Source organism: Lolium perenne, chromosome 3 (genome assembly GCF_019359855.2).
Source record: "Lolium perenne isolate Kyuss_39 chromosome 3, Kyuss_2.0, whole genome shotgun sequence".
NCBI classification, from domain to species: domain Eukaryota; kingdom Viridiplantae; phylum Streptophyta; class Magnoliopsida; order Poales; family Poaceae; genus Lolium; species Lolium perenne.
Genome location: NC_067246.2, coordinates 278,610,605 through 278,681,673, shown reverse-complemented (window position 1 = coordinate 278,681,673; position 71,069 = coordinate 278,610,605). Strand labels below are relative to the sequence as shown.

The following is a 71,069-nucleotide window of genomic DNA, read 5'->3' as shown; positions in this document are numbered from 1 at the left end:
TGTGACGGCAGGTTCATTGGCACTCTGAGTGAGTTGTGCCTTGCATAGTGCACAAAGCGACTGTCGGTGAAGTCCATGAAGTTTTGCCCGCACAGACGTGCGAGTCCTTCCTGAAGTCCCCTTGCGAGACCATCCGCCCAGTTGTTCTCCCTGAAGGAGAACTGGATCCTTGCGCTCATTGGGAGCGTGAACCTTCCACGAAGGTCCACCATGATCACCCACTGAAGTTGACCACCGGGTTGGTCATTCAGCATTCCGCCAAAGACTTCCGGTGGTGGGCGCCCGAGGAACTCGGAGAGGGAGAAGAGGTCCCTCTCGAAGATGATCTCTCCACCGTTCCCCAACTGATAGAACTCAGTCTGGAGAAAGGGCTGCGCGTCCACGACGTGATCCATCTGTAGAGAGATGAGATGATTAAGTTAGATAAGTGCAAGTGTTCCAAATTTTAATTCTCTTAGAAGAAGGGCATGAATTTAAAGTTTGTAAGAGACTCTTCAAGGTAAGGAGGGGAATAAGATTTTCATAACTAGTCAACTCATGAAATTTGAAACTAAGTTTTTGAGCGTCCATTCTAACTAGGGTCTCCTAAGGTCAAACAACGGCTCGAATAGGTTTAACACTCTGCAGAGGTTGTACTGTTGTGCCACAACTTTTGATTACATACGTCGAGGATAACCTCGAATCATCGTAACACAGTACGCGGATCATCAATCGAAACCTTTCACTTATATATGCTAGTATGAGCACCTCTCCCCATGAGCTTGGCCTCCCGGTGGAAACCGCAGTTAACCCGGGAACTGCACAGGGCTTGGGCCGTACATTCACCTCATTTCAACATCAATCCACAAGTAACGGAGGCAGCCGCAGCGTAACCCCTATGATGTTTGTTCAGAGGGAACCCATACTAAAATACACAAGCTTCTAGTTAAGCCCTACCCATAATCAGGTATTGTGGGGGTACTTGTATAATTGGAAGGGTATCGCATTCAAACTCAATCATCTATTTTATCAAAAATCACCATCTCCTCAAGGTCATATTCACCTTCAAAAATCTTTCACTTTAGTTCATTTCACAAATGTTCCCATCTAGAGTAGTCAATTTTAGTTCTTTAGCAATAGCAACTAGTCATGAGGGGGTGCTATCTAGCTTTATTTGCTTAGGCTAACTTTGATGCTCTTGTTCTATTCTAGACAAGTGAATCATAAATCAAAAAGTACTTTGAAATAAATAAGCAAAAGCAAATGTAAGTAAAAACATGGGATAGGTAAATATATAGAAGTAAAGGGTAAAGATGCCTTTGCTCTTGTAGAGCTAAGCACTGGTTTTCAGCAAGGGTTAGCTTGCCTTGAGCTGGGTAGTTATCGAAGTTCTCTTCTTCTTCCTGAGAGTAGCCCTCCTCTTCTTGGTATTCCTCGTTACTAGCGTCTATATACGAATACGAGGTATAAATACTAAACCAAGCTCACATACTAAACTAGAAACACTCAAAGAGTTCACACACTAATCCTAGTATCAATCAAACATGGCATGGTGGGTTATTTGATGAATTATTATTTAGGAGAAAAATAATTTCCTCTCATTATTCCTAATTCTTAAATTTGGTATGTAGATCTTTAAAAGAATTCATTCCTTTTCATTACCTCTTATTAAGATTTAATCTCTTCATATAATAATAAGGTATGAAATATAGGTTGACCCAAAGTCAACATTTCATATCTATTATATGTGAGTTCAATTTAATTGAAGTGCTATACTTCACATAGTTTTAAAACTTAACCTTTAAATGAATTAAAATCTCTAAGTAATAATTCTCAAGGGTTCATTAGCCTAAGTCATTCCCCCTGGTTATTAGTACTTAGGATCAAAATTTAAATGAGAGGTAATTCTCATATTGGGGTTGAGTTTGAATTCCACTTTAAAATGCTCTAGAAATGACTACATAGTCATTTTATTTGATCTAGTCCATGATCATACAAACAACAGGGCTATGTTATTGCATAATCAATTAGAGGACATCATTTGTGATTTATTAGAATTGGAATTACTTCAAAAACTATTCTGGTTGAATTTTAAATAAAGTTTGAAAGTGCAAAAGTCCCTGTCTTGTCTTTTTTGTCAAATTAAATCTACAAAGAAAATGGAGATGGGGCCAGTGGTATTATTTAGATAATTTTATGAGCTCTCCAAATATATAAAATTGGGTAAATTTGGTGTAGTAGATCTCAAGATATTTAATTTTGAAGTTAACCTCAGTATTGAATTTGAACTAAATAGTTTAAATCCTATTTGAATTTTTGGGCCACGCGGGAAAATCTAATGGGCCGAAACGGTTAGGAAACCCACTTCGCAGCCCAACACGCGTCTGGCGCGCTCGGGCCGCGCTGACAAGGTGGGGGCCACCTGTCGGCGCCTATTTAAACGGCGAAACGGTATTTTCTATCTCGACCGTAGGATTAGAGGGAGGATCGACGACGGGTGAGCGTCGTCGTCACCGACGGGATTCCGACGAGGTCACGGCGGCAGTAGGGGGTCGGAGAGCCTACCAGGCTGAGGCAGGACTCAGGCAGTATGCGCGGTGAAGGTGTAGTAGATGGGGAAGAGCTTGGGAGCAGCGGCGGGGCTCGGGGTGGCGCCAATCGTCGACGGTGAGCTGCGTCCCCCGGCGGCTCCGATCTTGAAATTGCTTCTTCTCCGGCAGCAATCGAACGAGCTAAGGTGGTGAGGAAGATCAGTGGTGAGAGGGGAGTCGATTGGTGTGAGGAGAGCTTGCTGGGAGGGCCTCTATTTATAGTGGCGAGGGGTGCCGCGGGGGTGCTGCAAGGGCGCGGCCATGGCGTGGCGTTTCCAGTGAGCGAAAGGGCAAGCGAAGGACGGCTACGGCTAGCCGGTGTACTGGAGATGCTCAACCTGTATCGAGACAGAGAAAAGAGTGATGGGAGAGCTCGAGCGCTGGCCATGTCTATCATGGGGCGCGCGGCATCATTTTAGTCTAGGGCGCCGGCGACGGTGCAGGGCAGGCACGGGCGTTCGTCTAGCTTGTAGAGGGTGCAGAGGCGATGCTCGACGCGGTGATAGGGATGCAGGGCGAGGACGGTAGCGGTCGAGTGCGTGGCGTCCTTGCGCGTCCAGGGCGTGATCACCACGCCGGCTGGCACGTCCTGGCACGTTTTGGACGCGGGCGTTCTGGGCAGTGCCGTGCAATGGCGATCGAGTGAGGGGTACAGGCTTGGTCCTTATGCATCAGAGATGCTCGCAGACATGGAGAAACGACGAGGGAGAGGCCAGGGAGAGGAGTGCCAAAGGTGGCCGGCATGGCATTGTTTGGCATGTTTTAGGGTTTCTCCTCCACTTTAATCAGCCATGCAAGTACTGGGCTAGAGGCAGGGGGTGTAGGGGAGGCTGATGATCACAAACCAAAAGTGGTTTAGGTCAAAATCTGGTGGATAATAGCATGTAACAACAATTCTAGAAGCTGCCTGCCACCTGTTCGACAAAATGCCCGCATGAAATTTTATTTTGAAATTTGAAAATCTCTTTGGTGAATCTCATTTATAATATTATTGTGATGTATTGGTGGTGGTGGCACTCAATTTGGAAGTGATTTGCAACTTTTCAAATTTGAGGTGATCTTCTTCTCTCTCTCGGGTTCCCTCTTTGCCCTCTTATTCTGGTCAACCTAGTCATCTTTAGGGTGGGTGGTCAACATCAAAGTTACTCACCTTGACATGGTCTTGGATGACCTGGCTTTAGTTGACCTTGCTTAGTTTAAGATTTGAGAAATACAGAGGGGTAAAGTGGTGAAGAAAATAATTTTGGGCTAAGTGACCATTATCACATGTATGATGAAATCTTGATTTCTTTTGATTTGAATCTTGATCCAAGGATGCAAAAGTGTTAGTTTATCACATTGAAGCATTTTAGAAGCAAAGGGGCAAGCAATCTTGGCCTTGGTTGAGGATTTGCTAAAATGCATATTTTGTATGTGAGTGAGAAATGAGTTTTTCTCATTTTCTCTATTTCCCCTCAAATTAGGGTTTAGTGATCTTGCTTAGGGTTCACATAACCATATTTAATCATACTAACACTCATCATGGCAATTGTACAAAAGAATATCACTCAAATGCATATATCTATAAGTGACACTATATGCATGGAAAAAGTTTTTGTTAATTGCAAATTTTGGGTTTGGGGAATTTCTCTTTCTTGTTTATTGTTGTTGAAACTTGGGATGTTACAAACCCTTCCCCCTTACAAAAGATCTCGTCCCGAGATCTGAGAAAACTAGGTACTAAAGAGATCTGGGTACTCAGTCCTCATAAAGTCTTCTCTCTCCCAGGTGGCTTCTTCTTCGGTGTGGTTACTCCATTGGATCTTCAGAAACTTGATACTTCGAGTACGGGTGGTTCTGAAAGCTTCTTCCAAGATGCGAATAGGTACTTCGCGGTATGTCAGATCTGAGTTGATATCGACAGCTCGATGGTCGATGTTCTTGAAAACTTCGGTCTTCTCAGGTACTTCTAAACACTTCCGGAGTAGCGAGATGTGAAACACATTGTGCACCGCTGACATTTCTTCCGGTAACTCCAGCTGATAGGATACTTCTCCTCGGCGACTCAGGACCTTGAAAGGTCCGACATATCGGGGTGCGAGCTTTCCTCGAAGTTGAAATCTCTGCATTCCCTTAAGAGGGGACACTTTGAGATATACGAAATCTCCGATCTCGAAGGTCATCTCTCGGCGTCTCTTGTCGGCATAGCTCTTCTGTCTTGATTGGGCTGTCTTGAGGTACTCACGAATCTTGTGAACCTTCTCTTCAGCTTCTCGGAGAATATCTGGTCCAAAGATTTGACTCTCTCCTACTTCCGACCAATTCAGAGGGGTACGGCACTTCCTTCCATACAGTGCTTCGAAGGGGGCCATCTGCAAGCTGGCTTGGTAGCTGTTGTTGTACGAGAATTCTGCGTACGGCAAGCAGTCTTCCCACTTAGATCCATACTCTAGCACACATGCTCTTAACATATCTTCTAGTATCTGGTTGACTCTTTCAGTCTGTCCATCTGTCTGCGGGTGATAGGCTGTGCTGAAATTCAGGCGAGTTCCGAGTCCTTCATGTACTTTGCCGCGTAATCGAGAGGTGAATTGGGATCCCCTGTCGGATACTATCGACTTCGGGGTTCCGTGCAGGCTGACTATCCTTGAGATATATAGCTCTGCGAGTCTCGGTCCTTGATAGGTGGTCTTGACGGGGATGAAGTGGGCGACTTTGGTCAGTCTGTCGACCACTACCCAGATGGAATCATTTCCTTTACTAGACTTGGGCAGTCCGGTGATGAAGTCCATTCCTACGGAATCCCACTTCCATTCGGGAATCTGTAGGGGTTGCAACAGTCCTGCGGGGCGTTGATGTTCTGCTTTGACTCTTTGACAGATGTCACACTTGGCGATGTAGCTTCCAATTTCTCTCTTCATTCCATGCCACCAGAATTGCTCCTTCAAATCCTGGTACATCTTGGTTCCTCCGGGGTGAATGGAGTATAGGGTGTCGTGAGCTTCTTTCAGAATAACTTGCTTCAATTCTGAGTCTGACGGCACGCAAAGGCGCTTGTTATACCATAGCACTCCTTCTTCATCTACGGTGAATCCGGGTGCTTTTCCGGCGGCTATTTGGTTCTTGATTCCGTCAATGCTAGCATTTCCTTTCTGAGCTTCCTTGATCTGACTAATCAGGGTGGGTTGGAGTTCAATCTTTGGCGAGGTATCCTTCGCTAACCAGTTCAAGCCTAAACTGTTCAAACTCTTCAAACAGGCTAGGTTGCTCAATTGCTAACATGGAGTTCAACTGACACGGCAGTCTACTCAGAGCATCCGCTACCACGTTGGCCTTGCCGGGGTGATAGTGGATTTCCATGTCGTAATCCTTGATTAACTCTATCCATCTGCGCTGTCTCATATTCAGCTCCTTCTGCGTGAAGATATACTTCAGGCTCTTGTGATCCGAGTAAACCTCGCATCGATTACCCATGAGGTAATGACGCCATACTTTCAGCGCTAACACCACTGCTGCTAGCTCTAAGTCATGGGTTGGGTAGTTCTGTTCATGCGGCTTCAGCTGTCTTGATAGGTAAGATATCACTTTGCCTTCTTGCATCAGCACACATCCAAGACCAATCTTGGAGGCGTCACAGTACACATCGAAGGGCTTGGTAATGTCCGGCATAACCAGTATTGGGGCTGTTGTCAATCTTAACTTGAGCTGTTGAAAGCTCTCTTCACACTTGTAGGTCCATTCGAACCTCCGGTCCTTCTTCAACAATTGGGTCATCGGTCTTGCTATACTCGAGAATCCTTCAACGAATCGGCGGTAATATCCCGCCAATCCGAGAAAAGCACGGACTTCGGTCTGAGTGGTTGGGGCTTTCCATTCTTCAACAGTCTTGATTTTTGCGGGGTCAACGGCAATTCCTCCGGCTGACAAGATATGACCCAAAAATCCTACTTCTTTCAACCAGAATTCACACTTGCTGAACTTGGCATACAACTGATGTTCCCGAAGGGTATCTAGGACCACTTCCAAATGTTGCTCATGTTCTTCCTCGGACTTGGAGTATATGAGGATGTCGTCGATGAAGACAACCACAAACTTGTCCAGGAAGTTCATAAAGATCTTATTCATGAGATTCATGAAGTAAGCGGGGGCATTGGTCAATCCAAATGACATGACATTGTACTCATACAATCCATATCTGGTGGTAAAGGCAGTTTTGGGGATATCGGTGGCACGAATCTTCAACTGATGGTATCCTGTCCGCAGATCAATCTTTGAGAATACTCGGGCTCCGGTCAGCTGGTCAAACAGATCTTCTATCTTGGGCAATGGATACTTGTTCTTGATGGTGACATCGTTAAGCTTACGATAGTCCGTAACCAAACGAGTGGCACCGTCCTTTTTATCCACAAACAAAACTGGTGATCTCCAAGGTGACGCACTTGGTTGAATCAGACCTTTGAATAGCATATCATCCAGTTGCTTCTTCAGTTCCACTAACTCTGCCGGGTTCATGCTGTAGGCTCTCTGGGCTATAGGTCCGGTTCCGGGGATTAACTCGATGATAAACTCGATATCCCGATCTGGGGGCATACCGGGTAGATCATCCGGGAACACATCAGGATATCGACAAACGACCCTGATCTGATCCAAGGTGGGTTTGGCTAGGCTTTGGTTACAGGTGAATTTTCGGGGCATCTTTTCAGATAGGTGCTCGATTACTATTCCGGTGCTACTAGTCATGGTGATGGCCTTCTTGGCACAATCAATCAGTCCATGATGTTTCGCCATCCAGTCCATTCCCAGGACTACTTCCATTCCTTTGGCTCCCAGAACAATCAAATTTGCATAGAAATCTATTTCATGTATTCTGATTGGCACATCTTTGCAAATTTTTCTAGCTTTAGTGGTTGATCCAGGTATTTGAACTATCATGACATGCTTCAAACTGATGGGTTGAATCTTACTAGTGCATGCAAAATCTTCGGTAATGAATGAATGCGATGCTCCAGAATCAAACAGCACTCTTGCGGGTATTGAGTTAACAGAGAACATACCCAGCACAACGTCTGGGGCTTCACGAGCTTCTTACGCATTCATGTGGTAGAGGCGGCCGTTGCGGTTGTTCGGGTTGTTGGGGCGAACTTCTTGTTGGTGGTGACACGACGCTGCTGCGCAGGGCCTGAGGTGTTGGCGGCAGTCTTGGCGAGCTTCTTGGGGCACTCATAGGAGAAGTGCCCAGCTACTCCGCACTCGTAGCAGTTGTAGGTGGACTTGTCCTTGGGGGTGATGGGAACAGCGTTGCTCCCAGTCCTTGGAGCAGTGTTGGAGTTATTGTTGGGGGCGCGAGGTGGGGCGCGGTTGAAGTTGTTGTTGTTGTGGTTGTAGTTGTTGTGTCCTCCTGACCTGGGGTTTCCTCCACTCCGGTTCTGATAACTCGGACGTGGATTCTGCATCGGGGGCTTGTTGTTTCTTGGGGCGAACCCTCCACCTGAGTTGGGGCGATACTTGTGATTATTGCTGGGCCCACTCTGGTTCATCATACGGCGCTTGCGGTTCTCATTGGCTTGGTGTATCTTCCCCTCCATCTGAATGGCGGAGTCAACTAGTGCTTCTAAGTCAGCAAAGGGGATGTTGATCGATGCATACCGCATCTCATCATGCAGTCCATTCAGAAACCTCTCCTTCCTCTTCTCGACGGTGTCCGTCTCATCCGGGGCGTACCTTGACAAAGTGAGGAACTTGTCGCGGTATTCTACCACGGTCATTCTGCCTTGCTTCAGTTCCCTGAACTCATCCCTCATCTTCTTAATCAAACCCGGGGGCACATGATACTTGCTAAACTTGAGTTTGAAGTCTTCCCAAGTCATCAGGTTCCCCGCATGTAAGGCGCGGGTACTTGTCCACCAGGCACGTGCAGGTCCAGCCAGATAGTGGGTGGCGAACAACACCTTCTCGTTGTCCTCCACTCCGGCAACCTCGAGATTGTTCTCCATAGTCTGGAGCCAATCATCAGCATCGAGGGGTTCCTCCGTCTTGTTGAACACAGGTGGGTTAGTGTTCTGGAAGTTTTTCAGCTTTGACCCTGGGTGGTCGTGGTTTCCGTGGCCTTGATTTCCCTGAGCAAGTTGTTGAAGTGCAGCTAGGTTGGCTTGCCGTTCAGCTCTCTCAACTTCTCTATCAGCCAACATCTGTTGCAACATCTGCAGCATTGCCTCCTGAGTCATGTTGCGAGTTGGGGGTGCCATCTGAACAGTGATAGGGATCATGAGATAAGAGGGAAATGTCTATGGCTCATTTTGGGGTAAAATACAACTTAAACTTGATTCATAATAATAATAATATTACACACACACAAACATAGTCATGGAGGTAGCACATATTACAAGCCAAATGTTCAGGAGGGTTTTAAGAACCCTTTCAACAAACTACGATACATGGGGCGGGTACAAAGGACCAATACATAACACGGGCGCAAGTGCTCAGACGGAACTACTCGCCATCGACGTTGATAGGATAGACATTGTCTACCCCGGCATCGAGGTGCTCGTGGCCATCCTCGTAAGGGTGGAACTCCAGGTCGTCGTCTTCCTCCTCCTCGTAGTCGTCGTCGTTGCTGACGTAGGAGTAGCCGTCCCCCTGGATGTTCTCCCCTTCACCTTCGCCTTCCAGCTCCTGGATCTGCTCAGCTTGTGCAGAGATGGTCGCCTTCAGAGTGGCGATCCTGGCCTTCAAGCAGTTGATGGCGTGATCCTTCTTCTGGTTGGCACGGCGGAGTGCCCTGCGTTCTCCGGCGATCACCCTGATGGTGTCCGCCTGCTGCGCCAACTGGATGTGAGTGTGGTTGGCGTATTCGCGGGAGTTGTCGAGGTCGATGCGGGTCTCGCTCAGCATGAAGTCAAGATGATCAACATGGTGGCGAAGCTGCGGGTGTGACGGCAGGTTCATTGGCACTCCGAGTGAGTTGTGCCTTGCATAGTGCACAAAGCGACTGTCGGTGAAGTCCATGAAGTTTCCGCACAGACGTGCGAGTCCTTCCTGAAGTCCCCTTGCGAGACCATCCGCCCAGTTGTTCTCCCTGAAGGAGAACTGGATCCTTGCGCTCATTGGGAGCGTGAACCTTCCACGAAGGTCCACCATGATCACCCACTGAAGTTGACCACCGGGTTGGTCATTCAGCATTCCGCCAAAGACTTCCGGTGGTGGGCGCCCGAGGAACTCGGAGAGGGAGAAGAGGTCCCTCTCGAAGATGATCTCTCCACCGTTCCCCAACTGATAGAACTCGATGCGGAGAAAGGGCTGCGCGTCCACGACGTGATCCATCTGTAGAGAGATGAGATGATTAAGTTAGATAAGTGCAAGTGTTCCAAATTTTAATTCTCTTAGAAGAAGGGCATGAATTTAAAGTTTGTAAGAGACTCTTCAAGGTAAGGAGGGGAATAAGATTTTCATAACTAGTCAACTCATGAAATTTGAAACTAAGTTTTTGAGCGTCCATTCTAACTAGGGTCTCCTAAGGTCAAACAACGGCTCTGATACCAACTGGAGCTGAAGCTAGGTAAATCGTGTCCCCTATGTTTTTTTCTACGCCAACAAAACCGCCAACGCGCTCTCTTACCTAAAACCCAAGTCCATCCTCCATGGGTATTGTCGTGGTACCCCCACGTCAAACGGTGCGGGTGAGGAGAAGAGAATGTGGTTCTCGAGATTAGACACAAGTTTTGTCTCAAAAGCCCCACAGTGGAGCTAAAGGGAGCGTCACATTGAAATATGGATGGAGTTCTTATTATAGGATTAATAGCTATCCCGAGTATGGTTTGATCCCATTATTTCACATGAAGCAACTTAAATTCCTACAAAAAAGGTGGATTTCGGGTTAGTTTTTTCCCCCAAAGGAGTAAGGTAGGGGAATAATAACCCAAATCAGCATCCCTGGGAACTTAAACCTGGGTAACTCGGTTGTACATTAACTTCCCTAACCAAATGAGCTAGGCTCACTTCTTCCCCCTCTGATCCAAAGAGATGTTTTTTTTCCCTGTCAAGTGATCATATCCAAAAAGAATGGCCATGCGACTAGATTTGAGTACTAACTCGGTTTCAAAATTTTGTATCACATGATCGAGAAGAGAGTTCTAGCTACCAACAAGGACAAAAAGTACTCGGTTTGTGATTGGCAAAGTATATCGTGAGGCAAACAAAATGGGGCATATAGCACAATATCAGGGTTCGTCGGGTTGACATTACGTCAGTCGAGAGGTGGCACTTTGGTTAGGAGCCACTACCAATTATTGCCTTAAGTGAGTATTTTACCCACAATTTACACTACAAGAAATGTGCCATAATATGACGTTTTTTTTATGACTGGAAATCAAAATGTCATAGGTTTATGACGTTCCTAGCTTTGACCGTCCTTGGCCACTCCGGGGGGGCAAAACCCTAGAAAATCGTGACGTTATTGGGCAAAAACGTCATTGGCAATTTAGGTCAAAACGTCATTTGCAAAATTAAGTGGCCTACGACGTTTTTCCAATGCCGATTGCGACAAATCAATAGCGTCATTGGCATTTGGCTCAATACAGTGGTATGTGTTTGGCTGCCATGTCATCCATTTTGCCTATGTGTCCCTTTTCGGGTCCCACGCGCCTCACACGTGTCACTGGAAGCAACTGGCTTGAACTAACTGACATGTAGGACCAACTGATACTTGTGGGACAAAGGCGTCTTGTTATTTTTTTTCTCTGTGCCGTCCACCATTTTAATGGGCTGCTGGTGATATCCTCCTCTTTTGGGCTGTCCTCTACTAGGCTGCTGGCTGCTGGCCTACCCCGCGGCGGCCCATCCGGGGGTTGAATTGCTGGCCCGACGGCCCATCCGGGGGTTGAATTGCTGGCCCGACGGCCCATCCGGGGTTGGAGTGGCTCCCGATGGAAATAACTGGCAAAAATTGCGCTTGCGGGGACTCGAACCCTCGACCTGGCGCTGCCGCACTACCACTCCCTACCGCTTTGCTACAATAGTGTTGTTGACACAAGTATGGTTATCCATGTATATAGACATGATAGACTAATCAGTTGTCTTAAAAATCCCTCCACCTCGACCAAAATCCCTCCGACCAGGTGCATCTAGCTAGGGTTCCTCCTCCGACCAAAATCCCTCCGACCAGGTGCATCTGTTGCATGGCGGCGCAGTTCCCAGCCTGCTCGGGCAGTTCTTCTAGGTCAGGAGCGTCGTCGCGTCGCCGCCGGCGGCCGGGCACGCCCATCCCGTATCGGCAGCGGCCATTCGATTATGAGCCCGCCGACGTATGTGACTGTGGCGAGAAGATGCCGCAATGGATTTCTTGGAGTGATCCGAATCTGGGAGAAGATACCGGAACTGCAAAATTCGCTCGGTTAGTCTTCGAGCACGCCCCCCCGCCCCCATTCTGAATTTCGCCCGCCGTCTTCTGAAGTTTCTTTTCTACTATGGCTTACTTATCCTCTTTTGTTCTTCATCTGTCAGATTGCTGGTGGAATAGGGTGTAAAGTGTTTAAGTGGATTGATGATCCGCTGGATGCACGTCACAAAGAGTTAGTTCGTGATCTGCGTGATGCTGTTTGGGATCGAGATGAAGAAATTGAGAGGCTCCAGGTAGAAATTGAGAGGCTCCAGGAAGAAAAGTTTCCGCGGGCTGCCAGGAAACAGAGCAACCCCGAACCAAAGAAAATGGGAGGCTTCATGGTTTGGGTGCTATCTGTAGCTTTTGTCATCTGTTGTACCTGGGTGATGTGTAGGAACTGAAATTAGGGTGAATTCAAAGGTGATCTGTTGGTCGAGGAGAAGAAGCTAGAGTATATGCTAGAGTTATTGTGTTGTAATTCCAACCATTTGTGTTTTCGTGCCACAATGTTTAGTTCCTGAATTTGAACCATGTCTATGTATGTGTGCAATTCTGTTCAGTTGAAAATGTGTTCTGTTGAAAATGAGTTCTGTTGAAAATGTGTAGCAGCTACTTTTGCACGGCGGCGCCGCCCATATATGGTCGCCGGCGTCAGCCATGCACGGCGGCGCCGCCCATATATGGTCGCCGGCGTCAGCCATGTATTGAAAAAATTGGGCATGGATTCCCCTAAAAATTGGGCATGGAGTCCCCAAAAAATTGGGCACAAATTCTGGGAACAAATAGCTGACATATTCAACATAAATTCTGGGAATATTGAACATAAAAATTGGGCACAAATTCTGGGAACAAATAGCTGACATATTCTGTGAACAAATAGCTGACATATTCAACATAAATTCTGGGAACAAATAGCTGACATATTCAACACAAATTCTGGGAACAAATAGCTGACAAATTCTGGGAACAAATAGCTGACATATTCAACACAAACTGCTACTCATCTTCTTCGAAAACTTGACGCTTCCTAGTCCTATTTCCTCCATCATCATCATCATCATCCTCATCGCTGCAATATTGGTACATTGTCCGATCAACCTCCTCGATTTCTTCGGGCACAACCTCTTTGCTATGTTTCTTCAGTTTGTCCAGAATGACTTTTTCAAGTAGCACACGTTCCTGGTCACTTCTCGTCCTACTCCGTGCAGTGCTTTCTTTTTCTTGCACAGAACTTGATCGGAATCTTCATCTTGATATGATAGTACAAAGCAACACCGGGTCCCCTGTTCATTTTCTTTTACACTCCATAGATGTCTATGGTGAAATTTCTGCACAACTTGCCATTTTCCTTTCAACTTGGTGTCTGGCACATAAAAGACCTTGGTTGCTTGTGATGTCAGAAGGAAAGGATCAGTCTTGTACCAAAACTTTTCTGTGTTAACACTCTTGAAGTGTCCATCATCGTCGAGCCCGGGTTTCCTACCACCAAGGTCAAACCAGTCACACCGGAAGAGGACAACTGACCGATGGACGCCACCGCTGGAGTTGTATTGCAATCTGATGATGGATTTGAGCTGACCAAAGAAGTCAATGCTGTTACCATCATGATCTCCCTCAGAAACGATTCCACTATTTTGTGTCTTCCTGTTCTTCTCGCGGTCAACAGTATGGTACCGAACACTGTCAACAACACATGCCGAATATAGTCTCACTCTAAAATCTGGTTTGCACGCCAAAGCATAGAGATCAGGACAGACATCATTTCGCATTTTTCCAATCTGCATAAAATCAACCGGGGGTGAGTAACACACACAGCAAAATTATATCATGAACTTTTCCAATCTTCAGAAATAAACCAGCTAAAGATCTCACATGAGTATGAAACCATCTAGCAAAGTTCTTGGCAAGCCATCTATCAACATTGATCTGACCACCTTGTTGGTTCAACTCTTGTTTGCACAGGCTGGAATGGTAACAGAAAATAGATCCTAATTATTATTTGGAGAGGCTGCAATAACCTATCTATATAAGGGGATGAAGAGAAACGTACTCGATGTATGGATCAACCTCAGGGCAACTTCGGAGCACATACCACACCATGTTGTCATAGTCCTCACCAGCAAACACATATTGAGAGGCTCCAATAAATTTCACACCGTGTTTGAAAACAGACACATCACCAATATGTGAATCATCCCGCTCCGGATTTCTGCTTGGACGGTTGAATCTTGTTTCAACATCGTCGAAGTATCTCGAGCAAAATGTCGTGCACTCATCAACAATATATGCTTCGGCAATCGATCCCTCCGGCCTGGCATTGTTCCGGACATAACGCTTCAATGTTAGCAACCTTCTTTCGACTGGGTACATCCAACCGTAATGCACTGGGCCTCTAAGCCTTGCCTCTTTTGGTAAATGGATGGCCAAATGCACCATCACGTCGAAGAAAGATGGGGGGGAGATCTTCTCAAGTTTGCAAAGAATAACTACGATTTCCTTTTCAAGTCTGTCCAGAACGTCTCTCTTCAGTGTTTTGCAGCACAGTTCTCTGAAGAAATTTCCAAGTTCAGCAACCGCTTCATATATGTCTTCATGGATTGTTCCTCGAAGGCCAGCCGGTAAGATCCTTTGAAGCAATATATGACAGTCATGGGTCTTCAGCCCTTGAAGCTTGCACTTATCAGCAGCAACACACTTGGATATGTTAGACGCGTACCCATCTGGAAACCTCACAGCTTTTATGAATTCACAAAAAGCAATTTTTTCTTGTTTACTCATTGTATACCACGCCTGTGGCATCTCAAAAGAGTCACTGAAACAGTCAGCAAATGCAAGTCACCTCTTATGCCCATGTCTTCCAAATCAAGCCTTGAATTCACAGTGTCTTTGGTCTTGCCTTGTATGTTCATGAAAGTACCAAGCAAATTGTCACAGATGTTTTTCTCGATGTGCATTACATCGAGATTATGCCTCAGCTTTAGATCTTCCCAGTATGGCAAGTCCCACAAACATGATCTACGGCTCCAACACTGACCGTCCTCACGTTTCCTTTTCTTGAAGCTTGCCCAGTATCACATCTCTAACCCTATCAAGCTGTTGCTTCAGCTCTTCTCGAGTGAATTCCACTGGCTTCTCACGGCTTTGAAGCACCATCGAATTCTTTGCTATTTCTCCAAGGATGGTGCCGAGGTAGCCAACGGCGGTGCCCAATAAAGCAGATTTTGTTCCTTAATTTCTTGGAGCAATTCTCTTTGTCACAACGCACACATGCCTGGTAACCAGCTGTGGCCCTCCCTGACAATGTGTGCAGTGCCGGATAATCATGAATACACCATAAGATTGCAGCACGGAGATCAAACTTGTCTGGACTATTGGCATCATACGATTTTACACCTTTCCAGAGCTCCTGCAGCTCTTCCATCAAAGGCTCCATGAAGACATCAAAATCTTTTCCTAGAGAGGATGGACCAGGGATTAGCAATGCAAGCATGAAGTTGGACTGATCCATACATGCCCACGGCGGAAGGTTGTATGGCACCACGAATACGGGCCACATGCTTTGTAGGAGTTGCTCATATTCCCGTAGGGATTAAAACCATCCGTGGCAAGTCCAAGCCTTATGTTCCTGGCATCAGCGGCAAAGTCTTTATGAATATTGTCAAAATCCTTCCATGCATCCCCGTCTGCTGGATGACTGAGATCATTCTCCACGTCTTGCCGCTTCAGTTTGTGCCATTGTACTTCCTTTGATTGCTCCTTTGAAAGAAACATTCTTTGCAGCCTTGGAATCAATGGGAAGTGCCTTAGCACCTTCTCTGGGATCTTTCTCCTACCATCAGCATCTTTCCATCTGGAGGCTTTGCACTTGGGGCAATTATTCTCCTTGGCATAATCCTTCCTGAACAATACACAGTTATTCGGTCACACATGGATACTCTCATAACCAAGTCCCAACCTGCCGACTATGCTAAGTGCCTCCTCGTATGACTTTGGTATTGAGCTATTAGTGTATTGCAAGGCCAAAATCAGGAGTATCGCGTTGAATGCAACGTTGCTAATCCGGTAGTACGACTTGGCCTGAAGTAACTTGACTGTGAGTGAAAACCTTGACATTGTACCCCCATCGCTGGCTGCGCGCTTGGCTTCCTCTATCAACTCAGCAAATATAGTGTCCTTTCCAAGCACCTTGCGGTTCTCGAGTTGTACAAATCAGCAAGCAGATCAGGAATTCTATCATCTTCGTAACCATCTTCCTCTTGCAAACCATAATAGTGTGCCTCTGCATCACCTCCACCAACATGGTGTGCCCCTGCATCACCTCCATGTCCAGCCTCAGGTTCACCTCCATGTCCAGCCTCAGGTTCACCTCCATGTCCATGTCCGGCTTCAGGTGCACCTCCTTGTCCTCCATGTCCAGCTTCAGGTACAGGATGTAATGGTTCTCCATGGAAGACCCATCGGTCATAAGTGCTTGCCATCCCAAAAAGAAGCAAATGAGACTCTACTACATCTAGAGGTTTTGTGCACCGGTTGAGACAGCTACGACATGGGCACAAGACTGATCAACGGTGGCAGCATTCAAGCGAACAAACTGCATAAACTCTGCCACTCCCTTTGTGTGTTCATGAAAGCCTTCTAATTCTTGTTGTAATCCAGCGTCTGTCCATCTCGGAAGAACAAAATGATGCAATTAGCACACACCTAACTGCACAGCAGTTCCAATTTCAAGCAATGCACAGCAGTTCAATTCGATTTTGTGAACTGATGAAGAAGAACAGATCGAGAGGGGAGAGATGAGAGGGGTGCAGACCGGGAGATGCGGAGGGGCTCGTCCTGGAGAGGGCGAGGGGCTCGTCCTGGAGAGGGCGAGGGGCTCGTCGTCGGCGAGGCAGATGGACAGCAGATCCCTTGCTCGGACGCAGCGCCGGCACACCCACCACCGCCGTCACCTCGGACTCGGTACTTTAGTCCTAGTAACAGCACATATTGGATCACAGAGATTCGATATTGTGAACTGACGAAGAAGAACAGATCGAGAGGGGAGAGGTGAGAGGGGTGCAGACCGGGAGATGCGGAGGGGCTCGTCGTCGGAGAGGGCCGGGGCTCGTCGTCGGAGAGGGACGGGGCTCGTCGTCGGAGAGGGACGGGGCCGCCACCGCCGCCACCGCCGCCGCCGCTCGTCGTCGGAGATTCGAATTTCTGCTAGGTTATCGGAGGGAGTTGGATTCGGAAGGGATATTTGGGCTTCTCCTGGGCGCCAAAAAAAAAAACAAAAAGAGTGAGGGCTGGGACTCGAACCCAGCACCTCTAGATGTGTCAACGTGCCAGTTAACCAGTGGAGCTATTGGAGAGATCTTGTCAGCTTACCATCCTTTATCCTTTACATAGTGGAACTAAGGCAACTTTTTTTTTATAGTTATGGATATGATCTTGTTACATAATCTATCAGAGGGGATACTGATTTAGGACAACAGTTAATTTGTACAGGAGCATTAGCTAAGCAACAGGCTAATATATGACTAATAATTAATTACGGCTAGCAAACTATATATATCTATATATACTCCAGCATATATAGACCACCAAAAGCACATTATATTACACATATATAGTGCCAGCCTTGAGCTCAATAACATAGTACCAAAAGGACACGTTAATTATAGATACTACCGAGGAGGTTCAACGCTCATTTACTTGAGCACATTACATAGACCAACAGGCCATTAGATAGTACCAGATCGATCGATAAGAGGTTCAACGCTCATATTAGTTGAGCTCATACACACATATATATAGTACTACTAGCTTAATTAGAGAGGTTCAGCCTGCTAGCTCATTTCTCGAGCTTCCTGACATACAACTTGAGACCGCCCCGGGCGCGAATGCGGAACCAAAACACAAAGATATCATTTGCCTTCATCTTGCTCTTCCGCACCACAGCACTCCAGTTTGTTGTGATCACTGCACCGTCAAACTTCCCTTTGCCCTGGAAAATCCTCACTTTCACACCATGTCTCTCACTGTAAGAGACAAGAAAGTCATTATCCTGAAGCTGCATATTCTTCGAGATGTACTTCTTGGTAAACTTCCGGTTGAAATCTTGCAGATTATAAGATGCAAAACTTCGTTCAGATGAAGTAATTGTCAACATATAAAGATGCAAAAACATCCTTGATCGAGATGGAGTAATTATATTTACCATTCTGGAAAAGCCTTCCACGGTACTTGCACTCTTTATAGTGCACACATAAAAAGGAATTGCGGGGCGCTTTTGGTCAACAAGATATCTCAGGGTATCAACTTGTGTAGGATTCATTTCCACTAGATTGGGATACATGCAAAAGTCATCCCATTCCTCACCTGCCTCTATCCTGGGACCTACATATATAAGGAAACCAGGGAATAAGGCCTAGTTTAAAGTTTTCCTAAAACTGAAGTATATCAAACCAACAGTATTTATAGAAACTGAAGTATTCCTTGAATGCTACAAATTGACTAGCTATTATGCCAAACCGAGACTAATTAAGCATTTGACCTATATCCTGCATCTATAACTACTATATATATATTTTACCTCGACGAGTCAGATGGACATCAGCAGGAGGAGGAGGAGCAACTTCCTCATGCTCAGCTGCACAATCCATTGCTGCAGCATCATCAGCTTTCTCTTGCTTGACGTGAACCCTATCTAGAGCACCATCCTCACCTTCGGAGGATGAGCTGATGTCGATGGTCTCAACGGCCTTCTTGGATGGGACCAAAATGGCAACTTCATAGTCATAGGGGTCCATGGTGTCGACCTAATAACAAGCAGTGAACAATTTGAGAACTATGAAACTATTAATTACACATTAATTAAAACTAAGTTGGGATGTTTAGGTTCAGATTGACATTCGCACTAGCAGCACTAGCACATGTTTTGAATCAATCTAAACCAGGAAAATCTACTCTAGCACTAGAATCTACTTTGAATCGATCAAACCCTAGGAAAATCGCCGCTCGGACAAAAAAACCCCAATTAAAATCCCCCGAGATTAAGTACGGCAAACCCTAGAAAATCCCCCGCTCATCCCCCAAATTAACCTGAGCTTCGGCCGACGGAGGCAGTGGAGCTTCGGCCGACGGAGCTTGACGGAGCTGCTTGACGGAGCTTCGGCCGACGGAGTTGGGAGAGGAAGAGGCGGCAGTGGCGGCTGGGTGAGAGAGAGTGAGACAGGGGAGAAAGTTGCTTTTGGTATAGGACATTTTGGGGTGGGTGGGGCAAAATGGCACCCACTGACGTGTGGGGCCATCTGACGGGTGGGTTGGGCCATTTCCGGTAATTTTATGTGGATTAGGGGCCAGCAGGTAAAATGGACCCCTCATTCTCTGTTTTTACTAATTATAATAAATCAGAAATTCCCTCCTCCGCCTCTCCGCTTGACGGTTCCACTCCGCTTCTTGCCGGTTCCACTCCCACTAGACGGAAAAAACCCTCCTCCGCGCCAAGACGCTTCTGCCTCGCCGCTTCTGCCTCCTCCGCCGCTTCCTCCTCCGCCGCTTCTGCCTCCTCCGCGCCATGGACGCTGCTTCTTCTTCCTCTTCCTCTGTTCCGCAACCGCTTCTGCCTCCTCCGCCGTCAGCAATGCAGGCCATTACTCAGATCAGGACCTTCACTGTCCATGGCGGCAAGGAGATCGAAGTTGTCTACACAAACGAGGAGGAGACGATGAGCAAGTACCTGAAGATGTACGCGCAGTGGTATGCGGAAGAAGAAGAGAACAAGTTTGTAGGATTGGATCTCGAGTACACTCCGGAGGACCCCAACCACGAAGAAGACAACTACCTCGCCGTCGCTCAACTGTGCATGAGGAACCACGTCCTCGTCTGCCACTTTTCCTGGTTTGTAGACCTTAATCTTGCTCTGATTTACTTACTCTTGCTCTGATTTTGTTAATCTTGCTCAGATTTTAGTTAATCGCTAGTGCATGATGAACCAAGTCACCCTCGAGTGCTCTGTTTTAGTTAATCTTGATCTGTTTTAGTTAATCTCGAGTGCAACAAATTAAACTACAAACCGTGCTAGCTGCAAAACTAGTTTTGTTTCTGTGTTTTGTGTAACAAAAGCCACAAAGCATGGTGTGCTGATCTTGCAGATTGATATTTCAAAATGATATTTCAATGACTAAAAAATTTGCACTTGCACATTTCATAAAAGTGTTGGTCATGCATTCTTTTAGTACCAAATGGATTATGACTAGATAATTTTCAGACTCTTGATCATGCACTTACTAAACTTATGTCAATTTTATTCAAGTTATGAGATTGCATAGACTAAACATTCGTATTCCCAAATTTTATTCAAGTGTTGATCTCGCAAGTACTAAATTTTTGCATCAAATTGAATCTATCCATATGCTCATCTAGCATGTACTGGATTTCATTATACCAAATTAATTATGACAAGCAAATTTCCGGAGTCTTGATCTTGCATTTAATAGAATTTTATTAGTTTCAAAATTATATGATGCAAAATGAAATTTCAATGACTAAACAATTGCACTTACACATTTCATAAAAGTGTTGTTCATGCATTCTATTAGTACCAAATGAATTATGACTAGATAATTTTCAGACTGTTGATCATGAACTTACTAAACTTATGTAGTTTCAAATTTTATATTCAAGCTATGAGATTGCATATAGACTAGCTTCGTAGTCCCAAATTTTATTCAAGTGTTGATCTCGCAAGTACTAAATTTTTGCTTTCAGGACCAACGGGGAATGTCCGGCGCTGCGCTCATTCCTTCAAGATCAAGGAATTGTGTTCTGCAGCGTTGACAAGAGAGCAGATTTTATAAAGTTATATTACGAGAAGATTATAATTCCAAGGGAGAATTGGATCGATATCCAGGAAATTGTCATCGTCAAAGGTCTCAACGAGAGAGGAAACTTAATGAGGGATGGAATGGCTAGTCTTGCAACTAGCATCATCGACGAGTCGTACAGCCAGATGAAGAGCAAATTCCCTCGAGAGAGGCACAATTACTGGGAAGAGCAGCCGTTGTCTGATTTAAACCTGGAGTATGCAGCTAAAGATGCTTACGTGAGCTACCAGCTCTACGTTAAGATATGGTTCTTCCTGCGTTACCTTGTGTTTTGCCCCGGTTGCAAGAAGGAAGACGAGCGAGGGACGTACGTGTTGCAAATGCAGGGTAGCGAGAGATCGAAGCTGAACAGGCACAGAGAAATGCTGCACTGAAATAGCAAGGTTAAATGCTGAACTTGCAAGCGCGCTGGCTGAACTAGCAATCTTGAAGGCACCAGCTTCTGCAGCGACAACACCCGGCAGACAAGTCCCCCTCATGGCAAACGGACCAAGATGAATGATGAGCGATGGGCTGGAGCGTAGTGATGCGCCGAAGAGTAGTGATTATTGGCGAGAACCCGAGGAAGGAGTCGTGGGCAGTGCTGATCAGAAGAGTGATGATCCGTGGACGACGGAGATGAGTGATCAGCAGAGCCCGAAGAGTGATAATCCGTGGCGGACGAAGCCAGGCAATTACTGACGACTTCTCCAAGATCCATGCCTAGTTAATTATTTGTATTTGCTTGTCAAGAAACTTTGCTTCTATCGTCTCAGATTATCAGAGAAATCATACTTTTCCTGATGTGAATAGTACTGTCAGATCTGGTTGAATATTCACACCCAGATTTATCTTTTTTGTTTCTCTAAGTGTACAAAGTGTGTTTTCTGTGGGGAACAGGAGACCATTCAACACCTTTTTATTGAATGCCCTTTAGCTAAACTCTTATGGCGTACTGTGAATTTTACTTATGCTCTCCCACCTCCCACCAATATTACCAATATGTTTGGTAATTGGTTGAATGGAGTCGATAGACAATCAAAAGCTTTTATCCGGATTGGGGTTTCTGCTTTATGTTGGTCTATTTGGAAGAGTAGGAATGACATAATTTTTAATAAAAAACCTTCCTTTCATTTTTTGCAGGTTATTCATATGGTTTCCCATTGAATTTGAAGTTACATGTACATCTCCATAATATATGTGTATGCCTCAAGTTTCACGAGAAATCTAGGGGGGTAGACCCGCCGGGGCACACGTTCCGCTGTTTTGGGGGAAGGAGGGGGAGAACGACCGCCGGAGCACCGGAACCCCACCAAATCTTGCATGTGGACCTATGATATGTGTTAAAGTGTGGTGCAAGGTCTAATGGTGCAAAAGTAGCTCCCCTAAACCCTAAACCCTAAACTGGGGAGGCTTCGAGCCCTAAACCCCTCTAAATCCCTAAACCACGATGCCGGAGCTGCGGAACCATGCATCATAAACCCTAACCCTAACCCTAAACCCTAATCCTATACCTAACCATAAATACTTACCTTTAAACTAAACCCTAGCCCTAGCCCCTAAACCCTAGCCCTAGCCCAAAGCAAACGAAGCCAAAAAATCGAGCGGAGCCGCGTGGCGTCATTTTATGTGTCCTAGTAACCACTGCAAAAGACGGAACTGGGATACGGCAATTATCTTGGAGAACCCTTCACGAACAGGGCTATCTCGTCCGGAGTTCTATGGCTTTTAGGGGAAATGAGTAGGAAACGGCCCGTTTCACCACATAGTTTGTCGGAACGAGGCCATATTTGGCACGTGCGTGGGCCTTAGGATGGGAAGCAAGGCCCCGGTCGCGGATTTCCAATCCGAACCACGGGCGACGGTTTTTCCATTTTCGGGGTGCCGGAAGGGCTTTTTTTTGTGAACCAGCTACATGGCGCGCATTTCAGTATCGCGCGGGACCTCCGCGCGGCGGTAGGATACCTCCTACGCACCACCTATCACATGCCGTATGCGCGCGGAAGCCATCTGGGAATCCCACCCGCTTCCTGCGGTGCCCCGCCGAATCCGCTGGAAACTGTCCGGATCTGAACTGGGGCGACACTTTCCTTCGCTCAATAAATGGAGGGAAAAATGTTTTTAGGTCTAGGACGCGTCATTTTATGTGCTAAATGTTTTCCGTTTCGCGCGTTGGCGGACGGGTGCACGCGCGCGCCCGGTACGGCCATACCGCATGTCCCGGCGGCCCCGTTTTGCGCAGTTGGCAAAGCAAACGGAGCCAAAAAATCGAGCGGAGCCGCGTGGCATCATTTTATGTGTCCTGGTAACCACTGCAAAAGACGGAACTGGGATACGGCAATTATCTTGGAGAACCCTTCACGAACAGGGCTATTACGCCCGGAGTTCTATGGCTTTTAGGGGAAATGAGTAGGAAACGGCCCGTTTCACCACATAGTTTGTCGGAACAAGGCCATATTTGGCACGTGCGTGGGCCTTAGGATGGGAAGCAAGGCCCCGGTCACGGATTTCCAATCCGAACCACGGGCGACGGTTTTTCCATTTTCGGGGTGCCGGAAGGGCTTTTTTTTGTGAAGCAGCTACATGGCGCGCATTTCAGTATCGCGCGGGACCTCCGCGCGGCGGTAGGATACCTCCTACGCACCACCTATCACATGCCATATGCGCGCGGAAGCCATCTGGGAATCCCACCCGCTTCCTGCGGTGCCCCGCCGAATCCATTGGAAACTGTCAGGATCTGAATCGCGACACTTTCCTTCGCTCAATAAATGGAGGGAAAAATGTTTTTAGGTCTAGGACGCGTCATTTTATGTGCTAAATGTTTTCCGTTTCGCGCGTTGGCGGACGGGTGCACGCGCGCGCCCGGTACGGCCATACCGCATGTCCCGGCGGCCCCGTTTTGCGCAGTTGGCAAAGCAAACGGAGCCAAAAAATCGAGCGGAGCCGCGTGGCGTCATTTTATGTGTCCTAGTAACCACTGCAAAAGACGGAACTGGGATACGGCAATTATCTTGGAGAACCCTTCACGAACAGGGCTATCTCGTCCGGAGTTCTATGGCTTTTAGGGGAAATGAGTAGGAAACGGCCCGTTTCACCACATAGTTTGTCGGAACGAGGCCATATTTGGCACGTGCGTGGACCTTAGGATGGGAAGCAAGGCCCGTGTCGCGGATTTCCAATCCGAACCACGGGCGACGGTTTTTCCATTTTCGGGGTGCCGGAAGGGCTTTTTTTTGTGAAGCAGCTACATGGCGCGCATTTAGATCGCGCGGGACCTCCGCGCGGCGGTAGGATACCTCCTACGCACCACCTATCACATGCCGTATGCGCGCGGAAGCCATCCGGGAATCCCACCCGCTTCTGCGGTGCCCGAATCGGCCGGAAAGCGTCCGGATCTGAACTGGGCGACACTTTCCTTCGCTCAATAAATGGAGGGAAAAATGTTTTTAGGTCTAGGACGCGTCATTTTATGTGAAAAATGTTTTCCGTTTCGCGCGTTGGCGGACGGGTGCACGCGCGCGCCCGGTACGGCCATACCGCATGTCCCGGCGGCCCCGTTTTGCGCAGTTGGCAAAGCAAACGGAGCCAAAAAATCGAGCGGAGCCGCGTGGCGTCATTTTATGTGTCCTGGTAACCACTGCAAAAGACGGAACTAGGATACGGCAATTATCTTGGAGAACCCTTCACGAACAGGGCTATCACGCCCGGAGTTCTATGGCTTTTAGGGGAAATGAGTAGGAAACGGCCCGTTTCACCACATAGCTTGTCGGAACGAGGCCATATTTGGCACGTGCGTGGGCCTTAGGATGGGAAGCAAGGCCCCGGTCGCGGATTTCCAATCCGAACCACGGGCGACGGTTTTTCCATTTTCGGGGTGCCGGAAGGGCTTTTTTTTGTGAAGCAGCTACATGGCGCGCATTTCAGTATCGCGCGGGACCTCCGCGCGGCGGTAGGATACCTCCTACGCACCACCTATCACATGCCGTATGCGCGCGGAAGCCATCTGGGAATCCCACCCGCTTCCTGCGGTGCCCCGCCGAATCCGCTGGAAACTGTCCGGATCTGAACTGGGGCGACACTTTCCTTCGCTCAATAAATGGAGGGAAAAATGTTTTTAGGTCTAGGATGCGTCATTTTATGTGCTAAATGTTTTCCGTTTCGCGCGTTGGCGGACGGGTGCACGCGCGCTCCCGGTACGGCCATACCGCATGTCCCGGCGGCCCCGTTTTGCGCAGTTGGCAAAGCAAACGGATCCAAAAAATCGAGCGGAGCCGCGTGGCGTCATTTTATGTGTCCTGGTAACCACTGCAAAAGACGGAATTGGGATACGGCAATTATCTTGAAAAACCCTTCACGAATAGGGCTATCACGCCCGGAGTTCTATGGCTTTTAGGGGAAATGAGTAGGAAACGGCCCGTTTCACCACATAGTTTGTCGGAACGAGGCCATATTTGGCACGTGCGTGGGCCTTAGGATGGGAAGCAAGGCCCCGGTCGCGGATTTCCAATCCGAACCACGGGCGACGGTTTTTCCATTTTCGGGGTGCCGGAAGGGCTTTTTTTTGTGAAGGGCTACATGGCGCGCATTTCAGTATCGCGCGGGACCTCCGCGCGGCGGTAGGATACCTCCTACGCACCACCTATCACATGCCATATGCGCGCGGAAGCCATCTGGGAATCCCACCCGCTTCCTGCGGTGCCCCGCCGAATCCGCTGGAAACTGTCCGGATCTGAATCGGGGCGACACTTTCCTTCGCTCAATAAATGGAGGGAAAATGTTTTTAGGTCTAGGACGCGTCATTTTATGTGCTAAATGTTTTCCGTTTCGCGCGTTGGCGGACGGGTGCACGCGCGCGCCCGGTACGGCCATACCGCATGTCCCGGCGGCCCCGTTTTGCGCAGTTGGCAAAGCAAACGGAGCCAAAAAATCGAGCGGAGCCGCGTGGCATCATTTTATGTGTCCTAGTAACCACTGCAAAAGACGGAACTGGGATACGGCAATTATCTTGGAGAACCCTTCACGAACAGGGCTATCTCGTCCGGAGTTCTATGGCTTTTAGGGGAAATGAGTAGGAAACGGCCCGTTTCACCACATAGTTTGTCGGAACGAGGCCATATTTGGCATGTGCGTGGGCCTTAGGATGGGAAGCAAGGCCCCGGTCGCGGATTTCCAATCCGAACCACGGGCGACGGTTTTTCCATTTTCGGGGTGCCGGAAGGGCTTTTTTTTGTGAAGCAGCTACATGGCGCGCATTTCAGGATCGCGCGGGACCTCCGCGCGGCGGTAGGATACCTCCTACGCACCACCTATCACATGCCGTATGCGCGCGGAAGCCATCTGGGAATCCCACCCGCTTCCTGCGGTGCCCCGCCGAATCCGCTGGAAACTGTCCGGATCTGAACTGGGGCGACACTTTCCTTCGCTCAATAAATGGAGGGAAAAATGTTTTTAGGTCTAGGACGCGTCATTTTATGTGCTAAACGTTTTCCGTTTCGCGCGTTGGCGGACGGGTGCACGCGCGCGCCCGTGCGGCCATACCGCATGTCCCGGCGGCCCCGTTTTGCGCGATTGGCAAAGCAAACGGAGCCAAAAAATCGAGCGGAGCCGCGTGGCGTCATTTTATGTGTCCTGGTAACCACTGCAAAAGACGGAACTGGGATACGGCAATTATCTTGGAGAACCCTTCACGAACAGGGCTATCACGCCCGGAGTTCTATGGCTTTTAGGGGAAATGAGTAGGAAACGGCCCGTTTCACCACATAGTTTGTCGGAACGAGGCCATATTTGGCACGTGCGTGGGCCTTAGGATGGGAAGCAAGGCCCCGGTCGCGGATTTCCAATCCGAACCACGGGCGACGGTTTTTCCATTTTCGGGGTGTCGGAAGGGCTTTTTTTTGTGAAGCAGCTACATGGCGCGCATTTCAGTATCGCGCGGGACCTCCGCGCGGCGGTAGGATACCTCCTACGCACCACCTATCACATGCCGTATGCGCGCGGAAGCCATCTGGGAATCCCACCCGCTTCTGCGGTGCCCCGCCGAATCCGCTGAAACCGTCCGGATCTGAACTGGGCGACACTTTCCTTCGCTCAATAAATGGAGGGAAAAATGTTTTTAGGTCTAGGACGCGTCATTTTATGTGCTAAATGTTTTCCGTTTCGCGCGTTGGCGGACGGGTGCACGCGCGCTCCCGGTACGGCCATACCGCATGTCCCGGCGGCCCCGTTTTGCGCAGTTGGCAAAGCAAACTGAGCCAAAAAATCGAGCGGAGCCGCGTGGCGTCATTTTATGTGTCCTAGTAACCACTGCAAAAGACGGAATTGGGATACGGCAATTATCTTGGAGAACCCTTCACGAACAGGGCTATCTCGTCCGGAGTTCTATGGCTTTTAGGGGAAATGAGTAGGAAACGGCCCGTTTCACCACATAGTTTGTCGGAACGAGGCCATATTTGGCACGTGCGTGGGCCTTAGGATGGGAAGCAAGGCCCCGGTCGCGGATTTCCAATCCGAACCACGGGCGACGGTTTTTCCATTTTCGGGGTGCGGGAAGGGCTTTTTTTTGTGAAGCAGCTACATGGCGCGCATTTCAGTATCGCGCGGGACCTCCGCGCGGCGGTAGGATACCTCCTACGCACCACCTATCACATGCCGTATGCGCGCGGAAGCCATCTGGGAATCCCACCCGCTTCCTGCGGTGCCCCGCCGAATCCGCTGGAAACTGTCCGGATTTGAACTGGGGCCACACTTTCCTTCGCTCAATAAATGGAGGGAAAAATGTTTTTAGGTCTAGGACGCGTCATTTTATGTGCTAAATGTTTTCCGTTTCGCGCGTTGGCGGACGGGTGCACGCGCGCTCCCGGTACGGCCATACCGCATGTCCCGACGGCCCCGTTTTGCGCAGTTGGCAAAGCAAACGGAGCCAAAAAATCGAGCGGAGCCGCGTGGCGTCATTTTATGTGTCCTGGTAACCACTGCAAAAGACGGAATTGGGATACGGCAATTATCTTGAAAAACCCTTCACGAATAGGGCTATCACGCCCGGAGTTCTATGGCTTTTAGGGGAAATGAGTAGGAAACGGCCCGTTTCACCACATAGTTTGTCGGAACGAGGCCATATTTGGCACGTGCGTGGACCTTAGGATGGGAAGCAAGGCCCGTGTCGCGGATTTCCAATCCGAACCACGGGCGACGGTTTTTCCATTTTCGGGGTGCCGGAAGGGCTTTTTTTTGTGAAGGGCTACATGGTGCGCATTTCAGTATTGCGCGAGACCTCCGCGCGGCGGTAGGATACCTCCTACGCACCACCTATCACATGCCGTATGCGCGCGGTAGCCATCTGGGAATCCCTCCCGCTTCCTGCGGTGTCCCGCTGAATCCGCTGGAAACTGACCGGGAGGATTTGAACTGGGGCCACACTTTCCTTGGCTCAATAAATGGAGGGAAACATGTTTTTAGGTCTAGGACGCGTCATTTTATGTGCTAAATGTTTTTCGTTTCGCGCGTTGGCGGACGGGTGCATGCGCGCGCCCGGTACGGCCATACCGCATGTCCCGGCGGCCCCGTTTTGCGCAGTTGGCAAATTAAACGGAGCCAAAAAATCGAGCGGAGCCGCGTGGCGTCATTTTATGTGTCCTGGTAACCACTTCAAAAGACGGAATTGGGATACGGCAATTATCTTGAAAAACCCTTCACGAATAGGGCTATCACGCCCGGAGTTCTATGGCTTTTAGGGGAAATGAGTAGGAAACGGCCCGTTTCACCACATAGTTTGTCGGAACGAGGCCATATTTGGCACGTGCGTGGACCTTAGGATGGGAAGCAAGGCCCCGGTCGCGGATTTCCAATCCGAACCACGGGCGACGGTTTTTCCATTTTCGGGGTGCCGGAAGGGCTTTTTTTTGTGAAGCAGCTACATGGCGCGCATTTCAGTATCGCGCGGGACCTCCGCGCGGCGGTAGGATACCTCCTACGCACCACCTATCACATGTCATATGCGCGCGGAAGCCATCTGGGAATCCCACCCGCTTCCTGCGGTGCCCCGCCGAATCCGCTGGAAACTGTCCGGATTTGAACTGGGGCCACACTTTCCTTCGCTCAATAAATGGAGGGAAAAATGTTTTTAGGTCTAGGACGCGTCATTTTATGTGCTAAATGTTTTCCGTTTCGCGCGTTGGCGGACGGGTGCACGCGCGCTCCCGGTACGGCCATACCGCATGTCCCGACGGCCCCGTTTTGCGCAGTTGGCAAAGCAAACGGAGCCAAAAAATCGAGCGGAGCCGCGTGGCGTCATTTTATGTGTCCTGGTAACCACTGCAAAAGACGGAATTGGGATACGGCAATTATCTTGAAAAACCCTTCACGAATAGGGCTATCACGCCCGGAGTTCTATGGCTTTTAGGGGAAATGAGTAGGAAACGGCCCGTTTCACCACATAGTTTGTCGGAACGAGGCCATATTTGGCACGTGCGTGGACCTTAGGATGGGAAGCAAGGCCCGTGTCGCGGATTTCCAATCCGAACCACGGGCGACGGTTTTTCCATTTTCGGGGTGCCGGAAGGGCTTTTTTTTGTGAAGGGCTACATGGTGCGCATTTCAGTATTGCGCGAGACCTCCGCGCGGCGGTAGGATACCTCCTACGCACCACCTATCACATGCCGTATGCGCGCGGTAGCCATCTGGGAATCCCTCCCGCTTCCTGCGGTGTCCCGCCGAATCCGCTGGAAACTGACCGGGAGGATTTGAACTGGGGCCACACTTTCCTTGGCTCAATAAATGGAGGGAAACATGTTTTTAGGTCTAGGACGCGTCATTTTATGTGCTAAATGTTTTTCGTTTCGCGCGTTGGCGGACGGGTGCATGCGCGCGCCGCCGTGCGGCCATACCGCATGTCCCGGCGGCCCCGTTTTGCGCAGTTGGCAAATTAAACGGAGCCAAAAAATTGAGCGGAGACGACATTCTAGCTAGGAGAATCCTTCACGATCGAACTGCCACGTTCGGAATCTTGATGTATATAGAATGGGATAAAGCTTGCATATGCCTTATGATAAGCATATAATTAGTGTGTGCAAGAGACATATATTATTTGACCTAATTAACCAAACATTTTCTGATTTTTTTATATAATTTAATTATTAAGGATTCTAGGAGTTTCATATATCCCTATATTATTATCATTAAAGGAATGAAGGTGACACACGTTTAATTACATGATATTCTGTTTTTAAAAATATTTTAACCTACACCAAATTATATGCATTATTGCGCATTTAATTATTATTGTTTTGCACAAAAAAGCCCCAAAAATTCCCTCCAAAACCCCAAAACCCCAAAACCCTCCAAAACCCCAAAACTCTCCCGCCCAGCTTCTCCCGCCAGCATCTCAAAAAAAAAAAAAAAACTTCTCCCGCCAGCTCCAGCGAAATGTTTTGAATCCGCCCGCCACTAACCTAAGCTGGAAAGGAGGGCAAATGTCCGAAACGCCACTAACCTAAGCTGGAAAGGAGGGACATTTCAGTCAAATCCCGTACGAGCTCCCTCAATTCCCCAATTCCTCTCCCACTCCGGTGCGATGCGAACCCCAATTCCCCTCCCACTCCGCTCATCCCCACCCGCCGACGGCCACCGACGAGCGGCGCTCCGACGAGCGGACGAGCGGAGAGCTACCCGCCGACGACGGCCGCGCGTGCGTAGACGCTCGCCACAAGATCTTCAGGCGAGTTCCCTCCTCAACCCGACCCCTCGCCCCCACTTCTATGGCCTTTTCTTGGCCTGCTTAGGGTTTCGTCGGCCATGGCTAGGGTTACGGTTTGCTTGGCATGGCATGGTTAGGGTTAGGGATTTCGTGGCATGGCTTCTTTCCTTGGCTTGTCCAGGGTTAGGGTTGCTCGGCCTGTCATGGTTCTTGCTGCAACCAGTCCATGGTTGCTTCGGATCTTGCTTGGCATGTTCTTGCAGCAACCGATCGATGATTGCTTTGCGGATCTTGCACGGCTTAGGCTCTGTAGATTTTAGATTTGGTTTTCTGCAGTACCTATATGATTACCTGCTGCGATCTTGCTTGCTATATGCAAGCAGTCCATGTTTGCTTCGGATCTTGATTGGCATGTGTCTTGCTGCAACCCGACGAAGATTGCTGAGGATCTTGCTTTGATAATGCTCTGTAGAATTTAGATCTGGTTTAATGTATTCACTATATGATTACCAGCTGCCGATCTTTCTTGCTGTATCCAAACAATCAATTAGTGATGCGGATCTTGACTCGCGTGGGTCTCGCTGCAACCAGTCCATGATTGTTGGGGATTTTACTTGGCTTGGGCTGTAGATTGTACATCTAGTTTACTTGCAGTCCATATATTTTTAGCTGCTACAGATCTTTCTTGCTGCAACTAGTACATAATATGATTACCTGCTGCGGATCTTGCTTGGTACAGATCTTTACCAAGGCATGCCCTTTTATATTTCGTCGATGAACATTTATATTGCCCTTTTATCCTGTGTTGATGAAACTTCTCCCAAACAAAGTTTGGGAGCCACATTTATCTGTACATGCCTACAGCTTTTTACGTGTACATGTCTATTGTTGTATTAAGGGATATGTCTAATGATTATAACCTGTTATCTTCTTAGGTAATACTATCAAGGTCTGACCTACTTCAAGGAGCAAGGTGAACCAGGTGATTGTTGATCCACATGAACCTATGTTGCTTGGTTCTTTAATTGCATCCATATGTTGTATCTGCTTGTCACTAATTGTTATTCTTTTCGTACAAGCACATATCCAACCCATCAACATCGGCATGGCAAAGACTGGGAAGAAGCAGCTGGCTGGTATGCGGCTTCATCCTAACATCATTGTGTCTAATTGATGCTTTTAATCGGGTCTTGGGGTTTTTGGCTCTGTCAATATTTACTGTACCCTAGGATTAAATGAAACTAAAAGTTGAAAATTGCTATGATTAAACAATTTACCTTAGTTGTTCGAGTTGGCTTGCTTCTATGCATTTCAACCATCAATCTAATGGTTACATATTTTTCTCATACATGTAAAGAAGCGCCCCTCACCGAGATAGAGAAGGACAGGGCTAGGACAATGATGCGGAACAACCGTGTCTTACAATCCTGGGTCTCCCATTTGTAGTGTCAATTTTTAGGAAGTCACATGGTGGTCGAGGTGGAGGTCGTTCCACACTTTCAAATGATGAGTCATCTGCCATAACACAAGGCGAGAGCTCAGATTATCATCCGAGCAATGACCAATTGGTTGACCAGGAGGATGGGGAGGGTGCAGGGAGTCGAGGGGGCCACATTGAGAAGGTGCATTCTGCTTATCATCTTTGGAGCGCTGGCATTATTTGTATCTGTTTTCTTATTTCTGTTTTGCTATAACCTGTGATGTAATGCCATTTTGTTTTGCTATTTTTGCGAGGCATTGAAGGATCCCAAGAGTAGAAAGAAAAAGGCTTCTATTAGAAAGACAAGCCCAGGGAGGAGCAGTAAGAGGTTGCAAAAGGAACAAAGTTCAATGCCTCCTGTTAGAGTGTTTCTTGATGCTCCGGAGGGGGAAAGAGGCATCCGGAACCTGTTGCTGAAGTTCCTTCCAAAAGAGTCACCAGGAGGACATCAAGTGAAGCGTCTGCAACCAACAATGAAGATACTCCGCCCGCAACAATCGCGAAGCTCACCGCAGATTGATGAAAGGATCGATGAAGCAAGCACTGTTCGCAGGGACACAGGTCCTACTGCATCTGATGTCATGGTCCATCAGCACTTTGATTCTGATGGTTTTCTTGATCCTGAGGATGATGAAGGCAAGTTTTTGTTGGACAGCTGTCCACACTATCTCTTGCCTTTTTGTTTATCTTTATCAACTCATTTGGTTGTGGGTGCTGCTTTCTGACATGATCTTTGTATGTATGCTATTCAGGTGGAACCACTGCTGCAGGTGGCCGTAAAAGGAAGGGCACCGGGCTGGAGCGGATTTGCAAGGGGATGGGAGTCAAGCTTACCATTGAGATTCCTCCAGGGCTGAAACGTCCTGAGAAGCCTTTGCCTGCTGCCAAGTTTACATCGGAGGGTGGAATGCTTGCAAGAGGCCAGATGCCGCTCCTTCCGCATTTCAAGTTGTACAAGAGGGATGAGAATTTGTTGGCCGACTTCGTTGGAAAGATGGGGGTAATCTTCTTCATCACCAGTTCATTTGTTAGATGATAGGAGTGCTTGCTTGATTGTTCATAGTTCATGATAACTAACCTCGTCCTTGCCCTTGTTTGCTTTGTAGGCAAATTTCAACATGGACACGAGTCGGAAGACATCCAAGGCTTGCTATGACGTCTGCGGAAAGTGTCGAAGAACAGGCGCTACATCCTGAAAAGGGACTACTTCGACAAAGGACCAGCAAATGAAGTCAGCATCAAGTCCCCTGTTCAGGATGTCTCGAGATGAAGAATGGGAAGCTCTAAGCGCTCTGTGGGTAACCCCAAGACACGGGGTATGTTCTTTGCTTCGATTTGCGGTCATTAGTGCTTGCATGGTAGACATGATGCTCATCGTTATAGTGTGCACATTGCTGAATATCATGATTGTGCCCTTCACAGAACACATGTACCAAGAACAAGGACGATCGTCTTTGCGGTCAAATTTGGCCAAAAGGCGGCTCTCGTAGCTATCTTTGCTCATCTGTATGCAAGCTGTAAGAACACTCTTACAGAATTTCCTTTTGCATCTTACTCTTGTCTCCACAAGCTTATGTTACGATTCTTGGTGAACATCATTTCCCGAGGGAGGAGCGCAGAGGTGAAGAGCTAGATGCGATCGACATCTTTAAGGCGGCCCATCACGGCCAAGAAGGATGGTTTCTCTGAGGAAGCTCTAGCTGCAATAGTAAGTGACTTGTTCATTTCACTTTTGTGAACCATTCTTGGACCTGCGCGTTTCTGAATTGATGAATCTTTTGGAAATGGATCTCCAGGCTGATATGGAAGGCTGAGATGGCTATTCCTGTGCCGAGAAGGTGCACCGCCAAGGTCTGCGATCGCTGTTGTTGCAAAGGTTCTTAGCAAGGAAGCCAAGCACAGCACTTTCTGAAGAATGCTTTGGACTTGACCCAGTTCCTTGTCAAGCTCAACAAGCCACCGCAGCTGCTTTGTATCGGCGCATGTTCATGACCTGGAAGCACGGTGAAGAGGTCCCAGGAGGAAGCTGAACAGATGAAGCGGCGGTTTGCTGCCATCATGGAAGAAGGCTGCTGCCCGGAAAAGGAGAAGCAAGCGGCAAATGAAGCCGCACAAGCTCGAGCGTGACAAGGACTACATGGAGCTCCTCAAGCGGACTGAGGAAAGTGATAGGAGGCTTGCTCACATGATGTCCATCTTCGGAGCATCTGCGAATTAGCTCCTGCTGCTGGTCGTATCCCTTTTTGTGTCCCGCCATGGAACTTGGTCATATCCTGGCAGCGTGACAATAACTTCTTACCGTGAATCTGTGAACTTCTTACGTGAATCTGTGAACTTCTTACCGTGAATCTGTGAACTTTCTTGGCATGTTGGTGAATCTGTGAACCTGGTCATTCTCACTTGTCACTCTGTTTGTGAAATTTGCAGATTTGAAATGTTGTCTTTTATATTTTGCTGTTGAATTTCCTAATTTAATATATGCACTGTTGGGCTATTGTGGGCTCTTAAAAGGCCAAGGCCCAAAGTAGCCTAGAAATATATGGGCTCTTAAAAGGCTAGAGCCCAACAAATAATTAATTGCATTTTCGAAAAATGGGAGTTGAAAAGGCCAAAAAAGGCCGAAGCCCAAAAAACTTGCAGGACCGTAAAAAGGCCAAAGCCCATAACTTTTATGGACCCAAAAAGGCCAAGGCCCAATATCTTTATGGACCCCAAAAAGGCTGTGGCCCAAAACCTCTGTGGACCCTATAAAGGCCTAGGCCCAAAATCTTAATGGACCCAAAAAGGCCAAGGCCCAAAACTGTAATGGGTCCTAAAAAGGCCACGGCCCAAAACTGTAATGGGTCCTAAAAAGGCCACGGCCCAAAACTGTAATGGGTCCTAAAAAGGCCACGGCCCAAAACTGTAATGGGTCCTAAAAAGGCCACGGCCCAATGGAAATTGGCCCAGGCCCAGTAAGTACAGCAGCTAAAAAGGCCGTTGAAAAAAAAAAAGCTAAAAAGGCCGAGGTAATTGGGCCAGTTACGGGCCAAGGCCCAACAAAGCCGAAAAAAATAATCAGAACTAATGGGCTCAGCCCATATAAGGAGCTGAATGGACCGGGCTGAATTCAAATAACGACGTTTCTAATTCGTCACAATTTTGCCACGTCGGATTGCCACGCTGGACTCGGGGGCAGGTGCCCATGACGTTTTGGGAACGTCATGCAGTCAGTGACATTTTAAAATGTCACAAAGCTCTACGACGTTTTCAAGTGGAACGTCTTAAGCACTCACTGCTGACTCCCAGCTTTCGACGTTTTGAAAGTTGTCACAATAACGTCACAAGTAGCCATTAGTGACGTTTCAGTGACACCTTTATTTCGTCAACTTATGGCAGATTTCTTGTAGTGTTATGTTGTGTCCGAGCGGTCTGGAAACTATAAGGTCACACACTTAAGGTGAACATAACTCATTCAGATATGATCTGAGTGAAATCAAGCCCACACTGGTCTCAGAGTGGTACTAGCATAAGAGTTTTAGTCGAATAGAATTTCTGTGGTACTTGGTTTATGGTTTGATGAGACCACAAGTGTAGGACGATCAGGAGAACGTTTATATAAGTTGGAACCCATGATCGAAGAGTTATAGTAGTTGCGCAATTCCAAGTGTTGGAAACCCTAGGCCTAATGATTTCTGATCGGATCTAGCAATATGTGTCCTACCGTTCTCGACAAAGAGTTTGTGGAATTCGTGATGTCCTGTTTGTGAGATTTGACGACGGGATTGCACTACCCTGATGCACTTCATTGAATTTCTAACATGCGCGCCTAGTGGTAAACCCATGATCTAAGCCCTCAGCATGATCCTTGTGTTGTGCGTAGGAAAATTTTAGTTTCTCATAGTGTACCATGCATGTCGCAGTACCCAACAAGTGTGTTGGTTCAGAGAAGCAAAAATCCAGACTTTTCTTGCAGATAATAGCATAAGTTTGTTGATAGTGTGATTTGTGATATATATGCCTGATGAGAGATAATCTAGACTTTGTTTGGAGATGGTAGCATGACTTTGCAGATAGTATGATCTGTGATACCTATGTCTGATGCATGTTGCTAAGTTTCTGTGAACAAGATACCTTAAAACGAAGAGTCATTGAGTATTCTCTTCTTTTTTTTAAAAAGTTACCTTCACATGTTTAACAGTAACATGTTGGAGAATGCTGGTGGAGTGGTGGAGGTTTGATCTCTTTACTCGACCAGCACCTGAACAGCGAACTCCCACTAACAATGTAGGATTTAGTTGGCAAAGATGCCAAGTTCCAACAGTTCAGCAATTAAACGAGGGTCTATTTTTTAAATGCTTGATCATGACGTATTGGTTGAATGTTTAACAGGCCTCAAAATCATAATTGTTCCGTCGATTGGATCGGTTTAACAAAAAAGAAGTCCCCAACAACCTAAGCAACGGGAAGTTTAATATAGTTGCTATCCTATTCCTGGAACTTAACAATAATTTCCTCATTTGGCAACTAATACTAAATGTTGCTTTTCTACTAGATGACTAAAAGATATGTAACACATTGCGGCCTTAATTGATGAATATATGCTCGTGACACAATCAATTTGGAACCAACTTGTTTTCTTCTTTCTTTCTTTCTACCCTTTTTCTGGAAGAAGCCCACAGAAAGCATGCAGGATTCTTCTTGACAGGTTGTGCAAAATCAAAACATTTCCTTCCACGCACACAGAATTTTGTGGAGAAGCTGTTGCATTTATGCTCCACTCAAGTGCATGATATCACTTGATGGTTGAACAGTACCAAACAGGTTTGTTGTACAATTGAGCATCAGAATTAGACCTTGTGCATGAATCAATACAGCAATTCCTCGCTAGTGTTCTTGCAGAAAGATACATTGGAGATGACATGATCATCTGTCGGACTGCTGCTTTCCTAAGCTTACTAGGCAGCGCCAGCTTGCCACAATGTAACTGTGCTCGGTGTAGTAAACATGTGCTCACTTATTTTACCCGTTTAATTTCAAAATCATTGCAAGGAAAAATGGAAAGACCACTCCAAAGTACTAAACAGAACTGCATGATTGCGTTTCCATGCGATTCAGAAGTACTAAACAGAACTGCATGTCACATAACTCTTTCCTCTGTGAACTCATAAACACAAAAGGAAGCCATTCCTGGCTCATGATCCATGTCCCATACAAAAAAAGGCGATTTTTTTTCCTAGTGAAAGAGACGAGGTCCTAGAAGTGCAAGAGTAAAATAGCCATCATGCATATTTGCATGAGTGGTCGTTGTGGCATCTTATAAAACTCTCAATTATTTTTACCAATACGGTTTTAAAGAGAATTTATATGTCTCTAAAAATATAGCGTTTGATTACATGGACAAAATACAAGAAACACATAATAAAACTGAATCCTCTTCAAGAATTGGACTCATTTGGTAAGAGTTGGGCTTGTTGCACTATTGCAGTGACGACTCAAGATGATGTGGAGAGATCTAAGATCAAAGACTGACTCTTACTTTGGTGATGCCCTTAAGACTCTCTACATTACTCCTAAGATGCAAGATAATAACTAAGCCGTTCGGTGACTGAGGATAAATGTATGTATGTAAACATTTCGATCATAGTAAATATAAAATATGAAGAAAAAAAATTCAGAATTACACTCGGAGTAAAATACAAAGAAATCTAGCCCTTTTGTAAGGAAGTCAAATATAGAAAAAAAAAACTGAAAAAACAAACATTTTTCTGAATTACACTCAGAGTAAAATACAAAGAAACCTAGCCCTTTTGTAAGGAAGTTAAATAGGAAGCCATAAAACATTAATTGGCATTCTTATAGCTTATGGTATCCCTACTGAGTAGGGGTACCATTTGGTTCTCTCTTAGATGACATGCAAAATAAATAAATATGAGAGCTTACTCGTTGGTGCTTCCGTTACGAGCGAGCTAGAAGTAAGTATGGATTTGTGGAGAAATGAAGCTTTTATTACCTTGATTTGATCTTATGCATTGAGAATGCATATATTCTATCAAGTTTTTGTTCGTATGAGGATGCTAAAATTTGAACTATCCAAATTTAACGTCCATTGTATACATCCATCAAGAACAACTTCAAAAATGTGTACTTTTTGAGGTCAGCCAAAAGAAATTAGCCAAGCCTTTGACTTGCACTGTAATATTTGGATAGTGGAGATACAGAAAATTATTAATTGGGATCGGTCGATAAATTATTAATTGGGACCGGTTTAGACAAATGGAGGGCGATCTCACTCAAAGAAGGATTTTCTTTAAAAAAAAGTGCAAAAATCAAAAAAAAACACATGAATTTTCTTTTTTTTACGAAAAAAACTAGATGTAGTCAATGTTTTGTCCTATGATTGCATTCAGATTTTTTCCAGGATTTTTTGAAAAAAAATCAAAAGTACTTCTGATTTTTAAGGTATAAGGCTCCCTGGAGGCGCCTCTATGTCTGAAGTTTGCTCTCCCGTCACCCATTATTTCTTCACTTGATTGCTGGATTCTCTAGCCGATCGGGCGTACGGCCTGTGGTGGCCAAGGCAGAGGCTCTGGTCTACAACAGCAGCCGATCCGGTACCGGCGGGCGGGCCCCGGACTCAGTCCCCTCACCTACCCAAAGATGGCAATATTCAATCTAGCGTCAGCCATATCACTGGTTCAGTACACGCAGATGTTCTACTCTCACTTTCTCACTCTCTCTGAACAAAAAATACCAGGAGCGAAGACTTTTTTGCAAGGCCGGCAGTTAATACGGCCTTTCGCCTCACTTCCTACCGTTGCTCCGTTGAAGTGAAGCCAATTTTTTAATCCAATCAAGTCACCGCCATAAAGATCCACGTCGAGATTTACCACCACAGCACCATGGTTTCACCCACCAAGGTACACTAGCGAGAGACAGATACAAGAGGAAGAAGAAGAAATTCACAAGGGAAATGATTAAGAAAGAACACTAGACAGAAGGGAAGCGCAAAATGTAAAAGGGCGAGTGAGAAATCAGGGGGAAAGAAAAAGTAGGGTGTTGGAAACTCCAAGCCAGCTGAGCAGAGCGTTATAAAGCCGCAACTTGTTCCCTTCTTCCTCCTCCCCATCTCCACACTCGCTCGTCGGTCTCGCCGGATCATCATCATCCCCCGGAGCTCAGTTCTTTCTTCCTCTCTCTCTTTCTGAACACACACCTCACCTACGAGGGAGGCTACGGTAGCCCACAACTCCGTTGCGGCGCCCTCTGTCTCTCTCTCTCTCTAGCCTCCCCGTCCGTCCTGCCCCATTACTCCCTCCCTCCGCCATAAAGGAAGAATAGAGCAGAGAGGTGGAAGCAGAGCCGAGAACACGGCGGCAGGGCAGAGAGTCAAGTGTCTTCCAGCTCTGCTGCGACTGTACCACCCGGGCGGCGCGGCCACCATCACGCCCCTAGCTAGCTAGCTACCTCTCCGAGCAGCAGCAGCAGCAGCGGCGAACAGAGCGCTACAACAACGAAGCCCACTCCTGCTTCGATTCAATAGCACAGTAAATTCCGTGGCCTCCCATCCCCCGTTACAGCACCCCTGCATTCACTGCTCATCACTCCGCCCGCGATCTCCAAATCTTTTTTCTCCCCGCGGGAAAAAGGTTGGTGTTTCAGCCCTCGTGTTTTTATATATATTCCTGCCTCGGTTCCTTCCTTCCTCTCTGTATTGGTCGTAGCGTTTGTGCTGTTCTGGATCTTGATCCAACGTGCTTTTTCTGCTTCTGCTTCCGTCCGTACAGAGCACAGCCCAGCACAGCCAGAGTGTGGGAGAGAAGGAGGATGGTGCCGCGCGAGCATGGCGGGGAGGAGTCCATCGTGGCAGCCGGCAACGGCAAGGAGGAGGAGGTCGGGGTGATGGGGGTCAGCGGCGCCGCCGACGGCGACGACGAGGAGCAGCACGGTGGAGGCAAGTTCAGCGTCACCAGCTTCCTCTGGCACGGTGGCTCCGTCTGGGACGCATGGTTCAGCTGCGCATCCAACCAGGTACTGATGAAGAACACTACAGCAGAGTGCCGTACTCAAGAACGAACAAGCAAGAGAGCATCTTTCGATCGATCAGAGACATGGTGATGATTATTGGTGGTTAACCCATGGATTCTTGTTCGTTGCAGGTCGCCCAGGTGCTCCTGACGCTGCCCTACTCCTTCTCGCAGTTGGGCATGGTCTCGGGCATCGTCCTGCAGCTCTTCTACGGCTTCCTCGGCAGCTGGACCGCCTACCTCATCAGCGTCCTCTACGTCGAGTACCGCTCCCGCAAGGAGAAGGAGGGGGTCAGCTTCAAGAACCACGTTATCCAGGTAAACCGTCTCAGCTGCCATTACAGGCCGTGCCGTCCTCGTCTCTCTTATCCTGTCTCCCTCCTCTTCTTCATCCTCCTCATCGTCTCGTCTCCTCGCTAACGGATTTCGGTTTCCTCTTATCCTGCTTTATCAAACGAACACGCCTTTCTTTCCGTCACTGTCGATCCATCCTTTGCTGCGAAAAATGCTCGCCTTTCTGCTGAAAATGGCCCTAGCTGCTTCATGCAATCTTCTCCGTCTCCGCTGAGCTCTCAGCTCTCCTAGTATAGTTGCTTTGCTTATGAATGCGGCTGCCTTATAATTTTAGAGTTCCTTAACCCTTCCATTTTTAGCTCCCGGTAATTATGGTTACTAATCGTGTATTTGTACTACTCCTGATTAATGTTGAGGAATTAAAAGCTGTGCGTGATGTTGACCAGTGGTTCGAGGTGCTTGATGGGCTGCTGGGCCCGTACTGGAAGGCGGCCGGCCTCGCCTTCAACTGCACGTTCCTGCTCTTCGGCACCGTCATCCAGCTCATCGCCTGCGCCAGGTTCGTCCGTCGGTCAATATCATCTTCTTCCTCACTCACACACCCACCCATCGCTCTCGTCGCACCGATCGCGCCTACCCCTGCACTGCACATGAAGCAGGCGTATATATGTCTTGAGCTGTGGTTTCTGACATGATTTCTGATTACTGTTGTTGTTCAGTAACATCTACTACATCAACGACCGGCTGGACAAGCGGACATGGACGTACATCTTCGGCGCCTGCTGCGCCACCACCGTCTTCATCCCCTCCTTCCACAACTACCGGATCTGGTCCTTCCTGGGGCTCGGCATGACCACCTACACCGCCTGGTACCTCACCATCGCCGCGCTCGTCAACGGCCAGGTCGAGGGCGTCGCGCACACCGGGCCCAAGAAGCTCGTGCTCTACTTCACCGGAGCCACCAACATCCTCTACACCTTCGGAGGCCACGCAGTCACTGTGTAAGCGACTGCACTTATCTTTTTTCTTTCTGAAATGCAGCTTGATTAAGCTTCAGTACATACAGTAAGCTGTTACTTATGTTCAGTAAGTGAACAGAATTACCCTGAGGAAAGAAAAATAGAAATGTAGTGAGCTTTTCACCCTGGAAGGCCGCTGCAGCTTTTGCCTGGCGATGGGGAGGACATGTCTGGATTGGAAATCTGGTTCTGGTTTCCATTCCAACGGTCCCCCATCCCTCCCTCACTCCATCTGGTCCATGCTAGTACTTGCAGCACCACCACACTAGCAACAGTCTAACTTAATCAATCTTAATCTTAATTTAACATGATTGTAGGTAGTAGCTTTGCATCTAGCTAGCCTCATGGGGCACAGATCCAAACGTATAAAAACCTTGATAGGCTGTGCGTGTGCGTGGTGGGAACCAGCCTTGGTTACCTCCATAAGCCAGTCAGTCCCACGGATCGTCCATAAAAATGCTGCTAAAAGCTTGATGGTGCTCTCATGTGCGGTGATGCATCCAAAAGGTCCCTTCTACCAGTACTAGCTAGCAAGCTAGCACACATGATACAGTCTAGTTATTAGATAAAAAGAATTGTGATGCATATTAGATTGGCCACTATGCATTACAATAGACCGCTATATTCCCATTGCTTCATGTGCCGTTGATTAATCTGTTGATTGGAGATACTCTATTGTTTTGCTGCTTGCTTATTAGTAGGCATGATTAGCCTGAGGCCATGCGGAAGGAGGAGCTAGCAGTTTCAGTGCGGTGTTCAAACACCCTGCAGGGCTCTACTCTAGTGGGCGCCGTTGGGCTGGAGATTTCGAGGATTTTTATAGTATCTCCCAGCTTCAGCGATTAGGGCATTACTATTTAGTATTTAAGTACTTGCGCTAGTGGCGAGAAACTGGAATGGTGTTGTGGTCAAAGAAAACGACGGGCCCTGGTTTCACTGAATTCAGCTAGTGCAGGGTTCACATCAAGATATGCAATTCCATCCTAGTAGGATCGGGACGTGTATGGTGTGACATATATATCATCTCTTGATGATTCCGTTTATCTTGCCGTCAGGCTAGCCTAGCACAGGAAAGTTTTAGCTTAGTGGGGTGAAAGGGGACGCAAACCTACCTTGGGAATTCTGCATCCTTAAAGAAGAAGGTGAATTCCAGCTGTTCTGGGCAGGCAAATTCCAAGTCCAGCTCGGTGGTTACTGCAGTTTTGGAGTGGAGTGACATGATTATATATGCGATCTTGCAGTTAGCTGTGGCGGAGTTTGCAGGCGATTAGTATAATTTGCAACGGACTTATTTGGCCGTATTTGTCGGGTCCTCTGTATTATTTGACCGGAGGATCGAGCTTAGCATGTGTTGGTGAAAGCTCGCAAGATTCCTCCTGCCGCCGAGATCTTTGCAGCTTATGATCATCAAAATTGCTGCATCATTGGCTCACATGTGCAGAGGCCGTTTTGTCCGTTAATATTTCCCTTGATACTGAAAACTATATAATCGTAGAATTTCATTTAATTTCGTGGAGCCGCAATGCAATGCAATGCAATTATGTATCAATGTGTGCAAGGAACATTTGTGCTGATGAAATGTTTGACTGGTGTGCAGTGAGATCATGCACGCGATGTGGAAACCCGCCAAGTTCAAGTACATCTACCTGCTGGCGACGCTGTACGTGTTCACGCTGACGCTGCCGTCGGCGTCGGCCATGTACTGGGCGTACGGCGACCAGCTCCTCACCCACGCCAACGCGTTCGCGCTGCTGCCCAAGACGGCGTGGCGGGATGCGGCGGTGGTGCTGATGCTGATCCACCAGTTCATCACCTTCGGCTTCGCGTGCACCCCGCTCTACTTCGTGTGGGAGAAGGTGATCGGGATGCACGACACCAAGAGCCTGTGCCTGCGCGCCCTCGCCAGGCTCCCCATCGTCGTCCCCATCTGGTTCCTCGCCATCATCTTCCCCTTCTTCGGGCCCATCAACTCCGCCGTCGGCGCCCTCCTCGTCAGCTTCACCGTCTACATCATCCCCTCCCTCGCGCACATACTCACCTACCGCACCGCCTCCGCCCGCGCCGTAAGCTTTCTTCATCTCCCATCTCGTCCTTGCATTTTGCATCGATCATCACTACATTTGCTTGCATTGCATGTTTTTATTTCTTTGAATTGCCTACATCACAACATACTAAATGGCAGGTAGCATGCATGATCTGCATTGATGCTTGATGCGGCCGTGCTCCTAATTTCTTTCAGATTACTGTAGGGGTGTAGTACCACAGCTTTTTCTTTGTTTATCCGACCAGCTTAACCAATGATTGCCACTAGTAGGATTATTGAGCCGTGCAATTGCCAGCTGCTTCCGTTCCATGCATGGTCCGGTTCTCAGTTCATCCCCTCGCTCTAGCACCAGTACCATGGATACATCCATGGTCCATCACGCATCAACAGTGACCCGACTGGAATGGAACACGCCCAAGGGGAGGCCAAGGCAATAGAATAGACAGTGGAGATCCATGCACGTAGTACCACATGCACTGTGTGTTGACTGCACCAGCCGGCCCCCTACCTCCTCTTTCCAAGATAAGCAATGGGCAATGGTGGGCGAGTCCCCCAATCATTTGATCCAGCCAACGACCACATTAATCCGCCCGACAACGACATGGATCCTCGATCCCTCTCCCATTTGCTTGCTTGCTGCAACCTCCCCCTCCGTCCGTTCGCCCGTCGCTACGGCATGGCAATTCGCCCGTAGCGGTTAGCCAGTTAAGCCATCGTCGATGGTGCCAGTTCTTCTCCTGGCTTAGTACCACCCTACAAATGGTCCATCCCGTTGGTGAAATAGTAGTAGTAGTAGCGAGCTAACTGGTCCCCCGCCGCACAGCACAGGAGCACAGGGGCAAGATACAAACCGTCCGTCGTGCCGATGATGGGTCGCCGGGATAGCAACCGTTGACATGGATCTCCTCCTCATAGTCGTCTAACAGTTGCTGATGCTTCGTGACATACTGATACTGTCACGAGCCGCCGCCGGTCGCCGTCGCGGCGTTGGCCCGGCGCGTCTGGACTCTGCCTGGCTGGGGCTATTCACGCGGGTGACAGCATGAGGCGAAGGGCGCCGTCGCTGGAGACGGAGACGTCCATAGAGATTTTTGTGTTGCGGGTCGCTGCCGGGTCCCTTTCCCTCTCTCTCGATTCCTCGTTTTTCTTCATCTTCTTCCAGCTTTGCAAAAAGGAAATAAATCGGATGTGCCTGTTGTACGGCGAATCTAACATACACGCACACCATTTATTTCGTGCGACAGTCTGCATAACATCACCATCCTGCTGTGCATATTGGTTTTTCCTTTCTTTCTGACGAGCTTCCTTTTTCTGAATGCAACGAACAGAACGCAGCGGAGAAGCCACCGTTCTTCCTGCCGAGCTGGACGGCGATGTTCATGATCAACGCCTTCATCGTGGTGTGGGTGCTGGTGGTCGGCTTCGGGCTCGGCGGCTGGGCCAGCATGGTCAACTTCGTGCGGCAGATCGACACCTTCGGCCTCTTCGCCAAGTGCTACCAGTGCCCCAAGCCGGCCGTCATCGCCGCAGCGCCGTCGCAGCACTAGGTCGATCGTCGCGTGCATGCCACCGAAGGGGACGAAGCAAAGGAGCTTGATCTTCCCCTCTCCCGGCACAGCACGGCGCAACAACACCAGTAATGTCGCTAGGTTTTGGTCGCCTTGTAATATACAAGCCTAGGGTGTCAGTGAGTCACACCACAGTAGAACAGGGCGCTTCCTGGGGTCGGTCCCTAGGACCTCGCCCCGGCCCGTCAGCCAGTTGCTTCCCCCACCCCCGATCGATCCGTTGGTAATGTTTGTGTTTGGCTTGCTCCTCCGATATGAGTATATGTGATGGTCGTCGATCATGGCTTATAAGACTTGCAGCTCATGTGAGATTTCATATGATGATGATATTAACATATCATGTAGGGTTCACTCTCTTGGTCGTGTTCTCCTTCATTCTCCGCTGGAGCTTGATCCATGTTGTGTTGTGTAGCGCTAGGGAGTGAGTAATTGTAATGCACTGTTGATTCCTCCTGCTAGCTAAAGGCAGAGCACGGAGGCCTTTGTTTATGGCCTCCGCTTTGGATGTTCCTCGGTGTAAATGTGGCGACTCCTCGCTGTTGGCGGCACCCCTTTTGGCCCGTGCTTGCTGCCTTTAGGCCAGGCGATCGATCAAGATCTTCTAGGAGAAATTTTGAAAGGGGCGTAAAGATACGGGGGAAAGATTGTGTGCTCGGTAATGAATGAATGAATGGCGTAGTGCGTTGGTCGGCGCGGGACATGATGGCGCGCACAAGTGAAGTCGCTTGTGAGGCTGAAACGCTCGAGATTTCTAAAGATGGGGCGGGGAGACCGCTGGCTTTGCGATTTGCATAGTGACACCGCGTCACACGGACGACGGCGACGACGACCCTGATTACCGGCCCGTCTTATCATACCATACTCGTACTACACGCCGGTGGGTGAGCTTCACTTTCAAGGATTGGACTCCACTCCACTACTGTTCGTACGTTATTATCGTTATTGGCTTCTGCATCACAGCATCAATACGGACTTTGATTACAGAGATGACAAGATTGTGCTTTAATTGGCCCATGTGAGCATCCTCCTCCTCTTGCATTCCAAACGGGAGATGATCGAGATGGATTCTCTAATCCTCCCTCCTGCCTCGGGCATCAAGCTTCACATGCATGGAGGTGGAGGTGGAGGTGGCATGTGCTATCTTGACTGGTACCCCTCTCCAGATTTCCTTTTGCTGGTATCTTCCGACAGTCCTTGAGAGAGGGATAAGAGCTACCAGCGGGGGTTCAGCATGTGCTTTCGACTTCACAGCGCACACGTCTTAATCTAACACCAAGTTGCCCAGGGTTTTAATCATATGGTACGCTACAATCAATACTTGATTCACTCTATTGGACCGGTCTTTCACATGCAACTGCAACTTGCCGTTGAATGGAATCCCAGGCTACAAAAGAATACTGGTAGCAACTAAATTGTCTACAGCAGTGAGTACTGCTGTTTGCAGAGATAATGTAGGTGACGCTAACATGCATGTCAAATGCCAGTGTGCCTGGCGTGCCTAATTTCCCAATCACTTGTGCTGTCTGACTATTTTTACCAAGACTTCGTTTCAGGTAAAGGGAGATGATAGCTTTCTTTATAGGTGCAATCTAGATTCCATAACCCACATCAAAAAACACTAGGCAAGCATAACATGGGACTAGCCAACCAAATTTATGTCATGGGGAGCCTGCTAATACACATCCACATCTTTTGCTCATAGCGCAGGGAAAGCGGCTGGGAGATAGCAACAATGCGTCTTTCCCAAAAGTTCATATGCTTTTGGACAAAGTATCAGAGCAGATCGCGAGAGATAGCTCAGAAGATTTCTGATGGGCCTATGCCCTATAGTTGCCTACATATGCCTATGTAGTATGCACAGCCCAGCGGTCAATACAGCAGTTAGTAAAACCACCTGACTTATCATAGTTGACTACATATTTCAACTAAACTGGCCTGGAAACATTCAGAATTAATCCTAAACAAAAAAAAAATGGCGCACACATATGTTTCCTCGTCTGAAGACGACAGAATAACGCAAAAGCTCGCGATGAATAGTTTTTTCATCAGTTAACGAAGCAGAGTAGTTTATCTGACAAGCAGTTTGAATTCCAAAGAACATCACCAACAACAGTACATCATGTTAGAGCAACATGTCACATGAGAACTTGAATAAAGGGGAGAACGGTAAAACCTTCACTCTGAAACAGCATGTTCTAGCACCCTTGAGCAGAACACGAAGCAATGTCCATCCAGGATCAAATCAGCTTAACCAAAACCTTGGAATTCCTGAGTCGCGCTCAGCCACAGTACTATTGTTGGGCAGTCTCTGTATCCTGTTTGAGAACTCATTCGCCTGTGAAGTATCGGGGAAAAGGAGAGCAATAATGATTTTGCATCAGCCCATCAGACCAACTAATCGCACCAAATAATCACTGTTACAAGAACATGGCATAGATACGCCTAATACCGAACATCATGTAAAGGAAGAAACATAAATGATTGGGATCGAGTTCCCCTGATGCCATTCAAAGGCCCAAACCAGAAAATATGATGTTGGTGAAAAAAGCAGGATTCAGCAGAACAGGACTTAAAAGTACAGGGATAAAAGCTACCAGGTTTTTATTCAAACACACGATTCTATCAGATAGTGTGCCCACAAAAGGAATCAAGTTCCTAAATTCAGCTCAACAGAAGGATACTATTATATCATAGCACACAAAACTGGAGATACTATTCTGCACCAGATGAACATTACTGGTTGCGCACTAGCACCTATACCCTCAAAAGATAGAACAATTGGGATGCAGAAGATAATAGTAATGAACACAAAGATTAGCTCAGCACAAAGCAAGGTACCACCTTCAAAATACATCAGAAACTACAAAACAAAAAAGGAAACGTGGCACACAAAACCGACAGCTCATCCCAAATGCAACTACCATTCGCAAACCTTTTGAGGATATGGAAACGGTGGACAATCTACTTAAGATGAAGAGCAGATAACTATCCTGAACTTTCTAAACCAGATAGTGTAATTTTGAACCCCTGAGACAAGGTTGTTCCACTGGGTTAAATGAAATGGATTCTAAAGTTTGTGGGAGTTCAATACTTGATTTTATAGGGGGGGGGGGGAGTTAGACGGCTATTGTTCAAAGTTCAGGGCATTAGATGGACTTCCTAAATCCATATTTTTTACAAAACCATCCTTAAAACGGCCTAGATGGGTTAAACTTTCAGGTTTCGGCTTTGAATGCTTAGGAGAGGGAAGGTATTTGGTTGTAAAGTTCAAGCAGTTTGACAGGCCAAGCATCAAAGTTCAGTGGGTAATCTGGACTATTTCCAAAAACTAAATATAATAAATCAGTCACAAAAACGGTTCCCTGACCTTCTCATCAATCCACATTAGAGAGCGCAGTTGATTATCCAGTATCCGAACAGCAACATCGAATGGCGCCATGCTATCCGCTGCCTCTAGCTCACCACCCTGCATTGGACAATGAGACTCAAGGATAGCTCACAACCAGACAAATGCTAAAACCTGTAACTTTTACCTGAGTAGCATTCATGGTCTGAATGATGGATTTTACTTGTTCTGTCATATGTTGCAATTCATTCTCTACGACTTCACCTTGCTCATACCTTTGCATCGCAAATAATTCAGTTAGAGAAGATTTCAAGCAAAGCATGTTTTTGTTTTCCAAATAAGTTGTGATATTTTCTTATACTACAGTTACTACAGATTGAAGAGTTAGACTAAACCAAGACTAAAATAAGTAGCTAAAACAGCAAAAAAAATACATTTCACTAACATTGTATCTCTTGCAGAGGCAGCCTCATCTTCACGAAGTAAGACACGCTCATCCTGGAATATCCGTTCAGCTTCCTCCTCCATGCTCTGTAGAGCCTTGTCCACCTGCAGTTATAAAACGACTAGGTTGTAAATACAAGGCTGAACAATTCCTCTCTGCGAATTAACATTGTTTGGCTAAACCGCAAAACAGACAAATCTAAACATTCGGTAGTGATCATCCTGCATAATTGATTTCCTTGAATTTACACTTTAGTTTGTTGAAAATGGCATTTTGGTTCCGGCCTCACAAGTCCAGACAAGTACCAGTTTAGGGTGTCAAGTGGGATTCCCACTTCTATTCACGTGTTCAAAATCAACAAGTCAAATTTTGAGCAAAAGAATTGAACAAGAAATCTTGAAATGACTTAAAAGTTGGATCCCACAGCATCCCTACTACCAGAGGGGGGCTGTTTCAAGACAACATGCATCCTTTTTCATGGGCTGTGGCAATATTAAAATATTTTATCACTGATGCCATGGTTTTCACTGTCGCCTGATCATCGCTTTTTCGACACTACGTCATCCGGTCACCAGAAATCCAAGTTAGGCGGGCGCCCAGGGAAAAAAAGTCGTCGCATGGTCAACTGGGCGTCGCCTGTGGTACTGGGTCGCTCACTCAGGGTGGAATCAGCGGGAGATTTGGTGGAATCTGGGGGCAACTCAGGGAGATTGGCGCTCACCTCGGAGGGGAAATGCAAATCGGACAGGATAATGAGGGCATCGACCACTGCAGAAGAGGAACTCGGGAGAAAGAGAGCTGCACACCTGCACCGACACCGCCACTAAGCTTCAGCGCCGCTGGTAAGCCCCCCTTCTCGTCTGCCTCCGCTTCTTCATTTGCTCCGCCTCCCTCCCTTTCTTCCTCTTGTGCCCCCACCCCCCCCCCCCCCCCCCCCTCTTGACAGTCTCTGGTAAGCCTACACAGCTCCACCTGTTCCCTTCTCTTCCGCCTCCGCTTCTCTTGTGCTCTGCCTCCACTTCTTATCCTCCGCCCCGTTCTTCCTCTACTCTTCTGCCAGACTCCACCAATCTGCTCATTGTTTATCCTTTGTGGCCTCTACTAGTGCCCAACATCTACCCCAGTGCTCTGCTCATTACTCTCTTGTTGCAGCAAGTGGTCACCTACTCCGATGGATACTGCAGCTGCAGGGGCATATGATATACACGGAGGCGCCCTCTGACAACCCAGCTTTGCAGTATGCTTTCTGGCCAGATTTAGAGAGGAAGGATTTCCTCTGATGTATGTTGTGGGGTCAGAAAGTCAAAGCTGGAGTTGGAAAGTTGGTACGGCACCTTGCTGGAGGTTCCACTAATGTGAAGAAGTGTCCCGGGTCAACCGAAGAAATTAAGAAAGAGATGAGCAGCTACTTAGATAAAAGGAAGCTTAAAGCCATAGAGCGAGCTATAGATGCGGAAGATGCAGCTGAAGTTCAAAGACGCCATTCCATCATCTACACAATATGATTTCAGGCTTAGGGATGTGTGTTAAGAGTTATGTCATCAACTACTATTGTATTAGTTTGCCATATTTATATTGCTAAATCTCCTAATTTGCTGCCATATGAGGAATAGTTTCATATTTCCTGTCATATTATATATTATATATTAGTATTACACCCAATGCCCAGTTGTCGACATAGCGGTCAACATGCCGACTCAGCTCTGCGGGCTCGGCTCGACTCAGCAACATGAAATCTTTTATTGACGCCACTTTGAAATGACAAACTGCATATGACTGAACAATGAACCAAGCTCTTTATCAATATTGCAGACCTTTGCTGGTTTCAAATGAAGAACTGTAGAGTCCCAACAGTGAACTTTTTTATAAAAAAAGGGTAACTCTGTGTAAGGACTAAATACAGGAGACAAAACACAATGTCAGAGAGCAAAAGAAGTAAATACAGAGCGCCGGGTTAGAAAAATCAAATGTAAGCTATCAGGTGTACAAAGGATTAACATAGAGAACTGAGCCAAACTAAGAGGGGGAGGGGGGTCTTAGACTCCTTCAGTATAATAGCCTGAAGCTGGAGCGATGTGGACAAATAGAGCCCAAGGGACAGGACAATCGCTATGTGGGCCATGCATTTGCTCTCGGGGATTGCTGAAATCTATTTTCTGGAAGCAAAATGGGAAACAATACTATTAATACAGAGCTGTATCACAACGCGGTTGCCCATGAAGCTTTGACCTGGCCCATGATCTGTGGCAATCAATTAGCCTGCTGCGCTGGAGCCACACGCTTTTTCAGTCACACTCGCACACCGTTCTCTTGTTAACCTTTTCAGGTCCACACACCTCTCTCCCGATCTCTCGACCCACTCTACGACAGGAGGGACTCCGGCAGCAACAGAAGTTCAGACCGGGCAGCCATGGTGCCAACCACAAAGATGCTGGTCAGATCTAACCTCTGAGGATGCATGGGGAAGTCGGTGAAGTTGGACACTGCCGGCGACAAGGTGGTTGGCGAGGTGAATCGCAGGTCAAGCCCAGTGAAGATACGATTGATGGAGGCAGAGCGGCACTGGGGAGGTAGGTAAGGTGCTTCCAGATCGGAGAGGAAGGTCAGTGAACTGGTGACAAGATAGATTTGAAGCACGGCTTTACCGGCGATTTATCCATTCACAATTTCGCTACTTTTGAATCTGAGCAGATGTTTTTCTATTGATTGGGTTTGATCGGGATTCTGATTTAATTTGTACGTATTTATCTAGTTTTTCTTCTCAGTGCGCTGCTTGTAATTTTACATGAACGAAGTAAACTTTTGGGGTGATTCTCAGAACAAAAATCTATCTAAGAGAGAAGGGACAGATTGTGCTTTGAGGATGAATTTGGAGTGCTAAAAACAGATCTGCAACTACTGTATATATTTGCTTTTAATCAGCTTGCACACAGGCTGAACAAATTGGTTGATAAATAGAGTGTACAAATTTGGTTAATATATGCTGAAGATTCCATTCTTTCTGCGAAAGGTTCTGATTGTGCTTGTGCTGATGAATTTGCACTTCTTTGGCTCTATGCCCTAAAATGCTGTTCAAATACTCTGTTTGGATTACATGAAAAAACAATGTTAATCCCAACCAGGTTATTGAATTTGAATTTGGAGAAAAGAGATATCAAGTGTCAGGTCCAGTGAAGATTGCACATGGATGTCCTATGTTGTGTCACTGGCTACAGGCAATCACCTGAGAAAAAATAAATTCCTAGATAGCAAGATATGAAATATACATAGCAAATACAACAGCCAGAACCTCGTTTTTGTAATAAAAAAAATAAGGCGCATGAGTGGCCCAGATAAAGAGCTATATGTAGCTTGGCCTCTATTTCGGAAGCTGGAGGTCATATTTACATGTGGCTTTTTCGCCAAAAAATAATATTTACTTGTGGCTTTCCAGGAATGGAAGGTGGGCCTGATATTAGTGAAGATTTTGTCGTTGCTTTGCTTCCAGATGTGTCATGCTGCAATGACCTCTATACTAGTCATTTTATTTATGCCTCGAATCACAGAGGCTTAGAATAAACACATATTGTGCCAATACGAGGGACTTTTAACGTTGGGCCCTCAACCAGATTGTGCCAACAAAAAAAAATGTTGGAATTTCACGAGATTCTAAATTTGGGATAAGAGTTTCCATAATCGGCAACCACAACCAAGGCACATTACACCATCACTGGACAGGTATCATGCCTTGTTTACTGTGATATTGGGTTCGGAAAGCCTCTCGCGCCAAAAAAAAAAACTGTCCAGACCTAGATCACGGTTGTAGGATCTTTTATCGCAAATTCAAAACATTCTGACATGAAAATGAGCATCTAGACCTCAGGTAGCCTCTGTCCATGATGTGTTTCTTCAAGATTTTACAAAAAGAGAAAGATGCAATAAGTTCTTGCAACGAAAAGCAACATCAATCCGTCAATTTGGTGGTCTTTGTTATAGCTAAACCACAATTCTTAGGTATAAAAGGATATAAGATACTTATATCTAAAAAATTAGAAAGAGCCCAGAGCCATAAAACGCTTGGGCAGATGCACATTGAGGTCTGATCAATTTTCTGAAACTTCAATATAATTTGCTTGTAAATTTATAAGCGATAACTAAGATCTCTGAATTTTTAGAAAAAATACACCCTGGCAGATGGTTTCTGGGTTGAAACCAATTTTTCAGACAAGAGTCTACTCTGTACTATTCTAGACTATTGGTTGCGTTGGAAAAACAGTCTAATCAAAAGAAGGATTCATCCTGACAGGGCAGCTTAAGAATATGAAATGACAACTCAATGCCATGTGGATAGCAACTAAAATGAAATTCAGCTAAGCAAAGTGACAAACATAAACATTCAACAAGAACTAAGCTATGGTATATTAGTATGCAAGAAAAAGTTCACACTCCCACCCACCTCTTTCTGATGAGTTTCTATCAACTCAAGTTGCCTCTCCAAGCTTGTTTGTGTTTCAACAACTTTAGCAACATCAGCCTGCACAGCAGGTTGACATCAAGTATTGAACATTATAACAAAGAAAAAATACTGTCAACATCAGAATTCATGAAAAAAAACATCGCATGGTCTCCAGATAGACAATTAGAGTTGAGTTCATTAACTACCACATCAGTTCTCCAGATAGCTAATTATAATTCATTAAGTACTAGGTTCTATTCCTATTCATTTTAAAACTTACTACTGGTTCAGTCCCAAAATAAATGAGGTTGTAGGCTTGGAGTCTCCGGTGAGTATAACTGGTGCTAAATTTGTGTTAACCACTCTTTCTAGAAACACAGTGGTTAACAAACTAAAAATCCGCAAGTGTGTATATAGCCTAAAGAGCTCTGGCCATTTTTCCTAACTGCAAAAGCTTTCATGAATTGAACTAGAAAACCAGAATGTAATGTGTGCATACTCTCTTTGTTCTTTGTCAGTTTATAGTAAATTCCGTACGAGAATTGGAGCCAAAATATAATATTAATGGAGGTTACATACATTTAGAATTGGAGACAAATCGTACCTCAAGCCTTATAAGAACATTCCTATTTTGCAGAATTCTCCTGTCCCACTCAGATATGGCAGTGGCATGCTTCCGGAACTTAGCAGTACGGTCTTGAAGCCCATTGTTCCAGTCCCTAATAATCTGCAGTAGGTAATTGCATGAGCCAACTTACTGAATAGCAGATGAAGATGTTCAGAGAACACAATAGAAGATCAATCCAGCCTAGAATACAGGTTTGATATCGAAATGCAAGCACTCTTGTAAACTAAAAAACTGTAATTAAAAAAGATAAGTGCAATACCTCCTCAACACATTTACCAACAATTTCTGATGGGAGCTTTGGTGCTTGGGATGCTGCTGGAGTAATAGCATTAGTAGTAGATCTGCAGCAAGAACACACAGAAATGTTAAAACCTTGCAGCGCAACTCCACTAACAAGTTCTGGTAGAAATAAATCAAGGGGGCATGTACAACCCAGTGGTGCTAGCTTGAACAGCTGATGAAGTCGCCTGAGTTGTGGTCGTGATGGCTGACGTGCTTGTGGGTGTAGTAGAACCTGAAGATTGCCAAATTTATTGCTTCAGAATTTAACAAACAAACTAAAGGCAGACATTAATGTAGAAAGAAGTGATAGTGGAATAAGGATTTACATGGCAACTAAAGGCACATGTGCATAGTTCTGCATTGTTAACATTGGGTCCTAACTCCAATTAGTATTTCTGGATATAGATATCGTGAGCTATTGACACTTATATTATTCCAAACAAAATGCACAGGCATGGTAGATACTGTCACCGAGCTAATCTAAGGCTCTAAGCACATGACACCGAGAAAGTACTAAGAGTGAATAATACAATATATCACCAAACAATGTTGATATTGGGTCCTGAATCCAATAAGTATTTCAGGATATAGATATCGTGAGCTATTAGCACTTATTATTCTAAACAAAATGCAGGGGCATGGTACATACTGCCACCGAGCTAGTGTAAGCACATGCCATCGACTTATAATGAAGTGCTAAGAGTGAAGAAATGCGATAGCTCACCAAACAGTGTTGACGGAGCCACCGACGTTGAGGCAGAAGCTTGAGTAGTTGGTTGCAGGCTAAAACTAGGAAACGCGCTCGTCGTAGTTGAAGGGGTGGTGGTTGTCACGGCTGCAGATGTTGAGGAACTTGTAATGGTGGCTGTAACTGCTGCTGATGATGAAGCTGATGGCGGTACTGTAAAGCTGAAGCCAAGAGAGGAAGAAGGTGGTGCCGAGAACAATGACCCCGCTGTTGCAGGAGTAGCAGTAGCTGATGGCACAGTGGATGCAGTCGTTGCAGAAACAGAGGCAAATGTCGGTGTAGGAGCAGCAAAAGATGCACCAAAAAGGGAGCTCGCTGACGAGCTTGCTGCTGCACCTGTGCTTGAGAACATCGAGGGAGCAGACGCAGCCTGCGAAGTGGCCAAGGAGAAACCACTGGCCGGCGTGGATGAAGCGGCGGGAGCACTGTTAGAGAACGAGAAGGCGGAGGCTGAGGGAGCAGACGAGAACAGGGAAGATGTGGTGCTTCCTGACGATGGTGCGAAGCCGAACGAGGGGGCTGAGGCAGTAGTTGCTGGGGATAATGAAAAACCAAGGGATGGCGCGGTCGTAGCTGGAGACGAGGCGGCGGTGGTGCCGAATAGAGGCGCAGGCGAGGTGGATCCAAACAAGGTCGAGCCAGTGGCGGCCCCAAACCCTAGAGCCGGTGTGGAAGCTGAGGTAGCGGCGGTACTAGATGCGGCGGGCGCGCTGTTGAAGCCGAATGACGGTGTTGGGGCAGTGGTGGCGCCTGACGCGGATGAGCCAAAGCCGAAGCCCGGCGTGGACGCGGCGGAAGAGACGGCGCCGAACAGGCTGGGGGTGGTGGCGGCGGCGGTGGTCGCGCCGAAGATACCTGGAGTGGTCGCGGGGGTGGATGCGGCGCCGAAGAGGCTCGGGGTGCTGGCCGCAGATGAGGTGGCTGGTGCGCCGAAGAGGCCCGGGGTAGTGGCCGCAGATGAGGTGGCCGATGCGCCGAAGATGCTCGGGGTAGTGGCCGCAGATGAGGTGGCTGGTGCGCCGAAGATGCTGGGGGTGGTGGTGGTGGTGCCGAACATGGTGGGTGTGGTTGCCGCGGCGGAGGTGGCGGCTACTCCGAAGAGGGGCGAGGCGGACGAGGAAGGCGGCTGAGCGGCCCCAAAACCAGTGGCCCCGAAGCCAAAAGGGGACGGGGAGGAAGCGGCGGCGGGAGCGGATGCGGAGGCGGGGGAGGCTCCGAAGAGGGACGAACCGAAAGCGGGAGTAGAGGCGGCGGCGGAAGGGAAGGCGGAGGAGCCGAAGGCGGGTGCCGGGGAGGAACCGAACGCGGGTGCCGGGGAGGAGGAGAAGGCGGATGGGGCGGTGGAGAAGGAGAAGGGCGAGGGCGAGGTGGATCCCGCCGCGCCGGAATTGCCGAACGCGAAGGAGGTCGCCATGGCTGCGAACGGGGTGCCGGCGGTGGCAGATTTGAGGTCGAATTTGTGCTAGGTTTTACCGTGGTTTTGACGCTGACTCTTCGATCTGGCTTGAGGATGGGTTTCCTCTGGGACTTGAAATGGGAAATATAGGGTTTAGGGGAGGGAAAAAGGGATTTAGGGCAAATGTAACAAATGTTGGAAATTGAAATTTGGAAGGCGAGTGCATCTGCTGCTGAACTTGATGTCGTTGTACACAGAAATCGTGCAATTTTTTTTAGCGGAAATTGCATTTTATTGATCAAATTTAATTATTACAAAAGTGTTTCTCAGATGTGATTCCCTAGAAGTTTCAGAACGTCGAGTTAGTATACGTGTCGCTTCATTACACTTACGAGGAACATGGAAGAAGGCATAGGATACAAAGTTTTACGCCTCCTTCTTGATGTCCTGAATGACCACTCCCAAGAACGAGCGGTCCGGGGTGGAGCTTGTTTATGCGATTCACCACTCAAAGACAGTCTGCAGCCAGCATGATCCTGCCGTAACCCTCCTCCCGAGTGAGAGCCAATGCACGTCGAATGGCAAGTGCTTCTGCTAGTTCGGGCGACGTAATCTCATTGATTAGCTCGCTGCACGCAAGCATTCACCATTGTGGCTTCTGATCACGGCGCTGACTCCCATTTTGTTAGAAGATTTAAACAAAGCTGCATCGACATTAATCTAAACCGTACCCTCTGGTGGTGGAGTCCATATTGCCGCAGAACTGCTGGACTCACACATGTGGTTAGACGCTGGTTTGCGAAGATGCAACTCGATCATGTGTACATATGTCTTAATCTGCTCAGCCATGGCTCTAGGATGTGTCAACAATTCTCCATTCCTTATACCATTTATGTGTTCCCAAAGGAACCAGAAAGCCACGGCCAGCACCGTCAAATCCCCTCCAGATGATCTAGATAGAAAAATTAAACATCCAGGCCTTGGGGGTTGGGGTTAACAAAATTCTTCTTGCCTAGCTTGATTGCAAACACGTTATTTAGCTCGTCCCAAACATCCTTGGCAAACTGATAAAAAAGTAATGTGTGTGTGCAGCTTCCTCAAACTTGCAACAAAAAACACATGCTCGTGACGCTGGAATTTTGCGCCGTACCAGTTGTTCACCAGATCGAAGGCAATCATGAGCGAAGCGCCAGAGTGTGATTTTTATTTTTCCAGGCGTCACAATTCCCAAGCTTCTTCCAAAGCTTCGCCTCCTCTTCCATATTGGATGGGATCCCCCGACGAGGCACACTATCGTTGCCTATTCGACGATACCTCGGAGGAGGGATCCTCCCGAGGGGGAGAAGAAGTAAGGGGCCATAGGGCGGAGAGTCCTCGGGACGGTGGTACGTGATTTACCCAGCTTCGGAACACCCGCTCGAAGATAGGGCCTACTGCTGCTTGTCTGGAATTATCTGGGCGCTTTCGCGTTGTTACAATGAGTTGTGGTTGTACCTCTAGGGCTCCCAGAATCCGGCTTATAAAGGCGCACAGATCTAGGGGTTTACATGGAGAGTCCTAGCCGGAATACAAGTTGCCTAACTACGGTACAATGTCTTGTCGTGTATGTCAAGGATCCGCCTTCCTTCAAGGCCGTACTGGATCCAGATACTTCATGGACCTTCACGGATCCGGCCTCCTTCGTAGGTCGGTTGAGATTCGGCTCCTTGCTCCTGTGCTGGATTTCATCCTTCACGATCTACAGCAACTAGACCGCCCGATGGGCCACATGCCACATCACCATCTATGGGCCACCCGGGCTTACCGGATCTAGACCATGTCGTTGATGTACTGATACGTCTCCAACGTATCGATAATTTCTTATGTTCCATGCTACTTTTATGATGATACCTACATGTTTTATACATACTTTATGTCATATTTATGCATTTTCCGGCACTAACCTATTAACGAGATGCCGAAGAGCCAGTTGTTGTTTTCTGCTGTTTTTGGTTTCACAAATCCTAGTAAAGAAATATTCTCGGAATTGGACGAAATCAACGCCCAGGGGCCTATTTTTCCACGAAGCTTCCAGAACACCGAAAGAGAACCGAAGTGGGGCGACGAGACGCCGCCACACTAGGGCGGCGCGGCCTAGGAGGGGCCCGCGCGGCCCTAGCATGTGGGGCCCCCGTCAGCCCTCCGACTCCGCCCTTCCGCCTACTTAAGCCTTCGTCGCGAATAGTTCCAGTACCGAGAGCCACGATACGGAAAACCTTCCATAGACGCCGCCGCCGCCAATCCCATCTCGGGGGATTCAGGAGATCGCCTCCGGCACCCTGCCGGAGAGGGGAATCATCTCCCGGAGGACTCTTCACCGCCATGGTCGCCTCCGGAGTGATGTGTGAGTAGTTCACCCCTGCACTATGGGTCCATAGCAATAGCTAGATGGTTGTCTTCTCCTAATTGTGCTATCATTGTTGGATCTTGTGAGCTGCCTAACATGATCAAGATCATCTATCTGTAATGCTACATGTTGCGTTTGTTGGGATCCGATGAATAATGAATGCTATGTTATGTTGATTATCAATCTATCATCTATGTGTTGTTTATGATCTTGCATGCTCTCCGTTGCTAGTAGAGGCTCTGGCCAAGTTTTTGCTTGTAACTCCAAGAGGGAGTATTTATGCTCGATAGTGGGTTCATGCCTCCATTAAATCTGGGGGAGTGACAGCAACCTCTAAGGTTGTGGATGTGCTGTTGCCACTAGGGATAAAACATCAATGCTATGTCTAAGGATATATTTGTTGATTACATTACGCACCATACTTAATGCAATTGTCTGTTGTTTGCAACTTAATACTGGAGGGGGTTCGGATGATAACCTGAAGGTGAACTTTTTAGGCATAGATGCATGCTGGATAGCGGTCTATGTACTTTGTCGTAATGCCTAATTAAATCTCACAATACTCATCATAACATGTATGTGCATGGTCATGCCCTCTTTATTTGTCAATTGCCCAACTGTAATTTGTTCACCCAACATGCTTATTCTTATCGGAGAGACACCTCTAGTGAACTGTGGACCCCGGTCCATTCTTTTACATCGAATACAATCAACTGCAATACTCGTTCTACTGTTCTCTGCAAACATCATCATCCACACTATACATCTAATCCTTTGTTACAGCAAGCCGGTGAGATTGACAACCTCACTGTCACGTTGGGGCAAAGTAATTTGGTTGTGTTGTGCAGGTTCCACGTTGGCGTCGGAATCCCTGGTGTTGCGCCGCACTACACTTCGCTGCCATCAACCTTCAACGTGCTTCTTGGCTCCTACTGGTTCGATAAACCTTGGTTTCTTACTGAGGGAAAACTTGCCGCTGTACGCATCACACCTTCCTCTTGGGGTTCCCAACGGACGCGTGTTGTACGCGTATCAAGCTCTTTTTCTGGCGCCGTTGCCGGGGAGATCAAGACACGCTGCAAGGGGAGTTTCCACCTCCAATCTCTTTACTTTGTTTTTGTCTTGCTTTACTTTTATCTACTACTTTGTTTGCTGCACTAAAATAAAACACAAAAAAATTAGTTGCTAGTTTTACTTTATTTACTATCTTGTTTGCCATATTAAAAACACAAAAAAATTAGTTACTTGCATTTACTTTATCTAGTTTGCTTTATTTACTATTGCTAAAATGGGTACTCCTGAAAATACTAAGTTGTGTGACTTCACAACCACAAATAATAATGATTTCTTATGTACACCTATTGCTCCACCTGCTACTACAGCATAATTTTTTGAAATTAAACCTGCTTTACTAAATCTTGTTATGAGAGAGCAATTTTCTGGTGTTAGTTCTGATGATGCTGCTGCCCATCTCAATAATTTTGTTGAATTATGTGAAATGCAAAAGTATAAGGATGTAGATGGTGACATTATAAAATTAAAATTGTTTCCTTTCTCATTAAGAGGAAGAGCTAAAAATTGGTTGCTATCTCTGCCTAAGAATAGTATTGATTCATGGACTAAATGCAAGGATGCTTTTATTGGTAGATATTATCCTCCTGCTAAAATTATATCTTTAAGAAGTAGCATAATGAATTTTAAACAATTGGATAATGAGCATGTTGCCCAAGCATGGGAAAGAATGAAATCTTTGGTTAAAAATTGCCCAACCCATGGACTGACTACTTGGATGATCATTCAAACCTTTTATGCAGGACTGAATTTTTCTTCACGGAACCTATTGGATTCAGCTGCTGGAGGTACCTTTATGTCCATCACTCTAGGCGACGCAACATAGCTTCTTGATAATATGATGATTAATTACTCTAAATGGCACACAGAAAGAGCTCCACAAGGTAAGAAGGTAAATTATGTCGAATAAACCTCCTCCTTGAATGATAAGATTGATGCTATTATGTCTATGCTTGTGAATGGTAGGACAAATATTGATCCTAATAATGTTCCGTTAGCTTCATTGGTTGTCCAAGAAGAACATGTTGATGTGAACTTCATTAAAAATAATAATTTCAACAACAATGCTTATCGGAACAATTCTAGTAACAACTATAGGCCATATCCTTATAATAATGGTAACGGTTATGGTAATTCTTATGGGAATTCTTACAACAATAATAGGAAGACATCCCCTGGACTTGAAGCCATGCTTAAAGAATTTATTAGTACACAAACTGCTTTTAACAAATCTGTTGAAGAAAAGCTTGGGAAAATTGATATACTTGCTTCTAAAGTCGATAGTCTTGCTGCTGATGTTGATCTTTTGAAATCGAAAGTTATGCCTAATGAAAATAATGATATTAATTCATTTGCTACAGCAAACGCCATCCAAGTTAGAATTAGTGAGAATATAAGATTGATGGCCGAATTGCGAGCTAGGTGGGAAAAAGAAGAAAATGCTAAAGATAACAATGTAGTTAAAGTTTGGACTATTACCACCACTAGTAATGCTAATGCTTCACATGTTGCTGCACCTCCTACTATTAATGGTAAAAGAATTGGTGTTGGCAATGTTTCCACTTCTAATGCAAAGCGTGAAAAACTGCCTGAAACTGCTAAAACTGCTGAAACTGCCTGTGATAAAACTGCTGAAATTTTTTCCAACATTGGGGACAATGATCCCATTGCTTTAGATTATAATGGTTTGGATTTTGATGATTGTCACATCTCTGAAGTTATAAAGTTCTTACAAAAACTTGCTAAGAGTCCTAATGCTAGTGCTATAAATTTGGCCTTTACAAAACATATTACAAATGCCCTCATAAAAGCTAGAGAAGAGAAACTAAAACTGGAAACTTCTATTCCTAGGAAGTTATAGGATGGTTGGGAGCCCATCATTAAGATGAAGGGCAATGACTTTGATTGTAATGCTTTATGTGATCTTGGTGCAAGTATTTCCGTTATGCCTAGAAAAATCTATAACATGCTTGACTTGCCACGATTGAAAAATTGTTATTTCGATGTTAATCTTGCTGATAACTCTACAAAGAAACCTTTGGGGAGAGTTGATAATGTTCACATTACGGTTAACAATAACCTTGTCCCCGTTGATTTTGTTGTCCTGGATATTGAATGCAATGCATCTTGTCCCATTATATTGGGAAGACCTTTTCTTCGAACTGTTGGTGCTATTATTGATATTAAGGAAGGTAATATTAAATATCAATTTCCTCTCAAGAAAGGTATGGAACACTTCCCTAGAAAGAGAATGAAGTTACCTTTTGATTCTATCATTAGAACAAATTATGATGTTGATGCTTCATCTCTTGATAATACTTGATACACACTTTCTGCGCCTAGCTGAAAGGCGTTAAAGAAAAGCGCTTATGGGAGACAACCCATGATTTAACTTCAGTACTTTTGTTTTATATTTGAGTCTTGGAAGTTGTTACTACTGTAGCAACCTCTCCTTATCTTAATTTTGTTGCATTGTTGTGCCAAGTAAAGTCTTTGATAGTAAGGTTCATACTAGATTTGGATTACTGCGCAGAAACAGATTTCTTGCTGTCACGAATCTGGGTTGAATTCTCTGTAGGTAACTCAGAAAATTCTGACAATTTACGTGAGTGATCCTCATATATGTACACAACTTTCATTCAATTTGAGCATTTTCATTTGAGCAAGTCTGGTGCCTCTTAGAAATTCGTCTTTACGTACTGTTCTGTTTTGACAGATTCTGCCTTTTATTTCACATTGCCTGTTTTGCTATGCTCGATGGATTTCTTTGTTCCATTAACTTTCAGTAGCTTTGTGAAATGTCCAGAAGTGTTAATAATGATTATGTCACCTCTGAACATGTAAATTTTGATTATGCACTAACCCTCTAATGAGTTGTTTTGAGTTTGGTGTGGAGGAAGTTTTTAAGGATCAAGAGAGGAGGATGATACAATATGATCAAAGAGAGTGAAAAGCTCTAAGCTTGGGGATACCCCGGTGGTTCATCCTTGCATATTTCAAGAAGACTCAAGCATCTAAGCTTGGGGATGCCCAAGGCATCCCCTTCTTCATCGACAACATTATCAGGTTCCTCTAGTGAAACTATATTTTTATTCCATCACATCTTATGTACTTTGCTTGGAGCGTCTGTATGTTTTATTTTTGTTTTGTTTGAATAAAGTTGGATCCTAACATTCATTGTGTGGGAGAGAGACACGCTCCGTTGTTGCATATGGATAAATATGTCCTTAGGCTTTACTCATAGTGTTCATGGCGAAGGTTGAACTGCTTCGTTAAATTGTTATATGGTTGGAAACGGGAAATGCTACATGTGGTAATTGGTAGAATGTCTTGAATAATTTGATACTTGGCAATTGTTATGCTCATGTTTAATCTCTTGCATCATATACTTTGCACCTATTAATGAAGAAATACATAGAGCTTGGTAAAATTTGGTTTGCATAATTGGTCTCTCTAAGGTCTAGATATTTTCTAGTAAGGGTCGAACAACAAGGAAGACGGTATAGAGTCTTATAATGCTTACAATATGTCTTTTATGTGAGTTTTGTTGTACCGGTTCATACTTGTGTTTGCTTCAAATAACCTTGCTAGCCTAAGCCTTGTATCGAGAGGGAATACTTCTCGTACATCCAAATCCTTGAGCCAAACACTATGCCACTTGTGTCCACCATACCTACCTACTACATGGTATTTCTCCGTCATTTCAAAGTAAATTGCTTGAGTGCTACCTTTAAATTTCTATCCTTTATCTTTGCAATATATAGCTCATGGGACAAATAGCCTAAAAACTATTGCGGTATTGAATATGTACTTATGTATTTTATTTCTTATTAAGTTGCTTGTTGTGCGATAACCATGTTCCTGGGGACGCCATCAACTACCCTTTGTTGAATATCATGTGAGTTGCTATGCATGTTCGTCTTGTCTGAAGTAAGGGCGATTTACCATGAGTTGAATGGTTTGAGCATGCATATTGTTAGAGAAGAACATTGGGCCGCTAACTAAAGCCATGATCCATGGTGGAAGTTTTAGTTTTGGACAACAATCCTCAATCTCTTATGAGAATATTAATTGTTGCTAAATGCTTATGCATTAAAGAGGAGTCCATTATCTGTTGTCTATGTTGTCCCGGTATGGATGTCTAAGTTGAGAATAATCAAAAGCGAGAAATCCAATGCGAGCTTTCTCCTTAGACCTTTGTACAAGCGGCATAGAGGTACCCATTTGTGATACTTGGTTCAAACATATGTATTGCGGTGATAATCCAGGTAATCCGAGCTAATTAGGACAAGGTGCGGGCACTATTGGTATACTATGCATGAGGCTTGCAACTTGTAGGATATAATTTACATGATACATATGCTTTATTACTACCGTTGACAAAATTGTTTCTTGTTTTAAAATAAAAGCTCTAGCACAAATATAGCAATCGATGCTTCCCTCGTCGAAGGGCCTTTCTTCTACTTTTATGTTGAGTCGGTTCACCTATTTCCTCCCATCTTAAGAAGCAAACACTTGTGTGAACTGTGCATTGATTCCTACATACTTGCATATTGCACTTGTTATATTACTTTATGTTGACACTATCCATGAGATATACATGTTACAAGTTGAAAGCAACCGCTGAAACTTAATCTTCCTTTGTGTTGCTTCAATGCCTTTACTATGAATTTATTACTTTATGAGTTAACTCTTATGCAAGACTTATTGATGCTTGTCTTGAAAGTACTATTCATGAAAAGTCTTTGCTATATGATTCAATTGTTTACTCATTACACTTACCATTGCTTCGAATCGCTGCATTCATTACATGTGCTTACAATAGTATTGATCAAGATTATGATGGCATGTCACTTCAGAAATTATCTTTGTTATCGTTCACCTACTCGGGACGAGTAGGAACTAAGCTTGGGAATGCTGATACGTCTCCAACGTATCGATAATTTCTTATGTTCCATGCTACTTTTATGATGATACCTACATGTTTTATACATACTTTATGTCATATTTATGCATTTTCCGGCACTAACCTATTAACAAGATGCCGAAGAGCCAGTTGCTGTTTTCTGCTGTTTTTGGTTTCAGAACTCCTAGTAAGGAAATATTCTCGGAATTGGACGAAATCAACGCCCAGGATCTTATTTTTCCACGAAGCTTCCAGAAGTCCGGAGAGGAAACGAAGTGGGGCGACGAGGCAGCGACACGCCAGGGCGGCGCAGCCCACCTCCTGGCCACGCGGCCCTGTTGTGTAGGCCCCTCGCGTCGCCCCCTGACCTACCCTTCCGCCTACTTAAGCCTTCGTCGAGAATAGTTCCAGTACCGAGAGCCACGATACGGAAAACCTTCCAGAGGCGCCGCCGCCGCCAATCCCATCTCGGGGGATTCAGGAGATTGCCTCCGGCACCCTACCGGAGAGGGGAATCATCTCCCGTAGGACTCTTCACCGCCATGGTCGCCTCCGGAGTGATGTGTGAGTAGTTCACCCCTGGACTATGGGTCCATAGCAGTAGCTAGATGGTTGTCTTCTCCTAATTGTGCTATCATTGTTGGATCTTGTGAGCTGCCTAACATGATCAAGATCATCTATCTGTAATGATACATGTTGCGTTTGTTGGGATCCGATGAATAATGAATGCTATGTTATGTTGATTATCAATCTATCATCTATGTGTTGTTTATGATCTTGCATGCTCTCCGTTGCTAGTAGAGGCTCTGGCCAAGTTTTTTGCTTGTAACTCCAAGAGGGAATTTATGCTCGATAGTGGGTTCATGCCTCCATTAAATCTGGGGGAGTGACAGCAACCTCTAAGGTTGTGGATGTGCTGTTGCCACTAGGGATAAAACATCAATGTTATGTCTAAGGATATATTTGTTGATTACATTACGCACCATACTTAATGCAATTGTCTGTTGTTTGCAACTTAATACTGGAGGGGGTTCGGATGATAACCTGAAGGTGGACTTTTTAGGCATATATGCATGCTGGATAGCGGTCTATGTACTTTGTCGTAATGCCCAATTAAATCTCACAATACTCATCATAACATTTATATGCATGGTCATGCCCTCTTTATTTGTCAATTGCCCAACTGTAATTTGTTCACCCAACATGCTTATTCTTATCGGAGAGACACCTCTAGTGAACTGTAGACCCCGGTCCATTCTTTTACATCGAATACAATCAACTGCAATACTTGTTCTACTGTTCTCTGCAAACATCATCATCCATACTATACATCTAATCCTTTGTTACAGCAAGCCGGTGAGATTGACAACCTCACTGTCACGTTGGGGCAAAGTAATTTGGTTGTGTTGTGCAGGTTCCACGTTGGCATCGGAATCCCTGGTGTTGCGCCACACTACACTTCGCCGCCATCAACCTTCAACGCGCTTCTTGGCTCCTACTGGTTCGATAAACCTTGGTTTCTTACTGAGGAAAAACTTGCCGTTGTACGCATCACACCTTCCTCTTGGGGTTCCCAACGGACGGTGATGTACGCGTATCAAGCTCTTTTTCTGGCGCCGTTGCCGGGGAGATCAAGACACGCTGCAAGGGAGTTCCACCTCCAATCTCTTTACTTTGTTTTTGTCTTGCTTTACTTTTATCTACTACTTCGTTTGCTGCACTAAAATAAAACACAAAAAAATTAGTTGCTAGTTTTACTTTATTTACTATCTTGTTTGCCATATTAAAAAAAAAAAATTAGTTACTTGTATTTACTTTATCTAGTTTGCTTTATTTACTATTGCTAAAATGGGTACTCCTGAAAATACTAAGTTGTTGAAGGAGATATGCCCTAGAGGCAATAATAAAGTGGTTATTATTTATATCTCTATGTTTATGATAAATGTTTATATGTCATGCTATAATTGTATTAACCGAAACATTAGTACATGTGTGATATGTAGACAAACAAAGAGTCCCTAGTATGCCTCTTAACTAGCTTGTTGATTAATGGATGATTAGTTTCATAATCATGAACATTGAATGTTATTAATAACAAGGTTATATCATTGTATGAATGATGTAATGGACACACCCAATTAAGCGTAGCATAAGATCTCGTCATTAAGTTATTTGCTACAAGCTTTCGATACATAGCTACCTAATCCTTATGACCATGAGATCATGTAAATCACTTATACCGGAAAGGTACTTTGATTACACCAAACGCCACTGCGTAAATGGGTGGTTATAAAGGTGGGATTAAGTATCCGGAAAGTATGAGTTGAGGCATATGGATCAACAGTGGGATTTGTCCATCCCGATGACGGATAGATATACTCTGGGCCCTCTCGGTGGAATGTCGTCTAATGTCTTGCAAGCATATGAATAAGTTCATAAGAGACCACATACCACGGTACGAGTAAAGAGTACTTGTCAGGAGACGAGGTTGAACAAGGTATAGAGTGATACCGAAGATCAAACCTCGGACAAGTAAATTGGTATCATATGTGAATGGTTCATTCGATCACTAAAGTCATCGTTGAATATGTGGGAGCCATTATGGATCTCCAGATCCCGCTATTGGTTATTGGTCGGAGTGAGTACTCAACCATGTCCGCATAGTTCACGAACCGTAGGGTGACACACTTAAAGTTGGATGTTGAAATGGTAGAACTTGAATATGGAATGGAGTTCGAATATTTGTTCGGAGTCCCGGATGAGATCCCGGACATCACGAGGAGTTCCGGAATGGTTCGGAGAATAAGATTCATATATAGGATGTCATTTTATGTGAATTAAAATGATCTGGAAGGTTCTATGGAAGGTTCTAGAAGGTTCTAGAAAAGTCCGGAAGAAACCACCAAGGAAGGTGGAGTCCCGGAGGGACTCCACCTCCATGGCCGGCCAACCCTAGAGGGGGAGGAGTCCCAAGTGGACTCCCCTTATGGGGGCCGGCCACCCCCCCCCCCCCACATGGAAGGGGGGAATCCCACCCCAAGTGGGATTCCCACCTTGGGTAGGTTTCCCTATCACATGGAAGGTTTTGGGTTCGGGTCTTATTCGGAGACTTGTAGTCCAACACTTGGGGCTTCCACCTATATAATGAGGGGCCAAGGGGAGGGGGGCGGCCACCCCAAGACCACAACCTGGCCGCTCCCCTTGAGTGGCCGGCCACCCCCTCCCAAACCCTAGCCGCCCCCCTCTCCTCCATAAGCTCCCGCACGCTTAGCGAAGCTCCGCCGGAGTTCTCCACCGCCACCGACACCACGCCGTCGCTGTCGGATTCAAGAGGAGCTACTACTTCCGCTGCCCGCTGGAACGGGAGGTGGACGTCGTCTTCATCAACAACCGAACGTGTGACCGAGTACGGAGGTGTTGCCCGTTCGTGGCGCCGGTGATCAAGATCTTCTACGCGCTTTTGCAAGCGGCAAGTGAACGTCTAACGCAGCAACAAGAGCCTCATCTTGTAGGCTTTGGAATCTCTTCAAGGGTGAGACTCGATAATCCCCTCGTTGCTACCGTCTTCTAGATTGCATCTTGGCTTGGATTGCGTGTTCGCGGTAGGAATTTTTTTGTTTTCTATGCAACGTTATCCTACAGTGGTATCAGAGCCGTGTCTATGCATAGATGGTTGCACGAGTAGAACACAATGGTTTTGTGGGCGTTGATGCTCTTGTTATCTTTAGTTTGAGTACTTTGCATCTTTGTGGCATAGTGGGATGAAGCGGCTCGGACTAACTTGACATGACCGCGTTCATGAGACTTGTTCCTCGTTCGACATGCAACTTATATTGCATAAGAGGCTTTGCGGGTGTCTGTCTCTCCTACTATAGTGAAGATTCAATTTACTCTTCTATTGAAAACATTACTATCAACGTTGTGGTTCATGTTCGTAGGTAGATTAGATCTCTATCGAAAACCCTAACCCACGTAAAATATGCAAACCAAATTAGAGACGTCTAACTTGTTTTTGCAGGGTTTGGTGATGTGATATGGCCATAATGTGATGATGAATATGTATGAGATGATCATTATTGTATTGTGGCAACCGGCAGGAGCCTTATGGTTGTCTTTAAATTTCATGTTGAGTAGTATTTCAAAGTAGTTGTAATAGTTGCTACATGGAGGACAATCATGAAGACGGCGCCATTGACCTTGATGCTACGCCGACGATGATGGAGATCATGCCCGAAGATGATGGAGATCATGTCCGTGCTTTGGAGATGAAGATCAAAGGCGCAAAGACAAAAGGGCCATATCATATCACATATGAACTACATGTGATGTTAATCCTTTTATGCATCTTATTTTGCTTAGATCGCGACGGTAGCATTATAAGATGATCCCTCACTAAAATCTCAAGATAATAAAGTGTTCATCCTTAGTAGCACCGTTGCCAAGACTTGTCGTTTCGAAGCATCTCGTGATGATCGGGTGTGATAGAATCAACAAGTGCATACAACGGGTGCAAGACAGTTTTGCACATGCGGATACTAAGGTGGCCTTGACGAGCCTAGCATGTACATACATGGTCTCGGAACACGTGATACCGAAAGGTAGAGCATGAATCATATAGTTGATATGATGAACACTTTGAGTGTTCGCCATTGAAATCACACCTTGTCTCGTGATGATCGGACTTAGGTGCGGTGGATTTGGTTCGTGTGATCACTAAGACAATGCGAGGGATATTGTTTTGAGTGGGAGTTCACCTAGATTTTTAATTATGTTGAATTAAAATTTGAACTCAATTTGTCATAAACTTAGTCTAAACTTTTGCAAATATATGTTGTAGAGATGGCGTCCCCAATCAATTTTAACCAGTTCCTAGAGAAAGAAAAACTTAAGAGCAACGGTAGCAACTTCACCGATCGGTTCCGTCATGTGAGGATCTTCCTCTCTCGCGGAAATCGCAATATGTGCTTGATGCACCGCTAGGTGACCCTCCTGCAGAAACTGAAACCGATGAAGTAAAAGCTGTTTACGAGACTCGGAAAACTCGGTACTCTCAAGTTCGGTGTGGCATCCCGTGCGATCTGGAATCCGATCTTCAAAAACGTTTTGAGCACCACGATCCTCATGAGTTGATGAAAGAGCTGAAAGCTATTTTTGAGACTCATGCGGCCGTGGAGTGCTATGAAGCATCGAAACATTTCTTCAGCTGTATGATGGAAGAAGGCAGCTCCGTTAGTGAGCACATGCTCGCCATGATCGGGCATGCGAAGAAACTCGTTGACTTGGGAATAGTGATTCCTACCAGACCGGGATTAATCGTGTCCTTCAATCATCGCCACCAAGTTACAAGAACTTTGTGATGAACTACAATATGCAGAACATGAACAAGGAGTTACCTGAACTCTTTGGCATGCTAAAAGCTGCCGAGATTGAGATCAAGAAAGAGCACCAAGTGTTGATGGTCAACAAGACCACCGATTTCAAGAAACAGGCAAGTCTAAGGGAAAATTCAAGAAGGGTGGCAAGAAAGCTGCCACGCCTCCTATGAAACCTAAGAACGGCCCTAAGCACGATGCCGAGTGCTATTATCGCAAGGAGAAGGGACACTGGAAGCGTAATTGCTCCAAGTATCTGGCTGATCTGAAGAGTGGCCTTGTCAAGAAGAAGAAAGAAGGTATATCTGATATACATGTTATAGATGTTTATCTCACTGGTTCTCGTTCTAGTACCTGGGTATTTGATACTGGTTTGGTTGCTCATATTTGTAACTCGAAACAGGAACTAAAGAATAAACGAAGACTACTGAAAGATGAAGTGACGATGCGCGTTGGAAACGGATCCAAAGTCGATGTGATCGCTGTCGGCACACTTCCTCTACATCTACCTTCGGGATTAGTTTTAAGCCTAAATAATTGTTATTTTGTACCCGCGTTGAGCATGAACATTATATCTAGATCTTGTTTAATGCAAGACAGTTATTCATTCAAGTCTGAGAATAATGGTTGTTCTATTTTTATGAATAATATCTTTTATGGTCGAGCACCAGAAAAGAATGGCTTATTTCTGTTAGATCTCGATAGTAGTGATACGCATATACATAACATTAATGCTAAGCGAATTAAATTGAATGATAATTCTACTTATATGTGGCACTGTCGTCTTGGTCATATTGGAGTGAAACGCATGAAGAAACTCCATACCGATGGATTACTTGAATCACTTGACTTTGAGTCACTTGATAGATGCGAAGCATGTCTAATGGGTAAAATGACAAAGACTCCATTTTCTGGTATGATGGAGCGAGCTACTGACTTATTGGAAATCATACATACCGATGTGTGCGGACCAATGAGCGTAGCATCGCACGGTGGTTATCGTTATGTTCTAACCTTCACAGATGATCTGAGTAGATATGGGTATATCTATTTCATGAAACATAAATCCGAAACTTTCGAGAAGTTTAAGGAATTCCAAAGTGAAGTAGAAAATCAACGTAACAAGAAGATTAAATTTCTACGATCTGATCGTGGAGTTGAATATCTGAGTTATGAGTTTG

At 46.2% G+C, this 71,069-nt stretch overlaps 4 protein-coding genes across 4 annotated transcripts; 2 read left to right on the top strand and 2 right to left on the bottom strand.

Moving 5' to 3' along the window:
• Positions 1-13,064: 13,064 nt before the first annotated feature.
• LOC139838187 (uncharacterized) lies at positions 13,065-14,361 on the bottom strand. Its single transcript, XM_071827561.1, has 3 exons — positions 13,976-14,361; positions 13,798-13,888; positions 13,065-13,703 (listed from the first exon to the last, which is right to left on the bottom strand). The coding sequence occupies exons 1-3, from the start codon at positions 14,359-14,361 to the stop codon at positions 13,065-13,067; spliced, it is 1,116 nt and encodes a 371-aa protein (XP_071683662.1).
• A 5,188-nt stretch (positions 14,362-19,549) lies between these two features.
• LOC139838186 (3'-5' exonuclease-like) lies at positions 19,550-21,166 on the top strand. Its single transcript, XM_071827560.1, has 2 exons — positions 19,550-19,806; positions 20,677-21,166. The coding sequence occupies exons 1-2, from the start codon at positions 19,550-19,552 to the stop codon at positions 21,164-21,166; spliced, it is 747 nt and encodes a 248-aa protein (XP_071683661.1).
• A 17,815-nt stretch (positions 21,167-38,981) lies between these two features.
• LOC127344394 (auxin transporter-like protein 1) lies at positions 38,982-45,228 on the top strand. Its single transcript, XM_051370659.2, has 7 exons — positions 38,982-39,570; positions 39,709-39,952; positions 40,081-40,266; positions 40,689-40,801; positions 40,962-41,243; positions 42,859-43,324; positions 44,634-45,228. Exons 2-7 carry the CDS (start codon positions 39,749-39,751, stop codon positions 44,850-44,852), a joined length of 1,470 nt encoding a protein of 489 aa, XP_051226619.1. The 5' UTR covers positions 38,982-39,570; positions 39,709-39,748; the 3' UTR covers positions 44,853-45,228.
• A 1,657-nt stretch (positions 45,229-46,885) lies between these two features.
• Positions 46,886-56,286, bottom strand: LOC127344393 (uncharacterized). The gene is made up of 9 exons (XM_051370658.2): positions 54,734-56,286; positions 54,160-54,241; positions 53,987-54,068; positions 53,704-53,826; positions 53,100-53,177; positions 48,665-48,768; positions 48,407-48,494; positions 48,241-48,339; positions 46,886-47,208 (listed from the first exon to the last, which is right to left on the bottom strand). Exons 1-9 carry the CDS (start codon positions 56,169-56,171, stop codon positions 47,116-47,118), a joined length of 2,187 nt encoding a protein of 728 aa, XP_051226618.1. The 5' UTR covers positions 56,172-56,286; the 3' UTR covers positions 46,886-47,115.
• Between the last annotated feature and the right edge of the window lie 14,783 nt (positions 56,287-71,069).

What these genes read in the sequence shown, in the direction of transcription:
- LOC127344394 (XM_051370659.2), top strand. Translation starts at nt 39,749, where the DNA reads ATGGTGCCGCGCGAGCATGGCGGGGAGGAGTCCATCGTGGCAGCCGGC. An exon ending in CAGCTCATCGCCTGCGCCAG is followed by an intron (nt 40,802 to 40,961) that starts GTTCGTCCGTCG and finishes GTTGTTGTTCAG; the next exon opens with TAACATCTACTACATCAACG. An exon ending in GGAGGCCACGCAGTCACTGT is followed by an intron (nt 41,244 to 42,858) that starts GTAAGCGACTGC and finishes ACTGGTGTGCAG; the next exon opens with TGAGATCATGCACGCGATGT.
- LOC139838186 (XM_071827560.1), top strand. Translation starts at nt 19,550, where the DNA reads ATGCAGGCCATTACTCAGATCAGGACCTTCACTGTCCATGGCGGCAAG. An exon ending in CTCGTCTGCCACTTTTCCTG is followed by an intron (nt 19,807 to 20,676) that starts GTTTGTAGACCT and finishes TTTTGCTTTCAG; the next exon opens with GACCAACGGGGAATGTCCGG.
- LOC139838187 (XM_071827561.1), bottom strand. Translation starts at nt 14,361, where the DNA reads ATGGTGCATTTGGCCATCCATTTACCAAAAGAGGCAAGGCTTAGAGGC. An exon ending in GAGGTTGATCCATACATCGA is followed by an intron (nt 13,889 to 13,975) that starts GTACGTTTCTCT and finishes TTACCATTCCAG; the next exon opens with CCTGTGCAAACAAGAGTTGA. An exon ending in CTAGATGGTTTCATACTCAT is followed by an intron (nt 13,704 to 13,797) that starts GTGAGATCTTTA and finishes GATTTTATGCAG; the next exon opens with ATTGGAAAAATGCGAAATGA.
- LOC127344393 (XM_051370658.2), bottom strand. Translation starts at nt 56,171, where the DNA reads ATGGCGACCTCCTTCGCGTTCGGCAATTCCGGCGCGGCGGGATCCACC. An exon ending in TTGGTAAATGTGTTGAGGAG is followed by an intron (nt 53,827 to 53,986) that starts GTATTGCACTTA and finishes TACCTACTGCAG; the next exon opens with ATTATTAGGGACTGGAACAA. An exon ending in ATGTTCTTATAAGGCTTGAG is followed by an intron (nt 53,178 to 53,703) that starts GTACGATTTGTC and finishes CCTGCTGTGCAG; the next exon opens with GCTGATGTTGCTAAAGTTGT.